Here is a 72,089-nt window from a genome sequence, read left to right as displayed (position 1 = left end):
CCTGAATTGGGACACAGCCAACCTGACAAAGAACAGAGGAAGACAGAGGACTGAAATACACAGATGGGTAACGAGGGAAGCACCTGGGAGACACAGCTGACACAAATTATCACAAAACCACAGGGAAAAGTAAAACTAACACACTGAACAGGGAAACACTAGACCTTTTCAAAATAAAACAGGAAACATGGAGAGACGTAGACATGACAACCAAACTTGACAATAGGACAAGGAACACACAGACATGAATTACACGACAGACTGGGGGAACGGGTAGGTACTGTTAAATCCTCCCAATTCTTTCGATCTTTGGGCTGAAAGAAGGACAATACTCGGTGTATAAATGCTCAATCAACAATCTTTTATTTCATACAATTCAACACTTTATGAGCATAAACCATCCGGATGGGGAGACATTCATGCAGAGGGACACAGAAAATCTTAAACTGGGCAAGGGTTACTCAAGCTCTTATAGCCTCTAGTGGCCCCGACCTAGTCGTAAAAGCCTAAACATCCACATTCTTTCTCTCACATGGCGCCTAAGTTATGACCTTGGCTTCCTGTGCAGTATGTTCTGTTTTTTTCTAATCAGACTAATAAGGCGATGACTCTCTGAAAACAGTATTTCTTATACCTCAGCAGTATAATGCATCGTAAAACAATATCATTCATTCACCATAAATCAGCAGTCTAATGTAATACAAATCAGTTTAATAAGTGTAATAGTTATCACCTTCTTCTAATTCAGGAGAATAATGCAAACTAAAACTACATAATAATTTCACAATCTTTAATTAGGGGTATAACATGGCATAAGATAATATAATAATCTCACAGAACACAGGGAGAAGAACGTGGGAACAGATAAGGGACACGAGAGGGAAGCACACGGGGAACCTACATAGACAAGGAGATCACACATGATGAACAGGAAGAGACTCATGCAGGCCGAGACGCCGATGAAACATAAATTAGAATAACACTTTGAACCATCAGATTTGGATAAATAGGTTCAATGCTTAGTTATTAGGCAATAACTAAGCAGTGCCATGAACGGTGCAGATACAATAGCTACATATCCGCTAATTAGTGCTAAGCAACAGAGACGTTTTACTGCAAAACAGTATACTGATGAGGTGGTGAGGCATTTCTCCAAAGACAGCACTGTCACTGTGATCACGACCTGATGTTAAAAGTGTGTGAAATTTTCACTGCTAGATGTCAGTAATGTAGTTAACTCAGTTCTGTTTTCTTATCCTTCCCAATTAAAGTGTGTGTAATCCTAGCTATGGTGGCTGCTAAGGGACAAATATGTCTCAGTCAACCCGGAGAGATCAAAAACACTAAATTTAGACACACCTTATAACGTCGTCGTAGCTGGCCAGCGTGTTTGTATTACTGCTCGAGTTTTTTCCTGTCAGTCGAAGGCTCTCGGTGAGAAGCATCCATGTCTATTTACTGTGTAAAACCTGGTGAACGGAGCCCAGAACAGGCTGAATCAGAGAAGCTCACTTTTGACTGATGGCAGCCATGCTGAGGTGAGTTGTTGAAGATGACTACGTCAGAACTCGGAAATTCAGTTCCCAGTCAGAAGTGTTTTTGTGGGATGCCCCCTCGACTTGGTTTTCCCACTTGGAAAGTCAGCGCAGCCCTGCATACCCAGAGTTCACGATCCAAGATGGCGGCACAGAACGTAAACAGCAGTAAAACTGTAAACGATCTGCTGCTGTTGTGTGTTTGTGACTCGTTAAATAAGCTATACAGAGAGCTCCGAGCAGGCTGTCCATGAATGTGCTGCAGGAGTGTTTGTATAAATAAGAATTGCTCAGCTTTGCCAGTGATACCTGAATGACTCTACCTTGCTAAGATCCAAAAGAAATCCTGTTTGATTCACTTTCTGTTGATTCCAGAGACCCTGGAATCAACAGAAAGTGTTGGTAAGTGCTGCTGTATTTGAGCATGAACCTTAAAAAGGCGGTTAATGCTATAAAATCCTCCAATGTGGCTGAATTACAGCAACTCTGCAGAGACGAATGTGCCAAAATTCCTCCACAGCCAAAGACAAAACGCTTGACTGATAAGTTATTAGGATGAGAGGGAATCACTTTTTCACACGGGGCACTGTAGGTTTGGATATTTCCCCCTTCATAATAAACACCTTCATTTAGGAACTGCATTTTGTGTTCACTTGTGTCATCATCATGATCATCTGAAACATTTACGTGTCACAAACATACAAAACAAATAGTAACTCAGGGCTTTTTCAGCCCACTGTATGTGGTTAGGGACCGGCCACATACACAGCACGTGATTAGTCTGAGATGTCCTTCCACTGTATTAAATATGTTGGATGGAACGTGGTGGCTTTCACAAACCACAAACTCACTCCTATATATAATTATTAGATGTAATTAGTTTGTTGGAAGATGTAACTACATACTATTTTATGTACAGCATCCTTTTTTCTTTTAACTGACCTCAAAAAATACTCAAGTGAACCGTAAAGTTGTTACATTGTATTTATATATATTTATATTTGTGATGTCAGATATGAATGGGAGACAGAGTTGTCTTCAGGTCTGATCAAACATTTCCAAGTCTCTGCTTGAGCTCTACTACAACATAATGAAATCATTAATCAGTCCGTTGTGTTTCACCAACATTCATTTCATTCATCAGCCACGTGCACACCTGTGAAGTTGTTCTTTGTACCTCATTTGACTCAGACTTTAATCTAACAGCTACTCGTTCAAGAAGCATCTAAAGAAGCAGTGCCTGTCTTTTAATCTGCTGCTCATACTTCTCCCATATGAAATATGAAGTGCTGAGCTCTCATTATCTCCTCATCATTTCAAATGTTGATTTTTCTCCTTTACCATGTAAAAAAAACCTCTGTTTCTAAAATGTTGACTTTTCACGAGCTAAAAATAGCCTCGCTCGCTTTCAGCTTGACTGCCAGCCTTTTCTTCAAAAGAAATAAAGATGAGGATGTTGGGACTTGTGTAATTTATATCATGTTTCAAATTAAACTTGTCACATAAATATGCAGAGATGCCATAACGAGAGCTCTCACTCTGTTCCAGGACAGGGCAACGCAGTTGATATGAATGATAAGCAGAAGAAAAACATCAATGCCTGTGGTCTAGCTCTGATTGTGTTTCCCACAATCAGTTTGTTTTGTGTAAACTGGGAGTTTGGTGTGAAGGGAAGAGCAGAGAGCTCAGGTCTCCGTCTATCTGCAGAGCCCAGCCTTAATTACACACACCAGTACAAGTGCCGCTGAGCTGTCTCGTTAACAAAGAATATCTCCTTTCCGGAAAACACCTCAAATGGAGATCTGAGGAGGAGGAGGAGGAGAGGAAGGAAAAAAGGAAAATGAGATGACATAAGAGCATCGCGTCAGAGCTAATCTCTATTTATCTCGCTATCACACATCAGAATGTCTTCCCAGCGCTGGTTTTTGATTGGTCATCAGATGGCATACCAGCCCGCTCTTGCAGTGAAAAACGATCAGGGTCGGGTCGAGTGTTAACTCCAGTCGTGACTCATCACTAATTGCTGCATCTTACAAGTCATCTGTGTGAAATAAGAGTGTGATTAATGAGCATCATTACTCGAGCGGTGTCAAACAAATGTGATATAAAGTCAGTTTTTATGACATAAAGCCAGCAGCTTGAGTTTGACTCCACTGTTGCCTCTAATTTCATGAGCGAGTGAGTCATCGGTGTGTCTAACTGCCATTTGTGGGGCTTCAGGTGCAGGAATATGAAGAAGCATCAGATACAACATAAACATTTAAACACCAAAAGAAGTTTTAAGTAACCAGAGTACCATTGATCTACTGCAGACTGATTTAGACTGCATGTCAATGCATTAAGGGCATATTGTGTTATATAAATGAAACACGAGTTCATAATCGACTTCACTTTGAAATATACAGACACCTTTATTTTGTTCTTGGATACTGAGTCATGTTCATGCATCCAACATGTGGGCTCGAGGTATCGCGGGTGAATGTCTGTAACATATGTGAAATGAAATATATGTACATGCTTTTGAAAACATTAACTTCAAAGTTTCTTGATTTGTGTGTGTAACCTCAGTATGCACTCATACTGTGGGGTTTTAAGCACTTTAAAACATCATGTAAAGTGGCTCCAGGATACTTTACAATCAACAATTGTTTGTTTTTTCTGTTTGTTTTAGTGAATTCTGGCAGATCTTCACTGATTTCAGCATTTAGAGTAAAACACAGTGTAGCACAGCTGTGTGGAAACCTTTTTTGTTTTTTGAAGTTAGCTACCATCAGATGAACCCACATTTGATGCTGTGCAAACGCCTGAAGTCGTCGTTCATTTAGCTGCAGCAATTTACTGAAAAATGTTCACACACGGAAATATAGCATAGATGACAAAAACACAACTTTTTGAAGAGCTGGAAAGTCAGTATTTGGTGTGACAACCTATATTCTTCTTTTCTGATCTCTGTCTTCCTGTAGGACGCTCAGAGCTCCACTCTGACTGCCTTTCATTCCATGCTCTGTCACGATGATCCCACACTGCTTCAGTAATGTTGAAGTCTGAGCTGTGGGGAGGCCAGTCCATGACTGATAGTCTTCCCTGATGTGTTTTTCTAATCAGGTATGCACAATGGCAATGTGTTTGGTTGCAGGGTGGAGATCCCCGACACTTTACAGATCTGAGCATACGACACTGCTGTCATAATTCATTTTCATCTTCAACAAACCCCCAAATGACAGAGCCTCCATGTTTACAGGTGGTTGATTTCACTCCTGATTTGAACCGTTTGAACTTTGGTTTTTCTGATACAACACCAGTTCATCTCATGAGTTAGGTGCACGTTTTATGCTTATAGATCCATGTTAAGTGGCCACTGTAAATGGTCAGTTACAAAGACTGTGCTGAAAATGATTGTAAAATTAGTCAAATAAAAACTGTAAAATACCTGAAGCAGAAATAAAAAGTGCCCAGCCACTCAAGACTTTTGCACAGATCTGGTGATGGTTGTGACCAAAGCACGGACAAAGTTAATAGTGGACTTACACTTACCAGAACACAAATCACTGACAAAGGATTGCTAAGCTTATTTGTTGGATGAGAAAATATCTGAGTGTAGAATTTAAGGGAGGTTAAGCACACAGTGAGCCATAGAAATGCTCCGACATCACAGACACATTTAACGTGTTCAGTTCAGTGACTTGAATCAGCTGAGGTAAAGCCCAGCAGACAGCTACTCTACGTGGACTGACACATTTTTAGAATAACCCTCGAATGACCGTTAGAGGAGCCGTTTCTGTTGCCTCCACTCTGGCTTCATTTTGAGCCCTGAAGGCTGCTGTGACATAACACTTTAATAAAAGTCTGCAGCTTGTTTTTACTTCTCCAAACATGCTATAAAATCCCATCTTGAAGGTTTTCTTCAACAATCATGTCACCTGGTAAACAACCATCCTAAAGCTGGAATCAGGCTTTAACAAAGGTTTGGGTGATGTTAACAGCAACACTTCACCCAGTTCTTTTGATTCCTCAGAGACCAAACACTGCTCAGTAGACCATTTAACACTTTATTACTTCTAGAAGGGAGATGCGTCCTGCATGACACGCTGCTGCAGATCTCAAAATGCTGGTGTGCCCCTGATAGTTTTATTACAGAAGCTCTCTCATTCTAGTCTAAACAACAGTGTCTCAGTAACTTTCCACCAGAGATGGTCCCCTCTTATCTACTTTTTCCCAGGCAACCGTGAGCGAGAGTCTGCAGCTTTCTACTCCCCTGTGTCCACTTAATACTACTACATGACTTTATAACACTTATAAATAAAAAAGCATAGCAATATTGAAGCACTGCAAATCATTTTATCTCAACAGTGATTAGATCAGAACAAAATAATAAGCCGTCCTTGCTCTGTCGAGACACTTACAGGTCAACTGGAGCATCCTACAGCTGACTCCAAGAGTCAATCATCTTTGCACCAAGTGTGACAAGAGTGTGTTTAACACAGCAGGAGGCAGCTCTGGTGTTCACACCATGGTCATAATTATCTGACAGACGGTTTTCTGTAGCAGTAACCTTGAACAGTAACAACACGGCCCAATTAGACATGACTCAAAGAACACGCCACTTTTCCTGTGTCCTGGAGCAAGACGTGCAGGTCAGCCTTAAATAAAATCTTAAAGATTCAAAAGCGAGCTCCAGCAAATGTCCTCGCCTCTTTTTGTTATCATTTGCTATTAAACAGCTTTGACTGCCTCCTGTCACAATGACTCTCCTCACTCGATCTGTCACATTGGTATTTTTGCATTTCACACAATGTCTGTAAAATGTCCTTATTTGACATAATCTGTATCATTAACATAGGGAGTATCTGTTGCAAAGCTGTGTGGGTGGAGGAGATGATTAATGCAAAGCCTGTCAGTTCCCACCATGAAATCATAATGCTTGGTCCCTTAAAGGCTGCCCGGTACACTAAAGACACAGGATGTTTCGAGCGTGGGCAGCAGAGTCTGTTTTAAACTGTCTGTCATGTTGCAGAACATTTCAAGCGTGTTAAAGGGATGATGAAGCAGCTTTGATCTTCCCTCACTGGGATTAATATTTCAACTTTTATGAAGTGCAAAAAAATGTTAAAGAGCAAAATATCAAAGGAGAGAGATAATAATGACATTGCATGAATAATAAAGTATTCATGAGGGAAAGCGTCGTACTCCACCTTTTTCTTTGGAACCGAGAGGACAAAAGGCACAGCTCCGAGTTCACTGGATCGGTAAATAACATATACAAGTTCAGTCTGTCAGCCCAGCATCCTTCAGATTCGCTCTCGTGCGTCACTGTGAGGTAATTGAGGGTGTGGGTTCGGGACCTTTCTGCTTCTGTCTGCCTACACGGCGTACATTTGTCCTTGAATAATGCACACTATTCTCTCTGCTGTAATTGCAGTGTAGAGAAACAGTGACGGCTTTTTCGTTTGGCTTTTTTTGCAGCAATGATTTCCCCTCATCTCTGCAGCTTCTCTGCATGTGTGTGTTTTAGACTCATGCATACAGCTGCAACGCGTCTATAAAATCTCATCATTAACTGCACTTTAAAGCGTTTCTGTCCTTTGGAGTTCACGGCTCGTAACATTTACGCCGAGTCTGGTTAGGACTTTTAGAACCTTTTAATCTGAGCTGATTAATTATTAGCCTGTTAATCAATTAGTCCACAATTAACCAGAGTAATTAGAAAACGAGTCAGCAACAAGCCTATTGCTCAAAAGTTTGTGAGTACTTTGAAATGTCCTAATTTGTGAACGATTTTTTAAAATAATATTGAACTGACAGAAACATTTATGATTTCTAATGAAATACCTACAGTGCAATTGCAGCAGCACATTATGTTGCATCATTAGAAAAACCCTGTGAGACACACCTGAATACTGCAGTAAATATTAAAGCAGCAATAAAACGTTGTTACTGAGAGTGTGAAGAATCAGCCTTTGTTGGTTTCACAGCACTTTTGCACGTTTGTTAATGAACCAAAGTGTTGAACAATACTGTCACATTTTCGGACTTGGTCACAGCAGATGGCCCCGCCACTCCCTGAGCCTGGTTCTGCCGGAGGTTTCTTCCTGTTAAAAGGGAGTTTTTCCTTCCCACTGTCGCCAAAGTGCTTGCTCATAGGGGGTCATATGACTGTTGGGTTTTTCTCTGTATGTATTATTATAGGATATACTGTACAATATAAAGCGCCTTGAGGTGACTTTTGTTGTGATTTGGCGCTGCATAAACAACCCGTTCTCACTCCCAAAGCGTAACATTTTACGCTAGGTGACAAATCGTCACCATATTACGTTTTCGGCTACCCACCACGTTCCTAAATGACGACCTAGGAAAAAGAGGAAATATGAGAACCGTCTGGACTGAACCTACACATGTTCGCTCTTTTTCTTCAAATCGCTTAGAAACACGCTATTTAACATCATTAAAGTCCTGGTTAAGGTCAGGAATAAGGTTATGGTCAGGGCTAGGGATAAGGTTAGGTTTAGGGCTGGAATACAGGTCTGGAACGTCTACTACCACGGGAGCGTCATTGCACTGGATTCCAGCCATAACCCGCCGCGTACCATAAGAACGCCGAAGGTCTCCTTTCGCGTTCCTCAGGAACGCCGCGGGACGTGACAAAACGTCCACATGTTACGCCTCGGGAGTGAGAACGCTCTGGCATAAATAACATTGAATTGAATGATGTTATTAGTGGAAAAGTTAAGAAATGTTCAACAGTGTCTTGATCCTGAGAGCTACAAGGATATCTCAGACAGATTTCACTAGACTTCACAAACTTGTGACATATTAAAGCAGGGGTGTCAAACTCCAGGCCTCGAGGGCCGGTGTCCTGCAGGTTTTAGATCTCACCCAGGGTCAACACACCTGAATCAAAGGATTAGTTCATTAACAGGCTTCTGGAGAACTTCAAGACATGTTGAGGAGGTAATTTAGCCATTTAAATCAGCTGTGTTGGTTCAAGGACACATCTAAAACCTGCAGGGACACCGGCCCTCGAGGCCTGGAGTTGCCCACCCCTGGTCTAGACAAAATGTCAGCGGGGCAGCAGAGTCAGACCGTGCTCCTGTACTAAGGTTGCTTATGCAAACAGCTGATTATGAACCATGCTCTGGTGAAAACATCTTCTAGTAGCTCCTTTTAACAGTGGACAGTGAAGCCAACGTGGAAGTGACTGAAACCTGCAGTGTTTTTATTTGTCAGCAGAAGCAGCTCCTAGCTGCTGTAGACGTCCACAGGAAACAACCCTCAGCTCCCTCGCTCTGTGACGTTGTTAAACGTTTTCCTGATGTCAAGTCAGGTGGCTTTATTGTCTTTGAAACCATGAGCAGTGGTACAGCGCACACTGAAGTCAGACAGGGTTCCTCCAAGACCACAGTGCTACATGTAGCAGACAATCAATGCAGTGCAACACCAGACAGAACAGAGCAGAAACAAGTGCAATAGAAAAATGCAACAATGACAGCGGGTTGTGCAAAAGGTGTGTTTATGGACTCAATCCAGTTTCATAAAATTAGTAAAACATGCAGTACCTATCACGAGTAAACTCATTCAAAACACAATGATGGTGGCGGCTAAAAAGCTCCAGACTTCCCAACAGGATTTCACGAACCTGTGGGTGACGTCGTGGCAGCCCATCCTTTAACTACAGTCTATGCCTTGAGACCATATCCTGTTTTTATCCAAATCCGATCTTTTCTCTAAACCTAGTTAAGTTGTTTGTTTGTCTAAACATAGGAACCATGTCCCATCAGATGGGATTTGTTGGGATCCACGTTCTGGATACTTATGAAGGTGTCTAAACAATTTTTGTGGATCCAGTCGGGCCAAAAGACTAAAATTAACATTGAGAGAAGACTGAGCAAGCGACAACATGTAAGCATTTAGACTCACAGTTTCTAAAGAGTTGATGCCATCAGGAAGAAAAAGGTAGAGGATACCAAACAGGTGTAAATTTTCTTTAGTGCCATTCTCAGTTAAACTACTGATGGCAAAAGGTGAATTGTGACATCATATGTGTGTGTGTGAATTTAGTTTTCAGTTTTAATTTTATCCCATTTGTCCAAAACAAATGTCTCTTTTCAAACTAATCTAATCTGCTAATACAGTCCTGACCACTGTAATATTAACTCTTACTGTTAGAAATATCATATGTGGCCTCTTAAAGTACAAAATTCAGCCACTGAAGATGAGTCAGAGTCAGTCTCTGCCTACATAGATGGTTATTTGTTCAACATTCATCATTAGTGTCATATTATGTAACAAACTGATAAATCATTAAATTTTGCAGTGTCTTAAATGCACCTGGGCTCCCCGGGGACTTAAATCAATTCCAATCTGAAGTTTCTGTGATTGTCAAAAGTGGATACAAAGTCACTGCTTGCCAGTCAAGATGGGAAAAGAAGAAAAATCGATAAAGTCTGAACTATTGCAGGCTTTTCACAGCCATAACGTGGCAACTGGAAGTGACAAGGGAGGTCAGATGGAAGAAGAGACCGGGCTGCACAGTGTTGTACAGACTGACTGTCTGCACCACCTTCGTTTTATTAATGTTTAACACAGAGCAGCGTGAACAAGCAGGCTGTGCTTTTCAATAGTTTTCCAAATAAATGCCAAACAACGGTCTTCTTTTAAAAGGAATCCTGTTGTGTTGTGCTTCAACACAAACAATATGCTGTCTGATACAGTGGCAGCAAAAAAAACAATAAAATATTTTTGGCAACACTTCCATGACTTCAGTTGGGATCATGTGTTATGTAAAATTTGTTCATCAAATGTTTTTAAAAAGCATTTTGCATAAGAATGTGAAGAATTGCATTTTGTTTTGCTTATTTTTAACTGACATTATCCATAAAAAACAAGATAATTATGGCATTTATGGCTTCAGTGTAACAAACTGGAACAACAGCATACACGTTTCTTCTGCCACATTTTGTGTTTTTCCATCACCATGAGTTCCAATACTTCTGTCTGCTCACCATACATTTTCTCCTTGCCTTCCTGAATAATAACGTGAACATTTTCTTTGTGAGAATGATCAGAACGAGCCGCCCAATTTATCCTGTGTAAGCCATTCTGCTTGTAATCTGAATTTCAAATTCTGTGTTCATTTTACGGTTTTTAAGACTCTGTTTGATCTTCAAGGAACACCAATCCAGCCAAACCTCTCAGCAGGAGAGCTGCTGGTGCGTCAAGTCGGACAGAAAAAAGCGGAGTGGTTAACCGCAACCACTGGAAGTTTTTTAAAGATAGATTCAAATTTCTTAGTTGGGAAGACAACGAGGAGTGAGGTCAGAAGCAGAATAAATCGGTATTAAAAACATTAGGAGGGGAAATGGCACTCAAAGAAACATTAACTGAAATATATCGCCTGCACGGTGGCACGGTGGTCAGCACTGTGTGGAGTTTTCATGTTCTCCCCGTGTTTGCGTGGGTTCCCTCCGGGTACTTCAGCTTCCTCCCACCGTCCAAAGACATGCAGTTAGTGGGGATAGGTTAATTGGTTAATCCAATTTGCCCATAGGTGTGAATGCGGGAGTGAATGTGAGCGAGAATGGTTGTCTGTCCCTGTGTGTCTGCGACAGACTGGCGACTTGTCCAGGGTGTACCCCGCCTCTTGCCCTATGACAGCTGGGATAGGCTCTAGTGGCCCCACAACGCTGAAAAGGTCCCTAAAGAACCAAACAACACCACCCATCCATCCTCTTCCACTTATCCTTGTCAGCGTCGCAGGGGGGCTGGAGCCCGTCCCAGCAGTCTGGACGAGGGGGGGGGGGGTGTACACCCTGGACAGGTCGCCAGTCTGTCGCAGACACCAATGTTCACAAGCTTCTGGTTTGCCAGCCTGTTGTTGTGCATGTGTCTGTTAACATAGACTGAACATCTGATTTGCTTTTGCTGTGTTCTACTGGATGCACATGTTTTAACCGTGTCCATTTAATCCCTGAAAGCTGAGATTGTAATTGTGTGGATGCTTTAAGCATCCACACTATTGAGTTCCTGTTTCTCTTTATTCTTTATTATCTTTATTGTGTGGATGCCCTCAATGGGCATCCACACTATTGAGTTCCTGTTTCTCTTTATTCTTTATTATTCCGGGTGTTTCCGTACACTTTTCGCCGTGGATCTACTTCCACAATTTTTGTGCTATTTTCACCGTTCAAACTCTAAACTGTTCTGCTCTTTCTGCTAATGCCGGCTATGACTTTTGGTGTTTATTACTATTATACTTTTTAAAATATTACACTTTTTTCCTTTAATTTGTCCCATTGAAATGAATGGGAAACTTCCACAATTCTGCTAAAACTTTCTTGTCTTTGAAACTTAACTACTGCCTCATACTTTCACCTAGAAACTCCATTCAAACTTTAAAATGTTCTCAAATGATTTGGCTATTCCTGTATGATTTAGCTTTTTCAGATCTTCTACCGTTTTAATCTTATCCCTCTTTGAGTTTTCAGTTGCAAAATTTTGATTTTTCAGAAAATACATGCATTGCTATGGTTGCTATGCAATTAACTCAGAGGGGACAGTGAAACTGTTTGAATTTTCTCTTCATGTCCAAACAACTTCTTGCTACTCGCTCAATTTCCACTCAAGCCCCACAAATTATACATCAAAACGTAGGTATTTTTGCTGGCTTTCAGAAAATGTCCCTATCATTGTTGTGGGACTCATAGATATTTTGCAAATCTCCTCAGAGTAACACAAAGTCAGAAAACTCTCCATATAAACTCAATGGAGAGTTTGTTCAAAATCACCGCTGGATTTCTCTAATGAGAGGCATTTTCAAATTGTCATATCTCCTTAACGAAGCAAAGTTAAGACATGAGGCTTGTCCCCGTATATGTTCAGACACTCCTGACGCTCACAATTCAAGAATTTCTTTCTCACCTATTACCGTTCTGAAATGAGTTGGACTTGTTTGAGGGTAGGAAATTTGTCCCTCGCTCAGATTTCATCAGATTTCAAACACTGGAAATGAGGCACTTTTTTCTCTCGTCATATCTTTTTGATGGATTTCCACAGAGCCCTGAAAATTTCCATAACTGTTCACCAAAGCCTGCTGTTTCTTACGGTGAAAGAATGATTTTGATGCTCCATATAGATTTAGAGTTACCAAAGGTTGTTTGAGCGCAAGTCAAGGCAGTTTTTGCTTCGCCTCTACTCAGTTACAGTGTATTACAAGTCATATATCTTTAATAATTTATGTTTTATCTCTGAATTATGAAGACCTGAAGATTCCCCCATCTCTTCTGAATAAAACGATGCCTGAATGACCGTTCTAGCCTCTACGGTTAGGAAATTATGGCCATTTGTTCGAGTGGAATCCTGAATGTCAGAAATACACTGAAGAAAACTCACACCTCTCTCTGTGTCTGTGTCTGTGTGTGTAAGGGCTGACTACAGCAGGTGCAGCTAATTTAACTGACCTACATATACCAAGCCCAGACTCTCCACAGCTCCTGTTCCCTTTACTGTCTGTGTATGTGTGTCTGTGTATCAATATTTCTCCTATGTTTAAGTATTACTCCTCAATCATAGTATTTCTGCTAAAACAAAGTACTTCTGCTACATCTCAGTACTTCTGCTAAATCATAGTATTTTTGCTAAATCATAGTATTTTTGCAGAATCATGGTATTTGTGCAAAATCATGGTTTTGAGGCCAAATCATAATATTTCTGTTATTTTATAATATATGTGCTGAATATATTATATGTGCCAAATCATAGTATTTATCCCAAATTATAGTATTTATGCCAAATTACAGTATTTCTGCTAAAAAGCAGAAATAGTCCTTTTTAGCAGGAATTTCTGCCAAAAGACAGTATTTATGTTAAAACATAGTATTTCTGCTAAATCAGAGTATTCCTGCCAAATCATAGTATTTGTACTGAAACATAGTACTTCTGCCCAATCATAGTATTTGTACTGAATGATAGTACTTGTGCCAAATCATAGTATTTGTTCCAAAGCATTGTATTTGTATGGAGTCATAGTATTCCTTCTAAATCATAGTATTTCAATTAAATCTCAGTAGTTTTGTTAAAATGCAGTATTATTGCCAAATCATAGTATTTGTACCCAATCATAGTATTTTTGCCAAATCGTGGTATTTGTGCCCAATTAATAATTCTGATATGTTATAGTATTACTACTAAGTCGTAGAATATCTGTTATGTTATAGTGTATCTGCGAAATATAGTATGTGTGCCAAATCATAGTATTTATACCAAATTACAGTATCTGTGCTAAAACATAGTATTTCTGCCATATTGTGGTATTTGTGCAAGAACATTGAACTGTTATGTTATAGTATTACTACTAAGTCATAGTATTTCTGCGTTGTTATAGTATTTGTGCTAAAACGTAGTATCTCTGCCAAGTCATAGAATTACTGCAATTTCATAGTTTTTTTTAGGAAATCTGTTATGTTATAGTATTACTATTAAGTCATAGTATTTGTGCCAAATCATAGTATTTGTGCCAAAGCATCGTATTTGTATGGAGTCATAGTATTTCAATCAAATCTCAGTAGTTGTTGTTAAAACGCAGTCTTATTGCCAAATCATAGTATTTGTACCCAATCTTAGTATTTCTGCTAAATCATAGCATTTGTTCCAAATCATGGTATTTGTGCAAAAACATAGTATGTCTGCAAAACCATAGTATATCTCTTATGTTATAGTATTACTACTAAGGCATAGTATTTCTGCCAAATCATAGTATTTGTACTAAATCATAGTACTTGTGCCAAATCATAGTATTTGTTGCACATCATAGTATTGGAACCAAAACATAGTATTTGTCCCAAAGCATCGTATTTGTATGGAGTAATAGTATTTCTTCTAAATCATAGTATTTCAATCAAATCTCAGTAGTTGTGTTAAAATGCAGTATTATTGCCAAATCATAGTATTTGTACCCAATCATAGTATTTTTGCCAAATCGTGGTATTTGTGCCCAATTAATAATTCTGTTATGTTATAGTATTACTACTAAGTCGTAGAATATCTGTTATGTTATAGTGTATCTGCGAAATATAGTATGTGTGCCAAATCATAGTATTTATACCAAATCACAGTATTTGTGCTAAAACATAGTATTTCTGCCATATTGTGGTATTTGTGCAAGAACATTGAACTGTTATGTTATAGTATTACTACTAAGTCATAGTATTTCTGCGTTGTTATAGTATTTGTGCTAAAACGTAGTATCTCTGCCAAGTCATAGAATTACTGCAATTTCATAGTTTTTTTTAGGAAATCTGTTATGTTATAGTATTACTACTAAGTCATAGTATTTCTGCCAAATCATAGTATTTGTGCCAAAGCATCGTATTTGTATGGAGTCATAGTATTTCTTCTAAATCATAGTATTTCAATCAAATCTCAGTAGTTGTTGTTAAAACGCAGTATTATTGCCAAATCATAGTATTTGAACCCAATCATAGTATTTCTGCTAAATCACAGCATTTGTGCCAAATCATGGTATTTGTGCAAAAACATAGTATGTCTGCAAAACCATAGTATATCTCTTATGTTATAGTATTACTACTAAGGCATAGTATTTATGCCAAATCATAGTATTTATGCCAAATTACAGTATTTCTGCTAAAACGCAGAAATACTACCTTTTAGCAGGAATTTCTACCAAAAGATAGTACGTCTGCTAAATCAGAGTATTTCTGCCAAATCATAGTATTTGTACTAAATCATAGTACTTGTGCCAAATCATAGTATTTGTACCCAATCATAGTATTTTTGCCATGTCATCATATTTGTGCTGAATCATGGCATTTTTGCCAAATCGTGGTATTTGTGCCCAAATAATAATTCTGTTATGTTATAGTATTACTACTAAGTTTTAGAATATCTGTTATGTTATAGTGTATCTGCGGAATATAGTATGTGTGCCAAATCATAGTATTTATACCAAATCACAGTATTTGTGCTAAAACATAGTATTTCTGCCATATTGTGGTATTTGTGCAAGAACATTGAACTGTTATGTTATAGTATTACTACTAAGTCATAGTATTTCTGCGTTGTTATAGTATTTGTGCTAAAACGTAGTATCTCTGCCAAGTCATAGAATTACTGCAATTTCATAGTTTTTTTAGGAAATCTGTTATGTTATAGTATTACTACTCAGTCATAGTATTTCTGCCAAATCATAGTATTTGTTTGAATTTGAATACTGCATTATCACTGTATTATGTAGTGGCTAAGTAGGGGCTGTTTACTAAGTGCATCAGTGTAAATAGGTCATCTCTTGTGTTGGACTGCCCTCTTGTGACGCCTTTTGGGTAGTGCCTTAGTAAACGGGAACCCTGTAAAAAGTGGTATCAGACTGATTTGTAGTGGAGGAATTTGTTGCCAGTTTTCTTAATCTTTAATCTGTATGCATGTTGTAATGCATACCCTGTTCTTAATCATAGAAACCACACCATATCACCTCTCCACATCCTCCTACTGTATGCCATACCTCCCTGTACCATCCATCTGACCGCAATAAACTCCACCTGTGGTAATCTAATCCCTGGATGTCAGCCTCTCCTTCTGACCGAGGATAGTTACTATTGCAGCACCACCCAGCATTAAACTGACGTACACCATTCTGTACAATAGTATTTGTGCTAAAAAGTAGTATTTCTGCCAAATCATAGTATTACTGCTATTTCATACTATTTAAGCGAAATTACAGTGTTTCTGCAAAAACACTGCATTTCTGATAAATCATAGTATTTCTGTAAACTTATAGTACTTGTACTCAATTATAGTATTTGTGACAAAGTGTAGTATTTGTTCCAAAACATAGTATTACTGGTAAATCATAGTATTTGAGCCAAATCATAGTATTTGTGCTAAAACATAGTATTTCTTCCAAATCATAGTATTTGAGCCAAATCATAGTATTTGTGCTAAAACACAGTATTTCTTCCAAATCATAGTATAACTGCACAATAAAGGTTCTTGAGCCACATCAGTGTTTGTGCCAAATCTTAGTATTTCTTCTAAATCCTAGTAATTCTGCTCAATGATAGAATTTCTGCTATGCTGTAGTACTTTTTTCCTAGATTGTAGTACTTCTGCTAAGTCAAAGTATTTCATGTAAATCATAGTATTTCTACCAAGTCCCAGTGTTTCTACTAAATCATAAATAATGTTTTAGCACAAATTGTAGGATTTGGCAGAATATTCTGTGTTCCAGCACAAATGCTATGATTTGGCAGGAAAAAAAATATTATTTAGTTTAAATACTAAGTTTTAGCAGAAATACTATGTTTAAACTTTAAAATATTCTGCTATTTCTGCTGATGTTTGTTATGACTTTTGACCATTGAAATGAATGGAACACATTATCAATGGCCTCACTGATTTTGCATGCTGGACTGAGTTGTGTTTTAGCTCAGTGAGATAAGCGTCCGTTCTCAGACTGGGAGGCCTGGGTTCAAATCCCGCTTATGGCAACATTTCTTTCAGTCAACAGTTAAACTTTGTTAACTCTTTTCAACACAAATTTAAGCTTTTTCACCCCTTTTCAACACAATTTTCGTTTTTTTCACCACTTTTCAGCACAAATACCAGCTTTTTCAGCTGTTTTCAGCAAAAACCTCTTTTCAGCACAAATTCTGCTCATTCAACTCTTTTCAGCAAGATTTTCAGTTTTTTCTGCTGTTTTCAGAAAAAAACTCTTTTCAGCAAAATTCTTCTGATTGAACTCTTTTCAGAAGAAATTCTGCTGATTGAACTCTTTTCAGCCCAAATTCTGCTTATTCACCTCTTCTGAAACATTTTCAGCCTTTCCACCTCTTATCAGCACAATTCTCAGCAGCTTCTGCTCATTTCAGCACAATTGTCAATCTCTCCACCTCTTCTTTGTGAGAATGACTTTGGCTCAGTGAGCTAAATAGCTGCCCTTAGACCAGGAGGGCCAGGTTTGAATCCTGCTCAGGGCAACCTTTTTTTTTCAACTTTTTCAGCTTTTTTCTGCAGACATCTTCAGCGTTAAGGCATCCACACAGCATTTTCGCAGGAAATGCAAATTTTTCTAGTTATTATTGTGTGGATGCTTTAAGCATCCACACTATTGAGTTCCTGTTTCTCTTTATTCTTTATTGTGTGGATGCTTTAAGCATCCACACTATTGAGTTCCTCTTGGGACTTCCGTACACTTTTTGGCACTTAACTACTTCCACAATTTTCAGCCGATTTTCACCGTTCAAATTTTAAAATATTCTGCTATTTCTGCTAATTCCTGCTATGTCTTTTGGTATTTTTCACTATTATACTTTTTAAAATATTAAGCTTAATTTGTCCCATTGAAATGAATGGGAAACTTCTGCAATTCTGCTAAAATTTGCTTGTTTCTGAAACTTAACTACTTCCTCATATTTTCACGTAGAACAACCATTCAAACTTTAAAATGTTCTCAAATTATTGGGCTATTCAGGTATGATTCAGCTTTTTCAAATCTTTTACCGTTTTACCTTTATGCCTCTTAAAGTTTTCAGTTGCAAAATTGTGATTTTTCACAAAATACATGCGTTGTTATGGTTGCTATGCACTTGGCTTCCAGTGTGCCACTGAAGGTTTTGCAGTCTTCTCTTCATGTCCGAACAACTTCTTGCTACTTGCTCAATCTTCACTCAACTTCCACAAATTATACATCAAAACATAGGTATTTTTGCTGGGTTTCCGAAAATGTCACTATCATTGTTGTGGTATTCATAGAACTTTCGCAAATCTCCTCAGACCAACACAATGTCGGAAAACTCTCCATATAAAGTCAATGGAGAGTTTGTTCAAAATCACCGCTGCATTTCTGTAATGAGAGGCATATTCGAATCGTCATATCTCCTTAACGAAGCAAAGTTAAGACATGAGGCTTGTCCCGGTATATCTTCAGACACTCGTGACGCTCACAATTCAAGAATTTCTTTCTCACGTATTACCGTTCTGAAATGAGTTGGACTTGTTTGAGGGTAGGAAATTCGTCCGTCGCTCAGATTTCTTCAAATTTCAAACCCTGGAAATGAACCACTTTTTTCTCTCGTCATAACTTTTTGTTGGATTTCCACAGAGACCTGAAAATTTCCATGACTGTTCACCAAAGCCTGCTGTCTCTTACGGTGAAAGAATGATATCGATACTCCAAATAGATTTCGAGTTACAAAGCGTTGTTTGAGGGCAAGTCAAGCCAGTTTTTGCTTCGCTCTACTCAGTTATGGTGCATTACAAGTCAAATATCTTTAATAATTCACATTTTAATGATAAATTGTCAACACTGGAAGATTCCCCCATCTCTTCTGAACAAAACGGTGTAAGAATGACCGCTCTAGCCCCTACGGTTAGGAAATTATGGTCATTTGTTTGAGGGGAGTCCTCACTATGTGAAATAGGCTGCAATAATCCTGTGCCTCTCTGTGCTGCGTGTGTAAAAAGATGCACCTGTTTTGGCGGGAAAAAGTACACAGGCTCTCTGATTGGTGGATTCAAATTCAGCAGCTCCCAGGCTGACCTAGAAACTTACTTCTCTCTCCCTGTGCATTTTTTTGCTGATTTTTTCATTTAACAAGTATATTTGAGGGACCCTCAGCATGTTCATCATTTTTTCAGCTGTCCATTTTGCTTTTCTAATTTTTCTGTTTAACTTATTACTATTGTGCTAAATCATACTATTTCTGCTATTTTATAAGATTTGTGCAAAATATAGTATTTCTGCCAAATATAGTATTTCTGATTATTTATAGTTTTTCTACTAAATCATAGTACAGTATTTCTGCTTTTTATAGGATTTGTGCTAAAACATAGTATTTCTACTAAATGTAGTATTTATGCTTAATCATACTATTTCTGCTTTTTATAGGATTTGTGCCTAATATAGTATTTCTGCTTTTTATAGGATTTTTGCTCAAACATAGTATTTCTACTAAATGTAGTGTTTATGCTTAATCATACTATTTCTGCTTTTTATAGGATTTGTGCTTAATATAGTATTTCTGCTAAATTATAGTATTTCTGCTTTTTATAGTATTTGTGCTAAAACATAGTATTTCTACTAAATGTAGTGTTTATGCTTAATCATACTATTTCTGCTTTTTATAGGATTTGTGCTTAATATAGTATTTCTGCTAAATTATAGTATTTGTGCTTTTTATAGTATTTGTGCTAAAACATAGTATTTCTACTAAATGTAGTATTTATGCTTAATCATAGTATTTCTATATATTTCTGCCAGGTCCCCAGGCAGCCAATCCTCTGTGAGGACTGAGACATTCAAATTTTCAAATCAGGGCCTGCACGGCTTCCCAGCCAATCATATATGTGTCCTGAGGCATTCAAATTTGCATATTGGGGCCTTCATGGCTTCTAAGCCAGCCAATCATATCTGAGGGCTGAGGAATTCAAATCCACAAATCAGGGCCTGCACGGCTTCCCAGCCAGCCAATCATATATGTGGTCTGAGGCATTCAAATTTGCATATTGGGGAATTCGTGGCTTCTAAGTCAACAAGTCATCCATGTCATATATCTCTAAAAATTCATATTTTAATGATAAATTGTCAACACTCGAAGATTCCCCCATCTCTTCTGAACAAAACGGTGTAAGAATGACCGCTCTAGCCCCTACGGTTAGGAAATTATGGTCATTTGTTTGAGGGGAGTCGTCATTATGAGAAATAGACTGCAATCCGGTTGTTCAGTGATGACGCGACGAATCCTACTTCCGGGTCTAAAGTAGTCTGCGTTTAATATGGCATTTGTGTTGTTAACATGTTTAATGTTATGTATTTTCTTCTATTTGATCTCAAAAAGCTCCTAAAACAGTCAGCGATCACTGTTGACCTCCCTCGGCTTTTATTACCGCTAATCATTTATTTAAGCTCAGTTTTTAAAACCTTAGGATGTAACTACAGCCCAGCCCATGCAGCAGTATATGAATGACTAACCTCGTATTGTGGATGGATTATCTCAGTTGTTCTCCTGGCTGAAGTTTGGTCCGTTTACAGCATCCTGCCATGCAATTACATTTGTTCCTGACCACCGAGAACACTCACGGTAACTTTTATCAAGTGGAAAAAAAGTTAGCTTGTTTATATTATGCTAACATAGCTGTGTCGCTAGCGGTCACGTAGCACATCATTATATACCAGCTAGCCAAACTTCAGTAACCCTACAAACGTCACTGCTGTTTAGCTTTCTGTCTTCATTTATGTTGGAAGTGATAACAGAGCTGTACGTTTTAATTTGTTTCCAAAACCCCGCAGTCAGGACATGCTATATTGTATTTAGATAGAAGCTAGCGAGCTAACTCCCTGCTAACTTCTAACTCCGTTAAATGTCATAAATTCTGTTTTCATGGATGCCTGGATGTTAAACTCAATTGTTACACCTGGTAGAGCAGAACGCTGATCATTTTATTAAAGATGAAAGACTTTAGACAGTTTTTCAACTCTCAGTAATGCCATAGTGATCGTTTGATATATGGACCTGCAGCGGAGTTTAGACCCAGACACGGCTAGTGACGTCAGACTGAACAACCGGATAATCCTGTGTCTCTCTGTGCTGCATGTGTAAATAGATGCACCTGTTTTGGCAGGAAAAAGTGCACAGGCTCTCTGATTGGTGGATTCAAATTCAGCAGCTCCCAGGCTGACTGAGCTAGAAACTTACTTCTCTCTCCCTGTGTGTGTGTGTGTGTGTGTTAGTGATGGGTCGTTCGCGAACGAAATGGCTCTTAGAGCCGGCTCTTTGACGTGAACGACGCGAGCCGGCTCCTTATCGCGAGCCGTCACGTGGGTTTTTTTTTTTTTCTTTCTCTCAGCCTCTCTCTCGCACTTTTTTTCCGCTTCACTCTGCACGTGAGCCTTGTGCTTTACGCTGGGCAGAGGGGGGAGGGGCGGTAGTTACACTCAGTAGCACAGGAACAGAACCAGAGAGAGAGAAAGAGAGGCAGGGACAACAACATTAGAAAGGTATAGTAATCATCCACAACTATTTTCAGTTGCAGATGATAAAGGATTGAGAAAGTTTATTCATGCAGGTCCATATGACAGAGAATATGCATGTTCTTTTAGTTTTCATATTATAATTTATATTTAATTGTGTTGTGGTTTGCAGTGTTTTGTGTTCTTTTCACTTTAAATTTGTGAAAGGAAAAAGCTGAAAATTTAAATAGTTAAAACTTGAAATGTGAATAGTTGATTTTTGTATTATATGATTTATTTATTACATTTTATGTGGAGTGAATAAATAAAAGTATATTTACGGTGGCCCCTAGAGACAAAGCACATACAAACTTCAAATCACGTACGAACTCTGAAGCATGTACAAACTCCAAAACACGTAAAAACACGTCCAAACTCCAAAACACGTAAAAACTCCAAAACACGCAAAAACACGTACAAACTCCGAAGCACGTAAAAACTCAGAAGCATATAAAAACTCAGAAGCACATAAAAACTCAAAACACGTACAAAAGACAACAGAAGTGCTCCAGGATGCTGGGCGCAGTGTTGAGCCTTTGTTATCTTGTGGCTACACAAGCCAGCAAGTACCAACGACCGGATTTGGTGTGTGGTAATAACAGGTAAATGAACTTTTTTTAAAATTATTTGAATATATATATGAGTGCCTGTGTATAAATACACAAACAATACACACATGCTTTCAATTGTGTAATTTAAGTGATCTAGTAGCTCTGCTTTGGAAGTTCAGTTCATGCTAGAAATGTGTTTTGGAGTTTGTACGTGTTTTGTCTCTAGGGGCCACCGCATATATTTATATATAAACATATATAAATAAAACCACTTGTTTTTATGTTAGTAATTCCTTTTGTGCATAATTTTATATTATTGTTAATAATAAATTAATTAAAGCAACAAAACAACCTGAAGAGCCGGTTCGGAGCCGAAAGAGCCGGCTCTTTTTAGTGAGCCGAACTAAAAAGAGCCGGAAATCCCATCACTAGTGTGTGTGTGTGTGTGTGTGTGTGTGTGTGTGTGTGTGACAGAGAGAGAGAGAGAGAGAAGGCCTTTTAATGGGATGATCTCATTCTAAGATTCAAATTCAATATATTTAGACTGGTTGACTGAATTGGATCTTGTGTGTGTGTCTCTGTGCATGTGTGTTTCCTTATGTGTACATATTTCTGATTGTGTGGCTGTTATATATTTTTTTGCTGATTTTTTTCATTTAACAAGTATATTTGAGGGACCCTCAGCATGTTCAGCATTTCTTCAGCTGTCCATTTTGCTTTTCCAATTTTTCTGTTTAACTTATTACTATTGTGCTAAATCATACTATTTCTGCTATTTTATAAGATTTGTGCTTAATATACTATTTCTGCTTTTAATAGGATTTGTGCTTAATATAGTATTTCTGCTTTTTATAGGATTTGTGCTTAATATACTATTTCTGCTTTTTATAGGATTTGTGCTTAATATAGTATTTCTGCTAAATGTAGTATTTATGCTTAATCATACTATTTCTATATATTTCTGCCAGGCAGCCAATCCTCTGTGCGGACTCAGACACATATCACATATCAGGGCCTGCACGGCTTCCCAGCCAGCCAATCATGTCTGTGGTCTTCCGTTTCCTCTCTCGTCATATCTCAGCGACGGTTGTACAAAGAGCAATGAAAATCGCAGTCAAAGTACACCAAAGTCCGCTGATTCACCCAGTACAAGAATTATGCCTCTAGTCCACCTAGTTTTTGAGTTACACAACGTTTTGTAACTCCAAAAAACGGCGTTTTTCGCCTCTCACCGGGATCTAATTCTGACTGCTCATCACCCTGTTTTTCAAAGCTGCTCCTCTCTTTCCCAGTGGCGCAGTTGGTAATGACACGGGTCTGCAAGCCAAAGATCGTGGGTTCGATTCCACCTTGGTCAACATGTTTTTTTCACTACAAATTAATACACTGTCACAGACCAGTAATTCATATTCATCATTTATTACAATTCTGCAAACTTTTATGATTTTACCAGCTTTTCTAATATGGACCTCACATTCTTAACACTCCATGGCACAAATACTCTTACCTTTAGGCTCTGTGTATGTGTGTGTGTGTATCAATATTTCTCCCATTTTAAAGTATTACTCCTCCATAATTGTATTTCTGTTAAATCAAAGTACTTTTACTACATCTTAGTACTTCTGCTCAATCATAGTATTTCTGCTAAATCATTGTTATTATGCTATATTGTAGTATTTCTGCTCAATCATACTATTTCTACTATATTATACTTTTCTTTCTAAATATAGCATTTCTGCTATATAATTGTATTTCTGCTATGTTATAATATTTGTGCTAAACCAGAGTATTTGTGCTGTATCATAGTATTTCTGCCAAATTATAATATTTGTGCTAAAACATAGTCTTAATTTAAAATTACAATATTCATAGTTCATCACAGTGTCTCTGGTAAATCACAGTATTTCTGCTATGTTGTACTATTTTTCTAAATCATAGTGTTTCTGTAATGCTTAAGTATTTTTGTCTAAATATATTCTTTCTGTTATCTTATACTATTTCTCCTAAATTCTTGTATTTTTGAGAAGTTATGTTTCTGGTAAGTTACAATATTTCTGCTAAGTTCTGCTATGCTATTGTATTTCTGCCAAGTATTATGTTTCCTCTAAGATATTGCAGTTCTGCTAAGTTATTCCATTTTAGCAAAGTTCCTTTGCTTCTGCAAAGTTTTTACAATTTCTGCAACTTTTCAGCTTTTTCAGCTACTTTTTGCATACAGCTTCAGCTTTAAAGCATCCACACTGCATTTTCGCAGGAAATGCAAATTTTTCTAGTTATTATTATTATTCTTAGGACTTCCGTACACTTTTCGCCGTAGAACTACTTCCACAATTTTCAGCCGATTTTCACCGTTCAAATTTTAAACTATTCAGCTATTTTTGCTCTTTCCGGCTATGACTTTTGCTATTTTTAACTATTATACTTTTTAAAATATTCCACTTTTTTCCTTTAATTTGTCCCATTGAAATGAATGGGAAACTTCAGCAATTCTGCTAAAATTTGCTTGTTTTTGAAACTTAACTACTTCCTCATACTTTCACCTAGAACAACCATTCAAATTTTAAAATGTTCACAAATTATTGGGCTATTCAGGTATGATTCAGCTTTTTCAAATCTTTTACTGTTTTACTTTTATGCCTCTTAAAGTTTTGAGTTGCAAAATTGTGATTTTTCACAAAATACATGCGTTGTTATGGTTGCTATGCTCTTGGCTTCCAGTGTGCCACTGAAGCTTTTGCAGTCTTCTCTTCATGTCCGAACAACTGTTTGCTACTTGCTCAATATTCACTCAACTTCCACAAATTATACATCAAAACGTAGGTATTTTTTCTGGCTTTCAGAAAATGTCACTATCATTGTTGTGGTATTCATAGAACTTTCGCAAATCTCCTCAGACTAACACAAGGTCAGAAAACTCTCCATATAAAGTCAATGGAGAGTTTGTTCAAAATCACCGCTGCATTTCTGTAATGAGAGGCATATTCGAATCGTCATATCTCCTTAACGAAGCAAAGTTAAGACATGAGGCTTGTCCCGGCATATCTTCAGACACTCCTGACGCTCACAATTCAAGAATTTCTTTCTCAACTATTACCGTTCTGAAATGAGTTGGACTTGTTTGAGGGTAGGAAATTCGTCCTTCGCTCAGATTTCTTCAGATTTCAAACTGTGGAAATGAACCACTTTTTTCTCTCGTCATAACTTTTTGTTGGATTTCCACAGAGACCTGAAAATTTCCATGATTGTTCACCAAAGCCTGCTGTCTCTTACGGTGAAAGAATGATATCGATACTCCAAATAGATTTCAAGTTACAAAGCGTTGTTTGAGGGCAAGTCAAGGCAGTTTTTGCTTCGCTCTACTCAGTTATGGTGCATTAGAAGTCAAATATCTTTAATAATTCATATTTTAATGATAAATTGTAAACACTGGAAGATTCCCCCATGTCTTCTGAACAAAACGGTGTAAGAATGACCGTTCTAGCCCCTACGGTTAGGAAATTATGGTCATTTGTTTGAGGGGAGTCGTCACTATGAGAAATAGACTGCAATAATCCTGTGCCTCTCTCTGCTGCGTGTGTAAAAAGATGCACCTTTTTTGGCGGGAAAACGTAAACAGCCACTCTGATTGGTGGATTTAAATTCGGCAGCTCTCTCCCTCTGTGTGTGTGTGTGTGTGTGTGTGTGTTTAGTGGGAGAGAGAGAACCCTACCCTTATTTGGCAGCATGTCATTGTAGGATTTAAATTGAATATAGTTAGACTGGTTGACTGGATTAGAGCCTGTGTTTGTGTGTCCCTCTCTGCATTTCTGTTTCAATATGCCTCCATATTTGTAATTTTGTAAGTTATTGCTATTCTGCTAAATCATAGTATTTCTGGTACTTTACGGTACTTGTGCTAAATACAGTATTTCTGCTAAATTATAGTATTTCTGCTTTATTATACTATTTCTACTAAATGTAGTATTTCTGCTTTTTATACTATTTGTGCTAAATTATAATATTTCTGCTTTTTATACTATTTGTGCTAAATTATAATATTTCTGCTTTTTATACTATTTGTGCTAAATTATAATATTTCTGCTTTTTATACTATTTGTGCTAAATTATAATATTTCTGCTTTTTATAGTATTTGTGCTAAAACATAGTATTTCTACTAAATGTAGTATTTATGCTTAATCATAGTATTTCTATATATATCTGCCAGGTCCCCAGGCAGCCAATCCTCTGTGAGGACTGAGAAATTCAAATTTTCAAATCAGGGCCTGCACGGCTTCCCAGCCAATCATATATGTGTCCTGAGGCATTCAAATTTGCATATTGGGGCCTTCATGGCTTCTAAGCCAGCCAATCATATCTGAGGGCTGAGGAATTCAAATCCACAAATCAGGGCCTGCACAGCTTCCCAGCCAGCCAATCATGTATGTGGGCTCCAGGTATTTAAATTTGCATATTGGGGAATTCGTGGCTTCTAAGTCAACAAGTCATCCATGTCATATATCTCTAAAAATTCATATTTTAATGATAAATTGTCAACACTTGAAGATTCCCCCATCTCTTCTGAACAAAACGGTGTAAGAATGACCGCTCTAGCCCCTATGGTTAGGAAATTATGGTCATTTGTTTGAGGGGAATCCTCACTATGTGAAATAAACTGAAAGAAGCAGGTCTATGTCTCTGTGCTGCGTGTGTAAAAAGATGCACCTTTTTTGGCGGGAAAACGTAAACAGCCTCTCTGATTGGTGGATTCAAATTCAGCAGCTCCCAGGCTGACCTAGAAACTTAGTCCTCTCTCCCTGTGTGTGTGTGTGTGTGTGTGTGTGTGTGTGTGTGTGTGTGTGTGTTTGTGTGTGTGTTTAGTGGGAGAGAGAGGACCCTGCCCTTATTTGACAGCATGTCATTGTAGGATTTAAATTGAACATAGTTAGACTGGTTGACTGGATTAGAGCCTGTGTTTGTTTGTCCCTCTGTGCATTTGTGTTTCAATAAGTTATTACTATTCTGCTAAATTATAGTATTTCTGCTTTTTATAGGATTTGTGCCTAACATAGTATTTCTGCTAAATTATAGTATTTCTGCTTTTTATAGGATTTGTGCTTAACATAGTATTTCTGCTAAATTATAGTATTTCTGCTTTTTATACTATTTGTTCTAAATTATAGTATTTCTGCTTTTTATAGGATTTGTGCTTAATATAGTATTTCTGCTAAATTATAGTTTTTCTTCTTTTTATAATATTTGTGCTAAAACATAGTATTTCTACTAAATGTAGTATTTATGCTTAATAATAGTATTTCTATATATTTCTGCCAGGTCCCCAGGCAGCCAATCCTCTGTGAGGACTGAGACATTCAAATTTTCAAATCAGGGCCTGCACAGTTTCCCAGCCAATCAAATAAGTGTCCTGAGGCATTCAAATTTGCATATTGGGGCCTTCGTGGCTTCTAAGCCAGCCAATCATATCTGAGGGCTGAGGAATTCAAACCCACAAATCAGGGCCTGCACGGCTTCCCAGCCAGCCAATCACATATGTGGTCTCAGGCATTCAAATTTGCATATTGGGGAATTCGTGGCTTCTAAGTCAACAAGTCATCCATGTCATATATCTCTAAAAATTCATATTTTAATATTAAATTGTCAACACTTGAAGATTCCCCCATCTCTTCTGAACAAAACGGTGTAAGAATGACCCTTCTAGCCCCTACGGTTTGGAAATTATGGTCATTTGTTTGAGGGGAGTCCTCACTATGAGAAATAGGCTGCAATAATCCTGTGCCTCTCTCTGCTGCGTGTGTAAAAAGATGCACCTGTTTTGGCGGGAAAAAGTACACAGGCTCTCTGATTGGTGGATTCAAATTCAGCAGCTCTCAGGCTGACCTAGAAACTTACTTCTCTCTCCCTGTGTGTGTGTGCTTGTGTGTGTGTGTGTGTGTGTGTGACAGGGAGAGAGAGAGAGAGAGAGAGAGAGAGAGAGAGAGAGAGAAAGCCTTTTAATGGGATGATCTCATTGTAAGATTCAAATTCAATATATTTAGACTGGTTGACTGAATTGGATCTTGTGTGTGTGTCTCTCTGTGCATGTGTGTTTCCTCATGTGTACATATTTGTAATTGTGTGGCTGTCATAAATTTTTTTGCAGATTTTTGTCATTTAACAAGTATATTTGAGGGAACCTCAGCATGTTCAGCATTTTTTCAGCTGTCCATTTTGCTTTTCCAATTTTTCTGTTTAACTTATTACTATTGTGCTAAATCATACTATTTCTGCTATTTTATAAGATTTGTGCTTAATATACTATTTCTGCTTTTATAGGATTTGTGCTTAATATAGTATTTCTGCTAAATGTAGTATTTATGCTTAATCATACTATTTCTGCTTTTCATAGGATTTGTGCTTAATATAGTATTTCTGCTAAATTTAGTATTTCTGATTAATTATAGTTTTTCTACTAAATCATAGTACAGTATTTCTGCTTTTTATGTGATTTGTGCTAAAACAAAGTATTTCTACTAAATGTAGAATTTATGCTTAATCATACCATTTCTGCTTTTTATAGGATTTGTGCTTAATATAGTATTTCTGCTAAATTATAGTATTTCTGCCAAATTATAATATTTGTGCTAAAACATAGTCTCAATTTAAAATTACAATATTCATAGTTCATCACAGTGTCTCTGGTAAATCACAATATTTCTGCTCTGTTGTACTATTTTTCTAAATCATAGTGTTTCTGTAATGTTTAAGTATTTTTGGCTAAATATATTCTTTCTGTTATCTTATACTATTTCTCCTAAATTCTTGTATTTTTGAGAAGTTATCATGTTTCTGGTAAGTTACAATATTTCTGCTAAATTCTGCTATGCTATTGTATTTCTGCCAAGTATTGTGTTTCCTCTAAGATATTGCAGTTCTGCTAAGTTATTCCATTTTAGCAAACTTCTTTTGCTTCTGCAAAGTTTTTACAATTTCTGCAACTTTTCAGCTTTTTCAGCTACTTTTTGCATACAGCTTCAGCTTTAAGCATCCACACTGCATTTTCGCAGGAAATGCAAATTTTTCTAGTTGTGTGGATGCTTTAAGCATCCACACTATTGAGTTCCTTCTTGGTGTTTCCGTACACTTTTCGCCGTGGATCTACTTCCACAATTTTCAGCCGATTTTCACCGTTCAAATTTTAAACTATTCTGCTATTTCTGCTAATAACGGCTATGTCTTTTGGTATTTTTCACTATTATACTTTTTAAAATATTAAGCTTTTTTCCTTTAATTTGAAATGAATGGGAAACTTTGCAATTCTGCTAAAATTAGCTTGTTTTTGAAACTTAACTACTTCCTCATATTTTCACGTAGAACAACCATTCAAACTTTAAAATGTTCTCAAATTATTGGGCTATTCAGGTATAAATCAGCTTTTTCAAATCTTTTACCGTTTTACTTTTATGCTTCTTAAAGTTTTGAGTTGCAAAATTGTGATTTCTCACAAAATACATGCGTTGTTATTGTTGCCACTGAAGGTTTCGCAGTCTTCTCTTCATGGCCGAACAACTTCTTGCTACTTGCTCAAATTTCACTCAACTTCCACAAATTATACATCAAAACGTAGGTATTTTTGCTGGCTTTCTGAAAATGTCACTATCATTGTTGTGGAATTTATAGAATTTTGGCAAATCTCCTCAGACCAACAGAAAGTCGGAAAACTCTCCATAGAAAGTCAATGGAGAGTTTGTTCAAAATCACCGCTTGATTTCTGTAATGAGAGGCATTTTCGAATTGTCATATCTCCTTAATCTCCTTTGTGCTAAACCAGAGTATTTGTGCTGAAACACAGTATTTCTGCCAAATGATAGTATTTCTGTCAAATGATAGTATTTCTGTCAAATGATAGTATTTGTGCTAAACCATAGTATTAATTTAAAATGACAATATTCATAGTTCATCACAGTGTCTCTGGTAAATCACAGTATTTCTGCTATGTTGTACTATTTTTCTAAATCATAGTGTTTCCGTAATGTTTAAGTATTTTTGGCTAAATATATTCTTTCTGTTATCTTATACTATTTTTCCTAAATTCTTGTATTTTTGAGAAGTTATCATGTTTCTGGTAAGTTACAATATTTCTGCTAAGTTCTGCTATGCTATTGTATTTCTGCCAAGTATTATGTTTCCTCTAAGATGTTGCAGTTCTGCTAAGTTATTCCATTTTAGCAAAGTTCCTTTGCTTCTGCAAAGTTTTTACAATTTCTGCAACTTTTCAGCTAGTTTTTGCATACAGCTTCAGCTTTAAAGCATCCACACTGCATTTTCGCAGGAAATGCAAATTTTTCTAGTTGTGTGGATGCTTTAAGCATCCACACTATTGAGTTCCTGTTTCTCTTTATTCTTTATTATTATTATTCTTAGGACTTCCGTACACTTTTCGCCGTAGAACTACTTCCACAATTTTCAGCCGATTTTCACCGTTCAAATTTTAAACTATTCAGCTATTTTTGCTCTTTCCGGCTATGACTTTTGCTATTTTTAACTATTATACTTTTTAAAATATTCCACTTTTTTCCTTTAATTTGTCCCATTGAAATGAATGGGAAACTTCAGCAATTCTGCTAAAATTTGCTTGTTTTTGAAACTTAACTACTTCCTCATACTTTCACCTAGAACAACCATTCAAATTTTAAAATGTTCACAAATTATTGGGCTATTCAGGTATGATTCAGCTTTTTCAAATCTTTTACTGTTTTACTTTTATGCCTCTTAAAGTTTTGAGCTGCAAAATTGTGATTTTTCACAAAATACATGTGTTGTTATGGTTGCTATGCTCTTGGCTTCCAGTGTGCCACTGAAGGTTTTGCAATTTTCACTTCATGTCCGAACAACTTCCTGCTACTTGCTCAATTTTCACTCAACTTCCACAAATTATACATCAAAACGTAGGTATTTTTGCTGGCTTTCAGAAAATGTCACCATCATTGTTGTGGGATTTATAGAATTTTTGCAAATCTCCTCAGACTAACACAAGGTCAGAAAACTCTCCATATAAAGTGAATGGAGAGCTTGTTCAAAATCACCGCTGGATTTCTGTAATGAGAGGCATATTCGAATCGTCATATCTCCTTAACGAAGCAAAGTTAAGACATGAGGCTTGTCCCCGAATATCTTCAGACACCCCTGACGCTCACAATTCAAGAATTTCTTTCTCACCTATTACCGTTCTGAAATGAGTTGGACTTGTTTGAGGGTAGGAAATTCGTCCTTCGCTCAGATTTCTTCAGATTTCAAACTGTGGAAATGAACCACTTTTTTCTCTCGTCATAACTTTTTGTTGGATTTCCACAGAGACCTGAAAATTTCCATGATTGTTCACCAAAGCCTGCTGTCTCTTACGGTGAAAGAATGATATCGATACTCCAAATAGATTTCGAGTTAGAAAGCGTTGTTTGAGGGCAAGTCAAGGCAGTTTTTGCTTCGCTCTACTCAGTTATGGTGCATTACAAGTCAAATATCTTTAATAATTCATATTTTAATGATAAATTGTAAACACTGGAAGATTCCCCCATCTCTTCTGAACAAAACGGTGTAAGAATGACCGCTCTAGCCCCTACGGTTTGGAAATTATGGTCATTTGTTTGAGGGGAGTCCTCACTATGAGAAATAGGCTGCAATAATCCTGTGCCTCTCTGTGCTGCGTGTGTAAAAAGAGGCACATGTTTTGGCGGGAAAAAGTACACAGGTTCTCTGATTGGTGGATTCAAATTCAGCAGCTCCCAGGCTGACCTAGAAACTTACTTCTCTCTCCCTGTGCATTTTTTTGCTGATTTTTTCATTTAACAAGTATATTTGAGGGACCCTCAGCATGTTCAGCATTTTTTTTCAGCTGTCCATTTTGCTTTTCCAATTTTTCTGTTTAACTTATTACTATTGTGCTAAATAATACTATTTCTGCTATTTTATAAGATTTGTGCCTAATATAGTATTTCTGCTAAATTACAATATTTCTGCTTTTTATACTATTTGTGCTAAAACATAGTATTTCTACTAAATGTAGTATTTATGCTTAATCATACTATTTCTGCTTTTTATGGGATTTGTGCCTAATATAGTATTTCTACTAAATGTAGTATTTATGCTTAATCATAGTATTTCTATATATATATCTGCCAGGTCCCCAGGCAGCCAATCCTCTGTGAGGACTGAGAAATTCAAATTTTCAAATCAGGGCCTGCACGGCTTCCCAGCCAATCATATATGTGTCCTGAGGCATTCAAATTTGCATATTGGGGCCTTCATGGCTTCTAAGCCAGCCAATCATATCTGAGGGCTGAGGAATTCAAATCCACAAATCAGGGCCTGCACAGCTTCCCAGCCAGCCAATCATGTATGTGGGCTCCAGGTATTCAAATTTGCATATTGGGGAATTCGTGGCTTCTAAGTCAACAAGTCATCCATGTCATATATCTCTAAAAATTCATATTTTAATGATAAATTGTCAACACTTGAAGATTCCCCCATCTCTTCTGAACAAAACGGTGTAAGAATGACCGCTCTAGCCCCTATGGTTAGGAAATTATGGTCATTTGTTTGAGGGGAATCCTCACTATGTGAAATAAACTGAAAGAAGCAGGTCTATGTCTCTGTGCTGCGTGTGTAAAAAGATGCACCTGTTTTGGCGGGAAAACGTAAACAGCCTCTCTGATTGGTGGATTCAAATTCAGCAGCTCCCAGGCTGACCTAGAAACTTAGTCCTCTCTCCGTGTGTGTGTGTGTGTGTGTGTGTGTGTGTGTGTGTGTGTGTGTGTGTGTGTGTGTGTGTGTGTGTGTGTGTGTTTAGTGGGAGAGAGAGGACCCTGCCCTTATTTGACAGCATGTCATTGTAGGATTTAAATTGAACATAGTTAGACTGTTTGACTGGATTAGAGCCTGTGTTTGTGTGTCCCTCTGTGCATTTGTGTTTCAATAAGTTATTACTATTCTGCTAAATCATAGTATTTCTGGTACTTTTCGGTACTTGTGCTAAATACAGTATTTCTGCTAAATCATACTATTTCTGCTTTTCATAGGATTTATGCCTAATATAGTATTTCTGCTAAATTATAGTATTTCTGCTTTTTATAGGATTTGTGCCTAACATAGTATTTCTGCTAAATTATAGTATTTCTGCTTTTTATAGGATTTGTGCTTAACATAGTATTTCTGCTAAATTATAGTATTTCTGCTTTTTATACTATTTGTTCTAAATTATAGTATTTCTGCTTTTTATAGGATTTGTGCTTAATATAGTATTTCTGCTAAATTATAGTTTTTCTTCTTTTTATAATATTTGTGCTAAAACATAGTATTTCTACTAAATGTAGTATTTATGCTTAATAATAGTATTTCTATATATTTCTGCCAGGTCCCCAGGCAGCCAATCCTCTGTGAGGACTGAGACATTCAAATTTTCAAATCAGGGCCTGCACAGTTTCCCAGCCAATCAAATAAGTGTCCTGAGGCATTCAAATTTGCATATTGGGGCCTTCGTGGCTTCTAAGCCAGCCAATCATATCTGAGGGCTGAGGAATTCAAATCCACAAATCAGGGCCTGCACAGCTTCCCAGCCAGCCAATCACATATGTGGTCTCAGGCATTCAAATTTGCATATTGGGGAATTCGTGGCTTCTAAGTCAACAAGTCATCCATGTCATATATCTCTAAAAATTCATATTTTAATATTAAATTGTCAACACTTGAAGATTCCCCCATCTCTTCTGAACAAAACGGTGTAAGAATGACCGTTCTAGCCCCTACGGTTAGGAAATTACGGTCATTTGTTTGAGGGGAGTCCTCACTATGAGAAATAGACTGCAAAAATCCTGTGTCTCTCTGTGCTGCTGCGTGTGTAAACAGATGCACCTGTTTTGGTGGGGAAAAGTGCACAGCCTCTCTGATTGGTGGATTCAAATTCACCAGCTCCCAGGCTGACCTAGAAACTTACTTCTCTCTCCCTGTGTGTGTGTGTGTGTGTGTGTGTGTGTGTGTGTGTGTGTGTGTGTGTGTGACAGAGAGAGAGAGAGAGAGAGAGAGAGAGAGCGAGAGAAAGGCTTTTAATGGGATGATCTCATTCTAAGATTTAAATTCAATATATTTAGACTGGTTGACTGAATTGGATCTTGTGTGTGGGTCTCTCTGTGCATGTGTGTTTCCTCATGTGTACATATTTGTGATTGTGTGGCTGTAATAAATTTTTTTGCAGATTTTTGTCATTTAACAAGTATATTTGAGGGACCCTCAGCATGTTCAGCATTTTTTCAGCTGTCCATTTTGCTTTTCCAATTTTTCTGTTTAACTTATTACTATTGTGCTAAATCATACTATTTCTGCTATTTTATAAGATTTGTGCTTAATATACTATTTCTGCTTTTATAGGATTTGTGCTTAATATAGTATTTCTGCTAAATGTAGTATTTATGCTTAATCATACTATTTCTGCTTTTCATAGTATTTGTGCTTAATATAGTATTTCTGCTAAATTTAGTATTTCTGATTAATTATAGTTTTTCTACTAAATCATAGTACAGTATTTCTGCTTTTTATGGGATTTGTGCTAAAACAAAGTATTTCTACTAAATGTAGTATTTGTGCTTAATCATACCATTTCTGCTTTTTATAGGATTTGTGCTTAATATAGTATTTCTGCTAAATTATAGTATTTCTGCCAAATTATAATATTTGTGCTAAAACATAGTCTCAATTTAAAATTACAATATTCATAGTTCATCACAGTGTCTCTGGTAAATCACAATATTTCTGCTCTGTTGTACTATTTTTCTAAATCATAGTGTTTCTGTAATGTTTAAGTATTTTTGGCTAAATATATTCTTTCTGTTATCTTATACTATTTCTCCTAAATTCTTGTATTTTTGAGAAGTTATCATGTTTCTGGTAAGTTACAATATTTCTGCTAAATTCTGCTATGCTATTGTATTTCTGCCAAGTATTATGTTTCCTCTAAGATATTGCAGTTCTGCTAAGTTATTCCATTTTAGCAAACTTCTTTTGCTTCTGCAAAGTTTTTACAATTTCTGCAACTTTTCAGCTTTTTCAGCTAGTTTTTGCATACAGCTTCAGCTTTAAAGCATCCACACTGCATTTTCGCAGGAAATGCAAATTTTTCTAGTTGTGTGGATGCTTTAAGCATCCACACTATAGAGTTCCTGTTTCTCTTTATTCTTTATTATTATTATTATTATTATTCTTAGGACTTCCGTACACTTTTCGCCATTAAACTACTTCCACAATTTTCAGCCGATTTTCACCGTTCAAATTTTAAACTATTCAGCTATTTTTGCTCTTTCCGGCTATGACTTTTGCTATTTTTAACTATTATACTTTTTAAAATATTAAGCTTTTTTCCTTTAATTTGTCCCATTGAAATGAATGGGAAACTTCTGCAATTCTGCTAAAATTTGCTTGTTTTTGAAACTTAACTACTTCCTCATATTTTCACCTAGAACAACCATTCAAATTTTAAAATGTTCACAAATTATTGGGCTATTCAGGTATGATTCAGCTTTTTCAAATCTTCTACTGTTTTACTTTTATGCCTCTTAAAGTTTTGAGTTGCAAAATTGTGATTTTTCACAAAATACATGTGTTGTTATGGTTGCTATGCTCTTGGCTTCCAGTGTGCCACTGAAGGTTTTGCAATTTTCACTTCATGTCCGAACAACTTCCTGCTACTTGCTCAATTTTCACTCAACTTCCACAAATTATACATCAAAACGTAGGTATTTTTGCTGGCTTTCAGAAAATGTCACCATCATTGTTGTGGGATTTATAGAATTTTGGCAAATCTCCTCAGACTAACACAAGGTCAGAAAACTCTCCATATAAAGTCAATGGAGAGTTTGTTCAAAATCACCGCTGCATTTCTGTAATGAGAGGCATATTCGAATCGTCATATCTCCTTAACGAAGCAAAGTTAAGACATGAGGCTTGTCCCGGTATATCTTCAGACACTCGTGACGCTCACAATTCAAGAATTATTTTCTCACCTATTACCGTTCTGAAATGAGTTGGACTTGTTTGAGGGTAGGAAATTTGTCCTTCGCTCAGATTTCTTCAGATTTCAAACTGTGGAAATGAATCACTTTTTTCTCTCGTCATAACTTTTTGTTGGATTTCCACAGAGACCTGAAAATTTCCATGATTGTTCACCAAACCCTGCTGTCTCTTACGGTGAAAGAATGATATCGATACTCCAAATAGATTTAGAGTTAGAAAGCGTTGTTTGAGGGCAAGTCAAGGCAGTTTTTGCTTCGCTCTACTCAGTTATGGTGCATTAGAAGTCAAATATCTTTAATAATTCATATTTTAATGATAAATTGTTAACACTGGAAGATTCCCCCATGTCTTCTGAACAAAACGGTGTAAGAATGACCGTTCTAGCCCCTACGGTTAGGAAATTATGGTCATTTGTTTGAGGGGAGTCGTCACTATGAGAAATAGACTGCAATAATCCTGTGCCTCTCTCTGCTGCGTGTGTAAAAAGATGCACCTTTTTTGGCGGGAAAACGTAAACCGCCACTCTGATTGGTGGATTTAAATTCGGCAGCTCTCTCCCTCTGTGTGTGTGTGTGTGTGTGTGTGTGTGTGTGTGTGTGTGTGTGTGTGTGTGTGTGTGTGTGTGTGTTTGTTTAGTGGGAGAGAGAGAACCCTACCCTTATTTGGCAGCATGTCATTGTAGGATTTAAATTGAATATAGTTAGACTGATTGACTGGATTAGAGCCTGTGTTTGTGTGTCCCTCTGTGCATTTGTGTTTCAATATGCCTCCATATTTGTAATTTTGTAAGTTATTGCTATTCTGCTAAATCATAGTATTTCTGGTACTTTTCGGTACTTGTGCTAAATACAGTATTTCTGCTAAATTATAGTATTTCTGCTTTATTATACTATTTGTGCTAAAACATAGTATTTCTACTAAATGTAGTATTTCTGCTTTTTATACTATTTGTGCTAAATTATAATATTTCTGCTTTTTATACTATTTGTGCTAAATTATAATATTTCTGCTTTTTATACTATTTGTGCTAAAACATAGTATTTCTACTAAATGTAGTATTTCTGCTTTTTATACTATTTGTGCTAAATTATAATATTTCTGCTTTTTATACTATTTGTGCTAAATTATAATATTTCTGCTTTTTATACTATTTGTGCTAAATTATAATATTTCTGCTTTTTATACTATTTGTGCTAAAACATAGTATTTCTACTAAATGTAGTATTTCTGCTTTTTATACTATTTGTGCTAAATTATAATATTTCTGCTTTTTATACTATTTGTGCTAAATTATAATATTTCTGCTTTTTATACTATTTGTGCTAAATTATAATATTTCTGCTTTTTATACTATTTGTGCTAAAACATAGTATTTCTACTAAATGTAGTATTTATGCTTAATCATAGTATTTCTATATATTTCTGCCAGGTCCCCAGGCAGCCAATCCTCTGTGAGGACTTAGACATTCAAATTTTCAAATCAGGGCCTGCACGGTTTCCCAGCCAATCATATATGTGTCCTGAGGCATTCAAATTTGCATATTGGGGCCTTCATGGCTTCTAAGCCAGCCAATCATATCTGAGGGCTGAGGAATTCAAATCCACAAATCAGGGCCTGCACGGCTTCCCAGGCAGCCAATCATATATGTGGCCTCAGGCATTCAAATTTGCATATTGGGGGAATTCGTGGCTTCTAAGTCAACAAGTCATCCATGTCGTATATCTCTAAAAATTCACATTTTAATGATAAATTGTTAACACTGGAAGATTCCCCCATCTCTTCTGAACAAAACGGTGTAAGAATGACCGCTCTAGCCCCTACGGTTTGGAAATTATGGTCATTTGTTTGAGAGGAGTCCTCACTATGAGAAATAGGCTGCAATAATCCTGTGCCTCTCTCTGCTGAGTGTGTAAAAAGATGCACCTGTTTTGGCGGGAAAAAGTACACAGGCTCTCTGATTGGTGGATTCAAATTCAGCAGCTCCCAGGCTGACCTAGAAACTTACTTCTCTCTCCCTGTGCATTTTTTTGCTGATTTTTTCATTTAACAAGTATATTTGAGGGACTCTCAGCATGTTCAGCATTTTTTCAGCTGTCCATTTTGCTTTTCTAATTTTTCTGTTTAACTTATTACTATTGTGCTAAATCATACTGTTTCTGCTAGTTCATAAGATTTGTGCTTACTATAGTATTTCTGCTTTTAATAGGATTTGTGCTTAATATAGTATTTCTGCTTTTTATAGAATTTGTGCTTAATATAGTATTTCTGCTTTTTATAGAATTTGTGCTTAATATAGTATTTCTGCTTTTTATATGATTTGTGCTTAATATGGTATTTCTGCTAAATTATAGTATTTCTGCTTTTTATAGTATTTGTGCTAAAACATAGTATTTCTACTAAATGTAGTATTTATGCTTAATCATACTATTTCTATATATTTCTGCCAGGTCCCCAGGCAGCCAATCCTCTGTGAGGACTGAGACATTCAAATTTTCAAATCAGGGCCTACACAGTTTCCCAGCCAATCATATAAGTGTCCTGAGGCATTCAAATTTGCATATTGGGGCCTTCATGGCTTCTAAGCCAGCCAATCATATCTGAGGGCTGAGGAATTCAAATCCACAAATCAGGGCCTGCATGGCTTCCCAGCCAGCCAATCATATATGTGGCCTCAGGCATTCAAATTTGCATATTGGGGAATTCGTGGCTTCTAAGTCAACAAGTCATCCATGTCATATATCTCTAAAAATTCATATTTTAATGATAAATTGTCAACACTTGAAGATTCCCCCATCTCTTCTGAACAAAACGGTGTAAGAATGACCGTTCTAGCCCCTACGGTTAGGAAATTATGGTCATTTGTTTGAGGGGAGTCGTCACTATGAGAAATAGACTGCAATAATCCAGTGTCTGTCTCTGTGCTGCGTGTGTAAACAGAAGCACCCGTTTTGGTGGGGAAAAGTGCACAGGCTCTCTGATTGGTGGATTCAAATTCAGCAGCTCCCAGGCTGACCTAGAAACTTACTTCTCTCTCCCTGTGTGTGTGTGTGTGTGTGTGTGTGTGTCTGTGTGTGACAGAGAGAGAGAGAGAGAGAGAGAGAGAGAGAGAGAGAAAGCGAAAGCCTTTTAATGGGATGATCTCATTGTAAGATTCAAATTCAATATATTTAGACTGGTTGACTGAATTGGATCTTGTGTGTGTCTCTCTCTGTGCATGTGTGTTTCCTTATGTGTCCATATTTGTGATTGTGTGGCTGTTATATTTTTTTTGCCGATTTTTTTCATTTAACAAGTATATTTGAGGGCCCTCAGCATGTTCAGCATTTTTTCAGCTGTCCATTTTGCTTTTCCAATTTTTCTGTTTAACTTATTACTATTGTGCTAAATCATACAATTTCTGCTATTTCATAAGATTTCTGCTTAATATACTAGTTCTGCTTTTTATAGAATTTATGCTTAATCATACTATTTCTATATATTTCTGCCAGGTCCCCAGGCAGCCAATCCTCTGTGAGGACTCAGACATTCAAGTATACAGATCACAGCCTGCACGGCCTCCCAGCCAGCCAATCATATCTGAGGTCTCCCGTTTCCTCTCTCGTCATATCTCAGCGACAGATGTACAGAGAGCAATGAAAATCGCAGTCAAAGTACACCAAAGTCCGCTGATTCAGCCAGTAGACGAATTATGCTTCTAGTCCACCTAGTTTTTGAGTTACACAACGTTTTGTAACTCCAAAAAACGGTGTTTTTCGCCTCTCACCGCGATCTAATTCTGACTCCTCATCAGCCTGTTTTTCCAAAGTGGCCGCTCTCTTTCCCAGTGGCGCAGTTGGTAATGACACGGCTCTGCAAGCCAAAGATCGTGGGTTCGATTCCACCTTGGTCAACATGTTTTTTTTCCCTACAAATTAATACACTGTCACAGACCAGTAATTCATATTCATCATTTATTACAATTCTGCAAACTTTTATGATTTTACCAGCTTTTGATATTATGGACCTCACATTCTTGTTAACACTCAATGGCACAAATACTCTTCCCTTTAGGCTCTGTGTATGTGTGTGTGTGTATCAATATTTCTCCCATTTTAAAGTATTACTCCTCCATAATTGTATTTCTGTTCAATCAAAGTACTTTTACTACATCTTAGTACTTCTGCTCAATCATAGTATTTCTGCTAAATCATAGTATTTTTGCCAAATCATGATTTTTGTGCCAAATCATAACATTTGTGTTATGTTAAAGTATTACTACTAATTGGAGGAATTTCTGTCATGTTACAGTATATGTGCTAAATATAGTATTTCTGCCAAATCATACTATTTCTACTATGTTATATTTTTCTTTCTAAATACAGCATTTCTGCTATATAATTGTATTTCTGCTTTTTATACTATTTGTGCCTAACATAGTATTTCTGCTAAATTATAGTATTTCTGCTTTTTATACTGTTTGTGCCTAATATAGTATTTCTGCTTTTTATAGGATTTGTGTTTAACCTTCAGAGGTCCTTAGGGACATTTATTGTCTTTTGCATTTTTAATTTTAATATAGTATTTCTGCTAAATTATAGTATTTCTGCTTTTTATAGGATTTGTGCTAAAACATAGTATTTCTACTAAATGTAGTATTTATGCTTAATCATACTATTTCTATATATTACTATTCTGCTAAATCATACTATTTATGCTTTTCATAGAATTTGTGCCTAATATAGTATTTCTGCTAAATTACAGTATTTCTGCTTTTTATACTATTTGTGCTAAAACATAGTATTTCTACTAAATGTAGTATTTATGCTTAATCATACTATTTGCATATTGGGGAATTCGTGGCTTCTAAGTCAACAAGTCATCCATGTCATATATCTCTAAAAATTCACATTTTAATGATAAATTGTCAACACTTGAAGATTCCCCCATCTCTTCTGAACAAAACGGTGCAGTGACCGTTCTAGCCCTTACGGTTAGGAAATTATAGTCATTTGTTTTGAGGGGAATCCTTAATGGATAATGTTTATATATATATATTTGTCTTTAAAACATCTTTGCAGACTGACTGTCCTGGACTGGTTGTTGTTGTTTTTTTTTTTCAGGTCTGGTGAACTCAGCTCTTTGGTGTTGGTGTTCAGGAGTAGAGCCTTCTAATAATATTTATTCAAGTTATAGATTTAAAGTTCTGCGAGTTTTTTCTGTAGCAAATAAATATTGTATAGAATATTTAAAATCACCTACATTTTTGATGTTTACAATGCCCATTGTGTGTAATACTGGAATTTCCTACTACCCGTGAACGCCTCATCTTTTACCTGACTGCCGGACATCCGCCTTTCCGCACACTTCGCTGAGTCCGCTCTGGGTGAGTGCTGCTGCTCTGCTTCTCCTCTTCTCTCCTAAATGTTTATAGTCTGTTTGTGCGATTTAACGAGTTCTTTTAGTGATTTATAAAGCCAACCGAGGTATAACTCATATTAGAGTAACACAGTGGTTGCTTTTTCTTAGTGAAACTTTGTCATTTTTGTATGTAAAAGGAGTGTTTGATGAGCTAACAACCCGATGCTAATGCCTAGCGCTCCTTTGAGCCCAGTGTGAAATGAAAATTTGACTGTGAACCACGGTTATTGTGTTGTTTTATTAATTACATTTGGTGTGTTTGTCAGTCTGTTACATAAGGTGCAGTTAGTTCTCTTCACAAATCAGTTGGTTAAAACAGCCTCATTCTTTATGCTGTAAAGTTTTTAATGAACCGCCATCTTAGATTCAGTGTCAGCTGTCGGCAAGATCAAAGGAGCCATTTTACCGCCTCTGACCGAACACGGGAGAAAGAGTCACGTGTGTGCAGGTCTTGTGGGTTAATTAAGACAAAGGAGGGGGGGAGAAACTGAGGATTAAACATAGGCTATGTCCCCACATACACGGGTATTTTTGAAAACGGAGATTTTCCGTTTCTGTTTTAAAAAACAATCCCGTCCACACATAAATGCAGAAATGAAGGAGAACGCTGCTAGGAACATGCCAAAGCAGCAGGTGGCGCTATATTCCTAACCGTGTAGAAATGTTGGCCAATCAGAAGTCTAGAAGCCTCGGTGGGAAATGGTAAACAAAGATGGGGCATAGAAGCAGAACCGAGTCATATCTGTGGGGGGACAGTAACTGTGTGCGCATATGTAAGCATTTAAACACTGCAGAGAGAACAATTAACAGTAACCGTATTGTAGAAATGCATTTCACCGAAACAATAACGTGGCGCACAGTGTGACGTCAAAAAAGGCGCTGCGTTTTCTCCGTTTCCCTGTCCACACATAAATGCAAAAACGGAGTTTTCGAAAATATTCTGGCAAGCGTTTTTAGTTTTTCAGTGACCGAAAACGCCGTTTAAGTGTGGACGAAAGGTGCAAACGCATAGAAAAATCTCCATTTTCAAAAGTACCTGTGTACGTGTGGACATAGCCCAAGAATAATAAGAACTCCTAATATGTAGACTTTAATTTTTAAGAACTGTTTAACAAAGGCTTGTTTGTGCCAACCTAAATCTGCAGCACAGTTTAAATTCTCACTTTGTGGGAAATTAATGAAATAAACAACAGCCCACCTTCACATAAATAAAATATGGCAGTATATTATTATTAGTATGGTACATAGATATTTATTTTAAAACTACAGCATATTTACTATGATACTATGTGCAGTTGGTAATATTTTAGGAAGTAGAATTTGAATGCAGACCACCTCAAATATTAAAGCCTTAAAAATATGTCGTGCAGTTTTTCATGTATGAGTGTTTTGCAATCTTAAATGAGATGTAGACCAAAGAAAACAGAGGAGAGTTGTTGTTTGTATTCCAGCTGTAGTAAACAAAGAAGTTTAGTGAATCTTTTTGACAACAGAGAGTGATGCAGTATTGATGCTGATTTGAGTTTTCTGATCCTGTATTTTTGTTCTTTGTCTTTTGTTACACAGAGTGAAATAAAGCTTGGTTTTGCCTTTGCTGGTAAGTAAACCGTGATTGTAACTGAAGCAATATGAAATTGGGATTGTGTAACATTTTTAGCAATTTACATACAATAGTTTGGCTTTTTGTGATATCTTGCCATTTGCTCATGGGCAAAAACACATTTAGGATTTATAAGCAGTAAAGCCCCCCCCCCCCCCCCCCCCCCCCCAGATCTCTGAGTGTCCCTAAAAATGTCCCTGAAGTTTAATAGGCCATTTATGTCTAATTTTAAAGGCTTATCAAAGCATTTCTGTAGTAATTATTGTTTTTATTACACATGTTAAGGCCATTTGAGACTCTGCAATTAAATTTTGCCCTCTTTAGACTAAAGTGAGTTCATTTTGTCTGAGGTACAGTGCTGGGAAAAGTCTTTCTTCCTTGCAGATTTATTTTGTTCATGCTTTTTTGTCACATGTTTCAAATCATCTAACAGGGATGATTTGAATAAATACAAAAAAGCATTTTAAAGTGATGATTTCACGTATGAAGCAGAGAAAACCAAACCAGAGCTATCTGTTCTAATGTGAGAACATGCTGGTCTCTAATACCCAGCTGTGGAAGCCCTGATACGAAGAACTACCATCAAGCATTTATAGTATCAAGTATTATTTGTGATTGTTGCACGCTTTGAAACTGTGATGTTATCATTTGATCAAGTGTGCAGTGCGAGCAAATCATTGCTTGTGGTATCTGCTGTGTTATGTAATAGCACCAAAGTATTAGAGCTTTACGTTCATGAGGAATTTCTGTGGCTTATTGCAGATGGATAAAACGACACATCACCTTAATAAAGACAGAAATCTTTAATAAGGTGCAGAAAGAGAAGATGGGGTGTTTATAGTAAAGCTGTTGTAAACAAAGAATTTAACAGATTTTTTTTCCCCACTACAGATTGTGATGCAGTATTGACTCTGATGCTGATTTCAGTTGTCTGATTCTGTATTTTTGTTCTTTTGTTACAGAGTGAAACAGAACTTCGGTTTTGCCTTTGCTGGTAAGTAAGCAGCAATTGTAACTGCAGTAATATGACATTGTCACTGTGTAACATGTTTAGCAACTTACCTAACGTAGTTTGGTTTTTGTGACATTACCATTTACTGATGGGCAAAAACAAATGGTCAGAATTTATACCTTGTAGCAGCAAAGGCCCCACACATGACCTCTGACTGTCCCTGAAGTTTAACAGGCCATTTGTGTCTGATTTTTATGTTTGAACACAAACAACTGTTTTTATACAGTTGTTCATGTTCTCCGTTTGTTTATGGATTTACCTAGCAGACATAACTATGAACGCATTTTAGGTGAGTTAGTGTAAGTGGTAGCTTAAACACTTAAGAGCACCACAGTTGTTGATTTATATCTTCACTCATATTCTGCTTATGTATTACATTAAAGTCAGACCACTATAGAAGTATTTTTGCCTGAGTGAACAGAAGTGGTACGTTAAACATTTAAGCAATAATAAAAGACTAAGAGAACCAGAGTTGTGAGTAGGCAATGTTGTGTATGTTAAAGCCTGTGTGTAATTTATGTACACTAAGTTTAAATCAGTTTCTTAATAAGTTGCTTGATACAATGTGTTTGAAAATTATATATAAAAGGGAAATATTGAAAAATACAAAAAGATTCCTGCCAACAGGTACAATGGAAGGACTTTTTATTATAATTTTTAAGAAATTAATTGCAAAAATGGCGTGCCACTGTTGTTACTATAACATGTCAGAATTTACATGTATTTTAGGATTTACATATTCAGATCAGAACTAAAACCTAATGAGGTTTTCCGTTGATTCTAACAGTTGTGGTTTTTCCACACTTTATTAAGCACTGACTTGTGATAGAAAATGATGGAGCTAAAAAGCCATAATCTGTACCAACAAATATTGGTGCCTCTTCTTTGCACTTCTGTAGTATGCATGCCTTTATTACACATGTTATCGTCATGTGAGACTCTGTAACTAAAGTTTGTCCTCTTTAGACTACAGTGAGTTCATAAAGGCTTGAAGAAATTGAGGATCTTACTAGTTATTTCATGTCACAGTAAATTGGATTGTGTGTGAAGAGGTTCAACAGTGTAAGTCATTAAACAGTGATCTGATGTGTTGTTTCCTTTCTCTAGGATACTGATCTGATCGTCGCAAGTCTGGTAAGTATAGGTTTTGTCTGCAGTACAGTGCTGAGAAAGGTCTTTCTTCCTTGCAGATTTATTTTGTTTATGCTTTTTTTCACATGTTTCAAATCATCTAACAAGGATGACCTGGATAAATACAAAAAGCAGTTTTAAAGTGATGATTTCATTTTTGAACCAGAACAACCTGGTCTAATGTAAAAACATATTGGTCTCTAATACCCAGCTGTGGATGCCCTGATAGCAACAATTACCATCAAGCATTTACAGTAACTGGTAATGACTGGTTTACATCACTGGTTGATTTTGGTCCACTATAATTTCAGAATTGTCTTAATTAGATCCAAACAGGACAGGCAAAAAAAGAAAAGAAAAAAGTCTTAATTAAGGCCCAATATAGGGTTTTCAAGTCATACCAAGTACCACGGTGGTTAGCACTGTTGCCGCACAGCAAGAAGGTCCTGAGTTTAATTCCAACATCAGGCTGGGGTCTTTCTGTGTGGAGTTTGCATGTTCTCCCAGTGTTTGCGTGGGTTCCCTCCGGGTACTCCGACTTCCTCCCACCGTCCAAAGACATGCAGCTTGTGGGGATAGGTTAATTGAATAATCCAAATTGTCACTAGGTGTGTATCTGCGAATGAATGTGAGTGCGAATGGTTGTCTGTCCCTGTGTGTTGGCCCTGCGACAGACTGGCGACCTGTCCAGGATGTACCCTGCCTCTCGCCCTATGACAGGTGGGATAGGCTCCAGTGCCCCCTGAAAAGGATAAGCGGAAGCGAATGGATGGATGGATGGATGGATAGGGTTTTCAAGTCATACCAAGTATCTTAATTTCATTAAAGTCCAGACTGATTCGTTTACACCAAGTGTTTTGTTTCATTCATTCAATTGGACTTGCTTGTGTGCTTCAGATCCTAAGTGTGATTAAACTTAAGCCCAGGACCTGATGAGTTGATGTAGGTCCTGAAGTAGTAAAGGAACTCTGGGACATCACAGTAACAGCACCATGTTTGACTTTAATGCTGGTGTTTTTCTCTCACTATAGATGATTCAGTTTAGTGCAGTTAGTCAGCACAGCTCTTGGTTATCATCGAGATATTATTAGGCAACTTGTTGTAGCTGAACAGGCAAAAACGTCTGGGAGGGTTTCTGTTTTCTGGGGTCTCCAGATCCTTAGAAATCTCTTTGTAAACCTTTACAGAACTATATGTGTTTGTTTCACATTAGAGCAGCTCACGACTAGCAGTTTAGGGACAATTAAATATTCACATAGGGCAGGGGTCTCAAACTCCACTCTTCAAGGGCCGGTGTCCTGAAGCTTTTCCACGTGTCCCTGTTACAGAACACCTGAATAACATTTGTAGGTCATTAGTGAGAGTATAGAATTTGACTGTGTTGAAGTGGCATCCCCGAAGACTGTTCAAATTTAAGTAATTTAAGTGTTTGGAAAAATGTACTTCTAAAAGTACTTTCATTGCATCATGTTCATTCACTCATGAGCTGCTATAACATGAATCAAATGGCTGAATTACCACCTCAGCATGCAGTCACGTTCTGTAGAGTTTTGCTAATGACCTACTAATGTTATTCAGGTGTGTTGCAACAGGGACACATAGAAAAGTTTCTGGACACCAGGCCTTAACGACCAGAGTTTGAGACCACTGGTGGTAGGGCATGGTGGATTTCAAAAGCTTCTTCCCTTAAATCACTGCCTAAAAAAATGCTTTTTGTAATTTGTCATAATGACTTGCAAAATATAGGTGGGATGAAAACATAAACATAAGACATTTTATAGTGGCCTGATATTTTTATCAAGGCTGTTTTTTGAATATAATCCTGCCCTAATTTACAAAAGATGAACTGTCTGAAAGTCATGTTTGTTTGTTTGTTTGTTTGTTTAAGAAATGTGGGAATCTCCAGCAAAGATCTTACATGCAACAGCTCAGATACAGCACTCACTTCTGTTCTTTTTATCATGAAATGATCTACAAAGAAATGATCATCATACTAAATTTTGCTAATTAGGCCTTTATATCAGCTATGATAAGTTTATTATAGATTTAGTGTAGTGCTTATTGCTGTGTATCAAACATGCCCCAAATGTGACTGAAATATGTAGAAACTGCTGTGTAGAAACTAGCTGTCTCCAAATTTCTCATTTTGCCAAAATTCATACAGAGTGACCTGAAACTGTGCTGTAACCTCAGTGTGTTGGTTTTGTTGGACCATTTAATATTTACAGTAAGTTACTGTAGCAGCACGTCTTAGTTTGAGTTTATAGACTTAGTTTATTGTTTTAATAGAATGTAAAAATGTCCTTATAACAGTTCCACCATCATTTGTTAAACATTGTCATTCTGTTCAGTCCAATAATTTACTGTAGAACTCTTTAGTATTTAAAGCCCTACATGTATTGTATTTTTGAGATTATAAGGCATAATGTCAATAAACAAGCCTGTTTTTAAGGCAGATTAAGCCAAACAAACAGTCAGATAAGTCCAACTTTATTCGAGTCATTCACAAACAACTCTCAACACTGTTCAGTTGTAACACATAAAATACAGAACAATACACTCTTTCAGTTCATTCCTCATCTACAAATCCATCAAACTCTTCATGGGTTGATCCGTTTGAAATCTGCTTCTTAAGCATGTCTCTTAGCACGTGCCAGGTCCTTGTACACACACCATAATGTTATGTTGAAGCACCGTACGAATTACTCTGCGAGGGTCCTGACTATGGTAGCCATAATGCTCTGACAATACATCAAGCAGCACAGCTTTGTAGCTTACGAAGTCTTACTAAAATATTTGACAGAATTTTGAGCGCTGTGTACCACAGAAATCCCGTTTGAGGTCAGTAAGCATAACCAGAATCGATACGCTAGGCACATTGTATGTTTTTGAGATAATGACAGGATTTTAGGTGTGCCATATAGTCTGAAGAATATGGTAAATCCAAGCATGTTGGAAATATGACTAATTCCATGCCTTTTGTGTCTTACAGGTGACCTGCTGCAGAAGATCCTCTCTCTCTCTATCATTATAAGCAATTCTGTCTATCCTATCACTCTCCCAACTCTATCTAATTTGAAAGCCATTCTATCTTGTATCCCTCTATCCCTACTGCTCTATCTAATTTGAAAGCCATTCTATCTTGTATCCCTCTATCCCTACTGCTCTATCTAATTTGAAAGCCATTCCATCTTGTATCCCTCTATCTCTACTGCTCTATCTAATTTGAGAATCCAAGTTTTGAGAATCCTTTCAGAATCCAATTTTCAGAAATCCAAGTTACCAGAACTTGATCTATCTGTTACAGAATTCTGAGAGATCTCTGCTCTCACTGCTCTTTCTTTCCTGTCTTTAAACTCTCTCACATTCAGTCATTTTGCTGGAAATTACAAGTTGAATATACAGTAGTAGAATTACAGTACAGTAGAACTTATAGTAGAAACTACTTACACAGCCCTACATTTGTCATTTTAATTTTGCATTAGACTTTAGTTTGGACTGCTAGTTTGGCTTACTTTGATCAATTGTATAAAATATCACCTTTTTATAAGTTTATTTGTAATAAGATAATCTGGTTATTTTGTAATACATACATTCAGATAAATAATAAATTAGATCCAGTCTGTTAGTCTGTTTCATTGGCTATAACATTTGACTGCAAGTTTATAGTACTATTATTTAAGGACAAACCCATTTTGTCACTCGGTGTAAGTATTCAGTTAGTATTGTCATCGAGAAGTGCCTGAGGACCCAGACTTCCTGTTTCCTGACTGCTGCAGAACATCCAGCTGAAGAAACCCCGTTTCTAAAAGAGCTACAATAAAACGCACCAAATTGTTTCCAGAGAACTTTGAATTTCCTTTATTTTGAGTTTGGAGTACAAATCAGCTTTTTAACATCTATTCATATATTCATAAAAACATTTTATAGTATAATAGTACATTTCTCAGATTTAACAGTAACTTGAGGAGTTATAAGTTTTTCTGTTTCAAGGTTCAGTTTTGTTTATATTTGTGTATAACCACATATAAGTTCCAGATTGTACTTCAGCAAAATGCCAAGAAAAAGTCAAAGGTCGCAGTCCCAGAAGCTTAGATGGCAAAAGCAGAAAGAACAGGTGAATGTTTCTCAGAGCAGTGAGCAGGTAAAGGTGTGTGTTTCAACTTTTCCCAGCACAGAAGTGCAGAGCAGTGTTCAGACAGCCACAGTGTCTTATGCAGATGTGGTAAAGAGAAGTGTTCCCTCAGTGTCTGTCCCAGAGCCTGGAGTTATGCAGGTAATCCAGACTGAACCCCAGCTAACTGTACAAACACAGCATGATGAAGAGACAGCCACAGTGTCTTATGCAGATGTGGTAAAGAAAGGTGTTCCCTCAGTGTCTGTCCCAGAGCCTGAAGTTATGCAGGTAATCCAGACTGAACCCCAGCTAACTGCACAAACACAGCATGATGGACAAGCTCCAGGACAGTCTCATGTACAGGTTACAAACAGTGAAAGTCCACGAGTGAGTAGCGTCTGTGCTTCCCGAAGCCAGGCTTCTCCTAGGTATGGAAAGTACCGGAATCAGCAATGCATGGCTAACAGTTTGGTTTTCCTGTCATTCTTACACGAGGATGAATTTATTACCAGAGCAGATCTAAACCGTGTGTTGGACAAAGGCCATGCCGTCTATTCAGATGCCAGACTGAGGTTTGTGAACAGCGTGTTTCTAGCCTGCGATGAACTTCCCTCAGTGGTCACCAGCCGCAGACACGAGTATCAAGTCGACATGTCTCAGTTTGCTCATTACGGCACATTTGATGGTACAGATCACTTTCCGAGCCTTGAACAGGGATTACAGTGTTTGGCTTCAGACATTCGCTACGCTTTGCTAGTCATGGGAGGAACAGTCATCGCTGTTAGCAGGCTGACTTCAGGTGAATATGCATATTTTGACCCTCACCCACGTAAGTCTACTGGTATGCCATTGTCGCTAAGTGTAAGTGGTGGAACTGCAGTTATGTTGAAATTCACACGTCTTAATGACATGATTGACAGGATCAAACGTTTGTACAGAATGTTTAGCATCGCACCAAGCTGTACTTATGAACTACAGCCCATCGAGTTTCACAGTGAAAACGCTGCTGACCAAAGAGATGCTAATCAAACCACCGAATACAGACAAACAGCTACAAGTGCACCAGCACCAGCTTTAAATGAACGTGTTCATGAATTAAACTCTGAAATATACACTGAGCAGACACGGAAACCTGTGACCAAAGATTTAACCAGTGAAGTAATGTCATCCAGAGTTGATTCTTCAAATGAGACAGCTGCTCCCGGAAAAAAACATCCTTCTGATTATTTTGAAAAGAAAACCTCTGCATGTTCTGTGAGAGAAACTCCGGTAACACCAGATTCTGTTCCTCAGAATGATTCAAACAGTGCCTCCAGTTCAACTAAGATAACAGAGGAACTCTCAGATAAACTGCTGAAACGTAATAAACAGGAAAGGCAAAAAATGAGGAGAAGATTATTAGCTCAACAAAAGCTACCACAACGAAAGGAAAATCAGAAGACGAAAGAAAGGCAGATGTACAGGTTTGATGAAAGCTTCAAGACAAAGAAAAAAAACTCAACTAAGAAGTGTAATGATCCTGATCACAGACATAAAAGGAGTCTGTACAAAAATGAGCTGTATAAATTAAATGCTACCTATAAGGAGAAACACAGAGAACATTTGAGAAAGATGTATAGAGAAAGTGCTAAAATTAGAGAGAGAAAAAGAGAACGTGTCATAAGGACATATAGAGACAATCCCCTATTCAGAGAAAAGCAGAAGGAACGTATAACAAGAACGTATAGAGAGTCTCCCATATTCAGAGATAAGCAGAAGGAACGTGTAACAAGAACATATAGAGAGTCTCCTATATTCAGAGAAAAGCAGAAGGAACGTATAACAAGAACATATAGAGAGTCTCCCATATTCAGAGAAAAGCAGAAGGAACGTGTAACAAGAACATATAGAGAGTCTCCCATATTCAGAGAAAAGCAGAAGGAACGTGTAACAAGAACATATAGAGAGTCTCCCATATTCAGAGATAAGCAGAAAGAGCGTATAAGAAGAATATACAGAACTTGTGCTGAATTCAGAGAAAAACATAAAGCTTACATGAGGTCATATGTATATAACCTATATAAAGAAAGTGAAGAATTTAAAAAGAAAAAACTATCTTACATGACTAAGCGTTATGGAGAAGAGAGACGATTTCAGCAACAACACAAGGACAATATGAGAGAACGAATGAGAGTAAAATATTGGAACGGTTTTTCTTTCAGACAGATGCATAATATCAGATGTGCAATGAATATAAAACGGAAATATCGCCAGATGCATCGACCAGCTGAGACTTTACAGTGTCATCCAGAGAACACTTTAATGAATGAGGCCATATCTCGTTTCAGATCAAACATTAAGTCAGCACCATCTTATGTTTGTACTGTTTGTCTAAAAGCTTCTTTTCCTAATCAGGTGAAGATCTGCAAAAGACAAAATTACTCAAAACACCAGACTGTAGCTCATCAGTGTCTAACTGGTAAATATGTTCATGTGTGTGATGAAGCATGTAATGATCACTGCAGCTTTCCTGTTGAGAGAAAAAAAGAGTATATCTGTCACACATGTCACAGTTCCCTCAAAAGTGGATGCATGCCCAGGCTTGCTGCTGTTAATGGTTTAGAACTGCAGGATATTCCAGCTGAACTTTGTGATCTCAACATTCTGGAGAGACATCTGATTGCCAAATGCATACCATTTGCTAAGATTATTCCTCTTCCAAAGGGGAGACAGAGACTTATACGTGGTAATGTGGTATGTGTACCATCTGAGGTCCAACAAACAGTTGACAGTTTACCGAGGATCAGAAGCCAATCACAGATCATGAGGATAAAGCTGAAAAGACGACTGTGCTACAAAGGCCATCAGCTGTTCCAGACTGTCACCTGGTCTAAACTCATTCAAGCTCTGCGTAAACTGAAACAAATTCATCCACAGTACACAGATATTGTTATCAGAGATGATGCATTGCTTTGTGATCCAACGTTACCTGATGATGACAGCAGTGATGAAGCCAGCATGGCAAGTGATGATTATAATGAAGCAGATTTAATGGAAATTGACAACTATGAAAAAGATGCCCTTTTGTGCGAAAGTGAGTCTCAAAGTGACCAAGATATTAATATGCAATCCTGTGATGAACAACCAGAGGAACAAAATCCAGATGAACCAGAAAGTGATTTGAACAATGGAGGTTTTGCTCTAGAAAGTTGTCTGCAGCCTGTAGACATTTCAGAAGAGATTCTCTGTTTCACTGATAACACATATTGTGTGGCTCCTGCAGAAAGAAACAATCCTGTTAGCTTCTTCAGAACTCCTCATTTGGAAGCCATGGCATTTCCTGTGCAGTTTCCTACTGGTCAGAATACACTGGATGAAAAGAGACGTCTCAAGCTCACACCAAGTGCTTACTTCAAGTCAAGGCTTTTCAACATTGATGCAAGATTTGCTAAAGACACAAATTACTTGTTTTTCTCACAGTTTGTCACTGAAATACATTTGGCTAATTCCAGCATGACAATACAGCTAAGGAAAGGTAAAACTATGACCAAAGATGGACGCAAAATCACATCAGGAATGTTACAAAGTAAGACAGAAGTAGAGAAGCTGGTAAGAAATAAAGATGCAATCAGATTTATGCAGCCACTCAGAGGAACTCCAGCTTACTGGCAGAAAACTACCAGAGATCTATTCAGCATGGTTCGCCAAATAGGAACACCTCAGTTCTTTGTCACTTTCTCTGCTGCTGAGATGAGATGGCCTGAAGTGATTCAAGCAATAAAGAGACAGCAAGGTGAAGAGGTTGATTTTGAAGCCCTGGACTGGTCAGAAAAGTGTGAAATTCTAAGATCAAATCCAGTAACCACCATGCGAATGTTTGATAAACGTGTTGAGGCTTTGTTCAGAGATTTGCTTTTTTCTCCTGCACAGCCCCTTGGTGAGATCATTGATTACTTTTACAGAGTTGAGTTCCAGCACAGAGGTAGTCCACATATACACATGTTGCTGTGGATTCGAGAAAAGGTAGAAGCAGATGTGGATGATGACCAAACTGTCTGTGACTTTGTGGACAGATACATCTCAGCTCAACTCCCTGATCCAGAAAAACAACCTGAACTGCACAAAAAAGTCACTGAGCTACAAAAGCACAGCAAAAACCACACAAAGACATGCTTTAAGAGTGTGAACTCTGGTTGTAGATTTGGGTTTCCCAAACCACCAGCCACAAGAACAATGATTGTGAGACAGGATGAGGATTCAGACACTGAAGCTGCAAAAGCCAAACTCAGACCTTTGTTGAACCTGCTGAAGGAACCTGAAGCTGCTTCCCTCACCATAGAGCAGATTCTGTCACGATGCAACTTAACAATGAATGAGTATGAACAATGCCTCCAAGACATAAACAAGAAAACAGCTCTGATTCTGAAACGTGACCCAAATGAGTGTTGGATCAACAATTACAACCCAGACCTGCTTGAAGCCTGGAACTCTAATTTAGATGTCTCATTCATTTTGAATGCCTATTCATGTATAGAATACCTCTGTAAATATATAACAAAGAAAGAATCTGGCCTCTCTGAATACCTGAAGACAGTTATTGACAACTCTGATAAGAACACCGTCAATGAATGTGATGAAATGAGAGCTGTGATGCAGGCTTACTCAAAAAAGAGAGAAATCAGCGCACAGGAGTGTGTGACTCGAGTCTGTGGCCTAAAAATGAAAAAATGTTCCCGCAGTGTTGTATTTGTACCAACAGATGATAACCCAGTAAAAATGAGTCGGCCCATGAGCTTCCTGGAAAGCACAACACACGACAGTTGTAATATTTGGATGACAAGTTTGAGTGATAAATACAAATGCAGACCTGAGACCCCAGAATATGAGGAAATGTCACTGGCTGATTTTGCTGCCTTGTGCAGGTTGGTGAGTGGTCCAAATGAAGGAAAAGATGTGCTTCCTCTTCTAAACCAGCTTGGATTTGTACAAAGGCGAAAGAATGATAAACCAGCTATAATCAGATATTACCACTGTTCACAGGAAAAAGATCCTGAGCAATATTATGGTCGACTGTTGAGACTTTACCTTCCACACAGATCAGAGCAGGAACTGAAACCACAAGGGTTCCAAACCTATCAGTCCTTCTACAACTCAGGTTTTGTACGACTTCCATGTTCAGACCACAGTGAGTCTGTGAAAAGGGTTGTGAAAAGAAATAAAGACAAGTATGAGAAGAACTCTGAGGATATTGAGAGTGCACTGGAAGAGTTTGAACAAAATAGGGATGTTGTGATTGATGAATGGTGTAATCTTGCTCCTGAATCTGAAGTTGTGAGGCTGCAATGCGATGAGAATCTTCCTGAGAGACATTCTGATGATGAGAACGAACAGGAGAATGTTCCCGACTACAGTCGTCAGTCTGATGCTGTAACAAAGATCAGAGCCGTCAGAGAACAACCTGCAGTAGATCCAGCCGTGGTACGTGTAATGTATCAGAATCTGAACCAGAAGCAGGCCTGCGTGTTCTATGCCATAAGAGACTGGTGTATTCAGCGAGTTTGTGGTTTGAACCCAGATCCATTTTTCTTCTATATCAACGGTGGTGCAGGAACTGGAAAGTCACATCTGATTAAGTGTATTCATTCTGAAGCATCAAAGATCCTGAGCAGACTGCCTGCTAATGCAGAAGAAGCTGACATATCAAATCCAACTGTTTTACTGACTTCATTTACCGGTACAGCAGCTTTTTCTATCAATGGCTCTACATTACATTCTCTACTGAAACTACCCAGGAGTCTGAAACCACCCATTCAAGGACTTGGTAACCAACTGGATGAAGTCAGATCTGAGCTGATGAATGCTGAAATTATTGTTATTGATGAGATTTCAATGGTTTCAAAACCCCTTTTTGCTTATGTGGATGCAAGACTGAAACAAATCAAAGGCACTCAGAGACCTTTTGGTGGAATGTCAGTTTTAGCTGTTGGAGATTTTTACCAGCTGCCACCAGTGCGACAGTCTAAACCTCTCTGTGTTTACGATCCAGAACAGATTGACCTATGGCAGGAGCATTTTCAGATGATCACTCTAACCGAGATCATGCGTCAGAAAGATGATGTGGCCTTTGCAGAGATGCTGAACAGGATTAGAGTCAAAGAAAAGACAGATGAGCTTTCTCAGTGCGACAGAGATTTGTTGTCACAGGCTGTGACTGCACCAGAAGAATGTCCAACTGAGGTCTTACACATTTATGCCACCAACAAGAATGTGGAATCCCATAACACAGATACCCTGAAGAAGCTTCATTCAAACATCATAATCATCAATGCAGACGATTTCCAGAAGGATAAATGTACAGGCAGAATGGAACGAAGAGACAAACCATTTACAGGTGGGCGAAATGATTTACCTGACACTCTGAATGTTGCTGAAGGAGCTCGAGTCATGCTGACCAGAAACTTGGACACACTAAACGGTTTAGTCAACGGTGCTTTTGGTATACTGATAAAGGTGGTGAGATCTGAAAATGATGGACACATAATTAAACTGGGGCTCAGGATGGACAACCGGCAGCCTATGAGACACAACCGCAGTGCTAATGCAGCATCTGATGATCTTGTTTACATTGAGAGAGCAGAGGAGAGTCTGAAGTTTAAAGGAGCAGTACGCAGACAGTTTCCTGTAAAGCTAGCATTCGCTTGCACAATTCACAAAACTCAGGGTCTTACAACACAGACAGCTGTAGTTTCAATGAAGAACATTTTTGAACCAGGTATGGCTTACGTTGCTCTCAGCAGGGTGACGTCTCTCAGTGGACTCTATTTGCAGGACTTGGATGAGAAAAAGATTTACGCCAATCCCGAGGTAACTGCAGCGCTCCAAACCATGAGACAAGCCAGTGTTGAGGAAATGATGCCTCTTCTTCAGGTCAGAGAAACAGCCAGCAGACTTGACACTCTTACACTGATCCATCACAATACGGAGGGTTTGCCATCTCACATCAGTGACATCAAGAGTCATCATGAAATGTGTTTAGCAGATGTTTTGTGTCTCACTGAGTCTCACCTTCAAGGCTCCTTTGTTGCAGACAGTCTTCATTTGGACGGCTACACCATGTTCAAACGCAACAGACATGTGTCCTACACAAACTTTCCTCACATGGCCAGCAGAAGTGGTGGTGGAGTTGTTGTGTATTTGAGGAATCATTTTCAGGTTCAGGTAAAACAGTATCTGCATAATGTCACTGATCTTGAGTTTTTAGTGTTGAAGGTTCAGGCTCCATTCCCTGCACTCATTGCTGTTGTGTACAGACCCCCTGACTACAGTTTGACACCATTCATGCAAAACCTGGTAAGTCTTTTAGATTCACTTGAAATAATGGACTGTCACCCAATCATTGTGTGTGGAGATTTTAATGAGAACCAGTTGCAGAGTGGAAGAAAACAGATTCTGGAGCAGTTTCAGTCGAGAGGGTATTCACAGCTGATCACTTCTGCCACTACAGACAAGAACACCCTGCTTGACCTCATTTTTATTTCTCAGCCACAGAAATGTCTGTATTCAGGTGTTCTGAGATCATATTACAGTTACCACAACCCTGTCTTTTGTGTCCTGTCCTCGAGCCAATCATGAAGTCGTCTGGTGAGTTTTGAAACAATTACAGATCATGTTTGTTACAGAGTTTACTGATTGTAGAGCATGAAAAAGATTTTTCATTGAAAAAAGGGTCTTCCCTACTCTGTCTGTCAGAAGACCCTTTCTTATTGCAATGTTATTAATCATTTCACCAAATCATTGCTGAACTTCATGCAGAGCAGAGAACATCTGCTATCATGCACCTCTGATCTGAAATGTGCTGCAACATTTATTAAACCAACATCATTTCTTTTATTCTCATGTTTTAAATGACTAAATCTTTTTACTGTGACGTATGTAGCTCAACAAACGAGATCTTCCCCTCCAAGGGCTTGAAAATATGAAATAGTAAATAAATAAATCCCACATAAATGCAGGTATTTATTATGGCTCACATGAATAAATACAGACAATTATATTTTCTTGATTATAGTAGCTTTTGTAGAATCAAAAGTTTTTGTGATGAATGAGGTTTTGCTTATCATGTTTTACAGGTAAAAAATGTCAAAAGTTATAAACTATCTTTACGCTACCAGAGATGTCTATAATGATACATTATGTAGAGAAAAACATTAGTACAGCTTACAGAATATGTATAAAAACTGATTTAGAAGTAAATGGATAGTTTTCTGAAAGTTCCCGACTACAGTTTAACACCACCCACCCAGATCAGCCCCCAAGTGTCTATGTAATGCTGGTATGGTGTGTGAGTTTGACTTGGCCTTTATCCGGGTGGGTTTGGGTTTGGGTGGATAAAGGCCAAGTCAGAATTCTCTGAGCAGCTGGAAAAAGCTGCTAATAAACAAAGACATCAAAAAGTGTGGGCTTTAGGTGTAGCCCCCGCTTTCTGATGCACTAATTAGACTTAGTAACCGACACCCCATACCAGCATTACATAGACACTTGGGGGCTGAGCTGGGTGGGTGGTGTTATAAGCACGTGTTTTGTTAGATATATTTTTTCAGACACCATCTTCATGAACTGCTGAGCCAAACCTGATCCACAGATAACTACATGCCACAAGGAGACTGCTGTGTTATGAATTGCCATACCAGTGTGTCTTCAATGGAGAAGATGACACACCCATCACCTGACCTCCTGCCTGATCTGGAGACCATCATCATGCTACCACACTACACACCTCTGAGACCATCAATGATGACTCATACTGAGGAAACTGTATTTCCTGTCAGAGATGCTCAGTGATCCTCAGAGCAGAGAGAGGTATCATTCTTTATCTTTGATAAAAAAAAATGTCAGTGTTTTTAATTCAATTAATTAATTAAAATCCTGTTTATTGCATAAATAATTCCACACTCAAATGATTATACTTGTTGACACTTTTTGAGTTTTAATTCACATTATGGATTACAAATCTATGCTTTTTCTACTCTGTCTCTCTGTGCAGGTATTGCTGTCTTCTGAGTTCTTCCGTGTCCCAACTGAGGCCTTCAAACCTCATTGCAGAGCTCATGTCTTTCCTCACCATCATGTGAGTGTGAGATTGCTCTGGATTCTGGTTATGTGGCCTGCAGCACCTATAAGGTATTTCAACATTGTTCATTGTATAACTTATTTGTAGTTTTTAGGGTTTCTACAGACAAAAAAAATGTTCCTTTTTCTGTATTTTTTAGAACAAGCTCGTCCAGTGTGCCTGCATTCCAGCTTCTTAGACTCTACGCAAGTGGACAGAGTATCAGTGTTTGGCCACTCTTACAGACACTGACTTCTGTCAATTCACTTCTACTGATCGGGCACCTCACTCCAGGAAGACAGAGGGCTGCAAGCCTGTCATCATTTCCAGTGTGGCTTTGTATTCTTGGGTTAGCATCAGATTTTTCCCACAAATATTCAAAGGTAACACTTGTTTTAAGCTTAGTTATTAAATCAAAAGTCTTCCCTTGTGTCATGTCTGTGAAGGTTCTCATGATGTCCTTTGATGTAGTCTCTCTCTTCACTTGCATACCCACTACAGAGGCAGTGGAGACTGTCAGAAAACGACTGCAAGAAGACAGCTCCTTGGAAGACAGGACCAACTTCACACCCGATCAGATGTGCACACTGTTAGACCTCTGCCTCACCACTACATATTTCAAATACAACGAGGGTTTCTACAGACAAAAACATGGCTGTGCCATGGGTTCCCCTGTGTCACCTGTTGTAGCCAACCTTTACATGGAGGAAGTGGAAAGGAAGGCTCTTGGCTCTTTCAAAGGAAGAGTACCCAGCCACTGGTACAGATATGTAGATGACACCTGGGTCAAAATCAAAAGGCAAGAAGTGGAATCCTTCACTGCGCACATTAACACCGTGGATAAAAACATCAAGTTCACCAGGGAAGACACAAAGGACGACTGTTTGCTTTTCCTGGACTGCGCTATGCACATTGAAGAGAACGGCAAACTCAACATCAAAGTTTACCGGAAGCCCACACACACGGACCAGTACCTCCTCTTTGACTCCCATCACCCTCTGGAACACAAACTTGGAGTAATTAGGACACACATTTTTTAGAATAAGCTCGTCCAGTGTGCCTGCATTCCAGCTTCACAGAAAAGAACATCAGACACCAGCGAGGGAGGATAAGAAAGACAGACACAACAACATTGTCATCCCCTATGTAGCCGGTGTATCAGAAAAACTCAGGAGAGTTTTCTCCAAATACGACATCCCAGTGTACTTCAGACCCAGTAACACACTCAGACAGAAACTGGTTCACCCGAAAGACAAAACTCCTAAACACAAACTTAACAATGTGGTGTACGCTGTACAGTGCAGCGAGGAATGCCCAGACTTCTACATCGGAGAGACCAAACAGCCACTTCACAAGCACATGGCACAACATAGAAGAGCCACCTCCACGGGACAAGACTCAGCAGTTCATCTGCATCTAAAGGACAAAGGTCAGTCTTTGAGGATGCCAATGTTCACATTTTGGACAGATGGAGGAGTGAAAGAAGCCATTTACGTCCACTGTGAGCGACCATCTTTAAACAGAGGCGGTAGTTTACGACACCAACTGTCTGCCATCTATAATCCAGTTTTGAGTTCCCTCCCCAGACACCGTAACGTCCACTCACATCCTGGGAGTGGGCGTGGGTGATTTCCTGACCTCGGGAAATCACATGATAGGGTGGGGCCAGGTTTCACAATGAGCTCACCCGAAACCCTGGCTGATTGGGACCCACACCCACTTTCACACCTTGGCTCATGTGATTAGGTAGAGGATCATCAGGGGGTTCTTTGTCCCTCTTTGGGGGGAAACTCCCACTGGGTTTAAATCTGGGACTCTCCACCATTGACCCTTAGAACTGAAGAAGCTTCTCGGATGAGAGGTGAAACGTCTTCAAGGAACTCAAAGAAGTCCAGACGCTTTTCTTTCCAAGCTCCTTAGACTTCACTTGTGTTAATTACATTTTATTTGTTGTTGTTTTCTTTTAGATTTATATGCAGTGATTGGATGTGGTGGAGCTTTGTTAACCGTGTGGAAAACATCTGTTTGTGATGATATTTACAATGAGGCTTTAAGGTGACAGTTTCCATGTAATTTCAATCCTCTTACTAAGCAAAAACATGTTTGCAATTAACATATTTTTTCAGTTTTGTCTTTTGGATTTATGGTTAACATTCCTCTGTGACAGCAAATACTAAACTGGTCCAAGTAACCAGCATATCATTGGTCAAAGGCAAAAAGGACCACATGTCACACTAGCAATGAATTTTTGACTGTGTTTGTGTTAGTATAGAGTAGGTCTAACAGTGGTTTTCCACATCTGCTCTAATATATATAGATAATGGGTCAGACATATAAAGTCATTTTGAAAAGTTCATAAAGGTCATTTATATGTGTTCCTCTTTATCATTTTATATCAGGTCACACAGCTGACTTGAGTTTTGATCAGAGTAGAACCATAACATTCATGCTAATGGTTCTACTGTTTACAGTTACTTTATGATGGATTTCACCCTGGTCACAGCACTATGTGAAAAGCTGTTAGAGGTAAAGTTAAGCCAATTAATACATCATCATAAGTCACTCTCTAACGCAGGGCAGTGATTATTATTCACTGTAATTTATTCCACAACAATGTTCTTTATTTGATTCTTTAAATATGCACATCGATTGTTTAGCTCTGTGACTCTCCACACCTGAAATATATCACAATGTGGACTTCATTTCGACAGTATTTTGTAGATTGGTACCATATTTATCATCGAATCATCTTGTGCACTTATTAACTAAATGTTGTTTGTTTGTTTTTTTTGTTTGTTTGTTTGGGGGTTTTTTGTTGCCATTTTTACCTTTCACCAACTGTGTAAATTCTGCAATTTTACCTTGGTTTTGTTTCACATCAGTTTATCTGCTGGCTGGTATTCCTGTCTTCCTTCTCTCACCCCAACCGGTCGCAGCAGATGGCCGCCCCTCCCTGAGCCTGGTTCTGCTGGAGGTTTCTTCCTGTTAAAAGGGAGTTTTTCCTTCCCACTGTCGCCAAAGTGCTTGCTCATAGGGGGTCATATGTCATATGATTGTTGGGTTTTTCTCTGTATCTATGAAGCGCCTTAAGGCGACTTTTGTTGTGATTTGTTGCTATATAAATTGAATTGAATTGGTTTTCTTTCTTTTCTAATGTTTCTGGTCATTTTTCACAGTTAAACAAGTAACTTTGAGGTTACGTCATCGTTTTCAGCTGTTATCTGTATACATTTTTTTCCTAATAATTACATTTCTGCAAAATTATAGCAGTTCTGGTAAGTTGTAATATTTCTGCCAAGTTATTAATTTTTTAATAAATTATTACATTTCTGCTAAGTTGTAGCTTCTGGTAAACTACAACATTTCTGCTGAATTGTTATGTTTCTTCTAAGTTATTGCATTTCTGCTAAGTTATTACATTTTTGCTAACTTGATGTTCTTCTGCAAAGTTATTAAAATTTCAACAACTTTTTAAACACTGACTTTGATTTCTTCAGCTTCTTCAGCTATTTTCAACTATTTTCAGCAGACAGCTTCAGCTTTACAGTTTCCTCTAAGTGATTGCAGTTCTGCTAAGTTATTCCATTTTAGCAAAGTTCCTTTGCTTCTGCAAAGTTTTTACAATTTCTGCAACTTTTCAGCTTTTTCAGCTACTTTTTGCATACAGCTTCAGCTTTAAGCATCCACACTGCATTTTCGCAGGAAATGCAAATTTTTCTAGTTGTGTGGATGCTTTAAGCATCCACACTATTGAGTTCCTGTTTCTCTTTATTCTTTATTATTATTCTTAGGACTTCCGTACACTTTTCGCCGTGGAACTACTTCCACAATTTTTGTGCTATTTTCACCGTTCAAATTTTAAACTATTCAGCTATTTTTGCTAATGCCGGCTATGACTTTTGCTATTTTTAACTATTATACTTTTTAAAATATTCCACTTTTTTCCTTTAATTTGTCCCATTGAAATGAATGGGAAACTTCAGCAATTCTGCTAAAATTTGCTTGTTTTTGAAACTTAACTACTTCCTCATATTTTCACCTAGAACAACCATTCAAACTTTAAAATGTTCACAAATTATTGGGCTATTCAGGTATGATTCAGCTTTTTCAAATCTTTTACTGTTTTACTTTTATGCCTCTTAAAGTTTTGAGCTGCAAAATTGTGATTTTTCACAAAATACATGCGTTGTTATGGTTGCTATGCTCTTGGCTTCCAGTGTGCCACTGAAGGTTTTGCAATTTTCACTTCATGTCCGAACAACTGTTTGCTACTTGCTCAATTTTCACTCAACTTCCACAAATTATACATCAAAACGTAGGTATTTTTGCTGGCTTTCAGAAAATGTCACTATCATTGTTGTGGTATTCATAGAACTTTCGCAAATCTCCTCAGACTAACACAAGGTCAGAAAACTCTCCATATAAAGTGAATGGAGAGCTTGTTCAAAATCACCGCTGGATTTCTGTAATGAGAGGCATATTCGAATCGTCATATCTCCTTAACGAAGCAAAGTTAAGACATGAGGCTTGTCCCCGAATATCTTCAGACACCCCTGACGCTCACAATTCAAGAATTTCTTTCTCACCTATTACCGTTCTGAAATGAGTTGGACTTGTTTGAGGGTAGGAAATTCGTCCTTCGCTCAGATTTCTTCAGATTTCAAACTGTGGAAATGAAGCACTTTTTTCTCTCGTCATAACTTTTTGTTGGATTTCCACAGAGACCTGAAAATTTCCATGATTGTTCACCAAAGCCTGCTGTCTCTTACGGTGAAAGAATGATATCGATACTCCAAATAGATTTCGAGTTAGAAAGCGTTGTTTGAGGGCAAGTCAAGGCAGTTTTTGCTTCGCTCTACTCAGTTATGGTGCATTAGAAGTCAAATATCTTTAATAATTCATATTTTAATGATAAATTGTTAACACTGGAAGATTCCCCCATCTCTTCTGAACAAAACGGTGTAAGAATGACCGCTCTAGCCCCTACGGTTTGGAAATTATGGTCATTTGTTTGAGGGGAGTCCTCACTATGAGAAATAGGCTGCAATAATCCTGTGCCTCTCTCTGCTGCGTGTGTAAACAGAGGCACATGTTTTGGCGGGAAAAAGTACACAGGCTCTCTGATTGGTGGATTCAAATTCAGCAGCTCCCAGGCTGACCTAGAAACTTACTTCTCTCTCCCTGTGCATTTTTTTGCTGATTTTTTCATTTAACAAGTATATTTGAGGGACCCTCAGCATGTTCAGCATTTTTTCAGCTGTCCATTTTGCTTTTCCAATTTTTCTGTTTAACTTATTACTATTGTGCTAAATAATACTATTTCTGCTATTTTATAAGATTTGTGCCTAATATAGTATTTCTGCTAAATTACAATATTTCTGCTTTTTATACTATTTGTGCTAAAACATAGTATTTCTACTAAATGTAGTATTTATGCTTAATCATACTATTTCTGCTTTTTATGGGATTTGTGCCTAATATAGTATTTCTGCTTTTTATAGGATTTTTGCTCAAACATAGTATTTCTACTAAATGTAGTGTTTATGCTTAATCATACTATTTCTGCTTTTTATAGGATTTGTGCTTAATATAGTATTTCTGCTAAATTATAGTATTTCTGCTTTTTATAGTATTTGTGCTAAAACATAGTATTTCTACTAAATGTAGTATTTATGCTTAATCATAGTATTTCTATATATTTCTGCCAGGTCCCCAGGCAGCCAATCCTCTGTGAGGACTGAGAAATTCAAATTTTCAAATCAGGTCCTGCACGGCTTCCCAGCCAATCATATATGTGTCCTGAGGCATTCAAATTTGCATATTGGGGCCTTCATGGCTTCTAAGCCAGCCAATCATATCTGAGGGCTGAGGAATTCAAATCCACAAATCAGGGCCTGCACAGCTTCCCAGCCAGCCAATCATGTATGTGGGCTCCAGGTATTCAAATTTGCATATTGGGGAATTCGTGGCTTCTAAGTCAACAAGTCATCCATGTCATATATCTCTAAAAATTCATATTTTAATGATAAATTGTCAACACTTGAAGATTCCCCCATCTCTTCTGAACAAAACGGTGTAAGAATGACCGCTCTAGCCCCTATGGTTAGGAAATTATGGTCATTTGTTTGAGGGGAATCCTCACTATGTGAAATAAAGTGAAAGAAGCAGGTCTATGTCTCTGTGCTGCGTGTGTAAAAAGATGCACCTGTTTTGGCGGGAAAACGTAAACAGCCTCTCTGATTGGTGGATTCAAATTCAGCAGCTCCCAGGCTGACCTAGAAACTTAGTCCTCTCTCCCTGAGTGTGTGTGTGTGTGTGTGTGTGTGTGTGTGTGTGTGTGTGTGTGTGTGTGTTTAGTGGGAGAGAGAGGACCCTGCCCTTATTTGACAGCATGTCATTGTAGGATTTAAATTGAACATAGTTAGACTGGTTGACTGGATTAGAGCCTGTGTTTGTGTGTCCCTCTGTGCATTTGTGTTTCAATAAGTTATTACTATTCTGCTAAATCATAGTATTTCTGGTACTTTTCGGTACTTGTGCTAAATACAGTATTTCTGCTAAATCATACTATTTCTGCTTTTCATAGGATTTATGCCTAATATAGTATTTCTGCTAAATTATAGTATTTCTGCTTTTTATAGGATTTGTGCCTAACATAGTATTTCTGCTAAATTATAGTATTTCTGCTTTTTATACTATTTGTTCTAAATTATAGTATTTCTGCTTTTTATAGGATTTGTGCTTAATATAGTATTTCTGCTAAATTATAGTTTTTCTTCTTTTTATAATATTTGTGCTAAAACATAGTATTTCTACTAAGTGTAGTATTTATGCTTAATAATAGTATTTCTATATATTTCTGCCAGGTCCCCAGGCAGCCAATCCTCTGTGAGGACTGAGACATTCAAATTTTCAAATCAGGGCCTGCACAGTTTCCCAGCCAATCAAATAAGTGTCCTGAGGCACTCAAATTTGCATATTGGGGCCTTCGTGGCTTCTAAGCCAGCCAATCATATCTGAGGGCTGAGGAATTCAAATCCACAAATCAGGGCCTGCACGGCTTCCCAGCCAGCCAATCACATATGTGGTCTCAGGCATTCAAATTTGCATATTGGGGAATTCGTGGCTTCTAAGTCAACAAGTCATCCATGTCATATATCTCTAAAAATTCATATTTTAATATTAAATTGTCAACACTGGAAGATTCCCCCATCTCTTCTGAACAAAACGGTGTAAGGATGACCGTTCTAGCCCCTACGGTTAGGAAATTACGGTCATTTGTTTGAGGGGAGTCGTCACTATGAGAAATAGACTGCAAAAATCCTGTGTCTCTCTGTGCTGCTGCGTGTGTAAACAGATGCACCTGTTTTGGTGGGGAAAAGTGCACAGCCTCTCTGATTGGTGGATTCAAATTCACCAGCTCCCAGGCTGACCTAGAAACTTACTTCTCTCTCCCTGTGTGTGTGTGTGTGTGTGTGTGTGTGTGTGTGTGTGTGTGTGACAGAGAGAGAGAGAGAGAGAGAGAGAGAGAGAGCGAGAGAGAAAGGCTTTTAATGGGATGATCTCATTCTAAGATTTAAATTCAATATATTTAGACTGGGTGACTGAATTTGATCTTGGTAGTGTGTCTCTCTGTGCATGTGTGTTTCCTTATGTGTACATATTTGTGATTGTGTGGCTGTTATAGATTTTTTTGCTAATTTTTTTCATTTAACAAGTATATTTGAGGGACCCTCAGCATGTTCAGCATTTTTTCAGCTGTCCATTTTGCTTTTCCAGTTTTTCTGTTTAAGTTATTACTATTGTGCTAAATCATACTGTTTCTGCTATTTCATAAGATTTGTGCAAAATATAGTATTTCTGCCAAATATAGTATTTCTGATTAATTATAGTTTTTCTACTAAATCATAGTACAGTATTTCTGCTTTTTATAGGATTTGTGCTAAAACATAGTATTTCTACTAAATGTAGTATTTATGTTTAATCATACTATTTTTGCTTTTTATAGGGTTTGTGCTTAATATAGTATTTCTGCTAAATTATAGTATTTCTGCTTTTTATACTATTTGTGCCTAATATAGTATTTCTACTAAATGTAGTATTTATGGTTAATCATATTATTTCTGCTATTTTATAAGATTTGTGCTTAATATACTATTTCTGCTTTTATAGGATTTGTGCTTAATATAGTATTTCTGCTTTTTATAAGATTTGTGCTTAATATAGTATTTCTGCTAAATGTAGTATTTATGCTTAATCATATTATTTCTGCTTTTCATAGTATTTGTGCTTAATATAGTATTTCTGCTAAATTTAGTATTTCTGATTAATTATAGTTTTTCTACTAAATCATAGTACAGTATTTCTGCTTTTTATGGGATTTGTGCTAAAACAAAGTATTTCTACTAAATGTAGTATTTATGCTTCATCATACCATTTCTGCTTTTTATAGGATTTGTGCTTAATATAGTATTTCTGCTAAATTATAGTATTTCTGCCAAATTATAATATTTGTGCTAAAACATAGTCTTAATTTAAAATGACAATATTCATAGCTCATCACAGTGTCTCTGGTAAATCACAATATTTCTGCTCTGTTGTACTATTTTTCTAAATCATAGTGTTTCTGTAATGTTTAAGTATTTTTGGCTAAATATATTCTTTCTGTTATCTTATACTATTTCTCCTAAATTCTTGTATTTTTGAGAAGTTATCATGTTTCTGGTAAGTTACAATATTTCTGCTAAGTTCTGCTATGCTATTGTATTTCTGCCAAGTATTATGTTTCCTCTAAGATATTGCAGTTCTGCTAAATTATTACATTTTAGCAATGTTCCTTTGCTTCTGCATAGTTTTTACAATTTCTGCAACTTTTCAGCTTTTTCAGCTACTTTTTGCATACAGCTTCAGCTTTAAGCATCCACACTGCATTTTCGCAGGAAATGCAAATTTTTCTAGTTATTCTTCAAGTTGCTTCCGTACACTTTTCGCCGTAGAACTACTTCCACAATTTTCAGCCGATTTTCACCGTTCAAATTTTAAACTATTCAGCTATTTTTGCTCTTTCCGGCTATGACTTTTGCTATTTTTAACTATTATACTTTTTAAAATATTCCACTTTTTTCCTTTAATTTGTCCCATTGAAATGAATGGGAAACTTCCAAAATTCTGCTAAAATTTGCTTGTTTTTGAAACTTAACTACTTCCTCATACTTTCACCTAGAACAACCATTCAAATTTTAAAATGTTCACAAATTATTGGGCTATTCAGGTATGATTCAGCTTTTTCAAATCTTTTACTGTTTTACTTTTATGCCTCTTAAAGTTTTGAGTTGCAAAATTGTGATTTTTCACAAAATACATGCGTTGTTATGGTTGCTATGCTCTTGGCTTCCAGTGTGCCACTAAAGCTTTTGCAGTCTTCTCTTCATGTCCGAACAACTGTTTGCTACTTGCTCAATTTTCACTCAACTTCCACAAATTATACATCAAAACGTAGGTATTTTTGCTGGCTTTCAGAAAATGTCACTATCATTGTTGTGGTATTCATAGAACTTTCGCAAATCTCCTCAGACTAACACAAGGTCAGAAAACTCTCCATATAAAGTCAATGGAGAGTTTGTTCAAAACCACCGCTGCATTTCTGTAATGAGAGGCATATTCGAATCGTCATATCTCCTTAACGAAGCAAAGTTAAGACATGAGGCTTGTCCCCGAATATCTTCAGACACTCCTGACGCTCACAATTCAAGAATTTCTTTCTCAACTATTACCGTTCTGAAATGAGTTGGACTTGTTTGAGGGTAGGAAATTTGTCCTTCGCTCAGATTTCTTCAGATTTCAAAGTCTGGAAATGAACCACTTTTTTCTCTTGTCATAACTTTTTGTTGGATTTCCACAGAGACCTGAAAATTTCCATGATTGTTCACCAAAGCCTGCTGTCTCTTACGGTGAAAGAATGATATTGATACTCCAAACAGATTTCAAGTTACAAAGCGTTGTTTGAGGGCAAGTCAAGGCAGTTTTTGCTTCGCTCTACTCAGTTATGGTGCATTAGAAGTCAAATATCTTTAATAATTCATATTTTAATGATAAATTGTAAACACTGGAAGATTCCCCCATGTCTTCTGAACAAAACGGTGTAAGAATGACCGTTCTAGCCCCTACGGTTAGGAAATTATGGTCATTTGTTTGAGGGGAGTCGTCACTATGAGAAATAGACTGCAATAATCCTGTGCCTCTCTCTGCTGCGTGTGTAAAAAGATGCACCTGTTTTGGCGGGAAAACGTAAACAGCCACTCTGATTGGTGGATTTAAATTCGGCAGCTCTCTCCCTCTGTGTCTGTCTGTCTGTGTGTGTGTGTGTGTGTTTAGTGGGAGAGAGAGAACCCTACCCTTATTTGGCAGCATGTCATTGTAGGATTTAAATTGAATATAGTTAGACTGATTGACTGGATTAGAGCCTGTCTTTGTGTGTCCCTCTCTGCATTTCTGTTTCAATATGCCTCCATATTTGTAATTTTGTAAGTTATTGCTATTCTGCTAAATCATAGTATTTCTGGTACTTTTCGGTACTTGTGCTAAATACAGTATTTCTGCTAAATTATAGTATTTCTAATTTATTATACTATTTGTGCTAAAACATAGTATTTCTACTAAATGTAGTATTTCTGCTTTTTATACTATTTGTGCTAAATTATAATATTTCTGCTTTTTATACTATTTGTGCTAAATTATAATATTTCTGCTTTTTATACTATTTGTGCTAAAACATAGTATTTCTACTAAATGTAGTATTTATGCTTAATCATACTATTTCTGCTTTTTATAGGATTTGTGCCTAATATAGTATTTCTGCTTTTTATAGGATTTGTGCTTAATATAGTATTTCTGCTAAATTATAGTATTTCTGCTTTTTATAGTATTTGTGCTAAAACATAGTATTTCTACTAAATGTAGTATTTATGCTTAATCATAGTATTTCTATATATTTCTGCCAGGTCCCCAGGCAGCCAATCCTCTGTGAGGACTTAGACATTCAAATTTTCAAATCAGGGCCTGCACGGTTTCCCAGCCAATCATATAAGTGTCCTGAGGCATTCAAATTTGCATATTGGGGCCTTCATGGCTTCTAAGCCAGCCAATCATATCTGAGGGCTGAGGAATTCAAATCCACAAATCAGGGCCTGCACGGCTTCCCAGGCAGCCAATCATATATGTGGCCTCAGGCATTCAAATTTGCATATTGGGGGAATTCGTGGCTTCTAAGTCAACAAGTCATCCATGTCGTATATCTCTAAAAATTCACATTTTAATGATAAATTGTTAACACTGGAAGATTCCCCCATCTCTTCTGAACAAAACGGTGTAAGAATGACCGCTCTAGCCCCTACGGTTTGGAAATTATGGTCATTTGTTTGAGGGGAGTCCTCACTATGAGAAATAGGCTGCAATAATCCTGTGCCTCTCTCTGCTGCGTGTGTAAAAAGATGCACCTGTTTTGGCGGGAAAAAGTACACAGGCTCTCTGATTGGTGGATTCAAATTCAGCAGCTCCCAGGCTGACCTAGAAACTTACTTCTCTCTCCCTGTGCATTTTTTTGCTGATTTTTTCATTTAACAAGTATATTTGAGGGACCCTCAGCATGTTCAGCATTTTTTCAGCTGTCCATTTTGCTTTTCCAATTTTTCTGTTTAACTTATTACTATTATGCTAAATCATACTGTTTCTGCTATTTCATAAGATTTGTGCTTAATATAGTATTTCTGCTTTTTATAGAATTTGTGCTTAATATAGTATTTCTGCTTTTTATATGATTTGTGCTTAATATAGTATTTCTGCTAAATTATAGTATTTCTGCTTTTTATAGTATTTGTGCTAAAACATAGTATTTCTACTAAATGTAGTATTTATGCTTAATCATACTATTTCTATATATTTCTGCCAGGTCCCCAGGCAGCCAATCCTCTGTGAGGACTGAGACATTCAAATTTTCAAATCAGGGCCTGCACGGTTTCCCAGCCAATCATATAAGTGTCCTGAGGCATTCAAATTTGCATATTGGGGCCTTCATGGCTTCTAAGCCAGCCAATCATATCTGAGGGCTGAGGAATTCAAATCCACAAATCAGGGCCTGCACAGCTTCCCAGCCAGCCAATCATATATGTGGCCTCAGGCATTCAAATTTGCATATTGGGGAATTCGTGGCTTCTAAGTCAACAAGTCATCCATGTCGTATATCTCTAAAAATTCACATTTTAATGATAAATTGTTAACACTGGAAGATTCCCCCATCTCTTCTGAACAAAACGGTGTAAGAATGACCGCTCTAGCCCCTACGGTTTGGAAATTATGGTCATTTGTTTGAGGGGAGTCCTCACTATGAGAAATAGGCTGCAATAATCCTGTGCCTCTCTCTGCTGCGTGTGTAAAAAGATGCACCTGTTTTGGCGGGAAAAAGTACACAGGCTCTCTGATTGGTGGATTCAAATTCAGCAGCTCCCAGGCTGACCTAGAAACTTACTTCTCTCTCCCTGTGCATTTTTTTGCTGATTTTTTCATTTAACAAGTATATTTGAGGGACCCTCAGCATGTTCAGCATTTTTTCAGCTGTCCATTTTGCTTTTCCAATTTTTCTGTTTAACTTATTACTATTGTGCTAAATCATACTGTTTCTGCTATTTCATAAGATTTGTGCTTAATATAGTATTTCTGCTTTTTATATGATTTGTGCTTAATATAGTATTTCTGCTAAATTATAGGATTTATGCTTTTTATAGTATTTGTGCTAAAACATAGTATTTCTACTAAATGTAGTATTTATGCTTAATCATACTATTTCTATATATTTCTGCCAGGTCCCCAGGCAGCCAATCCTCTGTGAGGACTGAGACATTCAAATTTTCAAATCAGGGCCTGCACGGTTTCCCAGCCAATCATATAAGTGTCCTGAGGCATTCAAATTTGCATATTGGGGCCTTCATGGCTTCTAAGCCAGCCAATCATATCTGAGGGCTGAGGAATTCAAATCCACAAATCAGGGCCTGCACAGCTTCCCAGCCAGCCAATCATATATGTGGCCTCAGGCATTCAAATTTGCATATTGGGGAATTCGTGGCTTCTAAGTCAACAAGTCATCCATGTCATATATCTCTAAAAATTCATATTTTAATGATAAATTGTCAACACTTGAAGATTCCCCCATCTCTTCTGAACAAAACGGTTTAAGAATGACCGTTCTAGCCCCTACGGTTAGGAAATGATGGTCATTTGTTTGAGGGGAGTCGTCACTATGAGAAATAGACTGCAATAATCCAGTGTCTCTCTCTGTGCTGCGTGTGTAAACAGAAGCACCCGTTTTGGTGGGGAAAAGTGCACAGCCTCTCTGATTGGTGGATTCAAATTCAGCAGCTCCCAGGCTGACCTAGAAACTTACTTCTCTCTCCCTGTGTGTGTGTGTGTGTGTGTGTGTGTGTGTGTGTGTGTGTGTGTGTGTGTGTGTGTGTGTGTGTGTGACAGGGAGAGAGAGAGAGAGAGAGAGAGAGAGAGAGAGAAAGCCTTTTAATGGGATGATCTCATTGTAAGATTCAAATTCAATATATTTAGACTGGG

At 37.5% G+C, this 72,089-nt stretch overlaps 1 protein-coding gene and 1 long non-coding RNA gene across 9 annotated transcripts; both read left to right on the top strand.

Moving 5' to 3' along the window:
• Window positions 1-40,923: 40,923 nt before the first annotated feature.
• On the top strand, window positions 40,924-48,889 carry LOC146583764 (uncharacterized). Of its 2 annotated transcripts, none has more exons than XR_014892740.1 (5): window positions 40,924-41,495; window positions 43,097-43,127; window positions 44,093-44,124; window positions 45,250-45,276; window positions 48,266-48,889. It is a non-coding gene; the product is annotated as an uncharacterized LOC146583764 (long non-coding RNA). The 2 variants fall into 2 exon arrangements; XR_014892741.1 differs by lacking the exon at window positions 40,924-41,495 and adding an exon at window positions 41,925-42,303.
• Window positions 48,890-52,126: 3,237 nt separating this feature from the next.
• Window positions 52,127-62,029, top strand: LOC146583763 (uncharacterized). Of its 7 annotated transcripts, XR_014892739.1 has the most exons (5): window positions 52,130-56,543; window positions 56,631-58,228; window positions 58,413-58,549; window positions 58,639-58,861; window positions 58,980-59,501. XR_014892739.1 is itself a non-coding variant. In XM_085277004.1 (3 exons), the coding sequence occupies exons 1-2, from the start codon at window positions 52,193-52,195 to the stop codon at window positions 56,565-56,567; spliced, it is 4,215 nt and encodes a 1,404-aa protein (XP_085133130.1). In that variant the 5' UTR covers window positions 52,127-52,192; the 3' UTR covers window positions 56,568-56,587; window positions 56,680-56,805. The 7 variants fall into 7 exon arrangements, 4 of the variants coding, with proteins under 4 accessions (XP_085133130.1, XP_085133138.1, XP_085133111.1 ...); XR_014892737.1 differs by having other exon boundaries at window positions 52,130-58,228; XM_085277004.1 differs by lacking the exons at window positions 58,413-58,549; window positions 58,639-58,861; window positions 58,980-59,501 and having other exon boundaries at window positions 52,127-56,296; window positions 56,457-56,587; window positions 56,680-56,805.
• The last annotated feature ends 10,060 nt before the right edge of the window (window positions 62,030-72,089 follow it).

Source organism: Mchenga conophoros, linkage group LG1, assembly GCF_057382185.1.
Source record: "Mchenga conophoros isolate Kocher_MC1m ecotype Shallow Benthic linkage group LG1, M_conophoros_male_GT1.1, whole genome shotgun sequence".
Classification (NCBI taxonomy): Eukaryota; Metazoa; Chordata; class Actinopteri; order Cichliformes; family Cichlidae; genus Mchenga; species Mchenga conophoros.
Note: the sequence above shows the minus strand (reverse complement) of the source record. Positions and strands in the feature narration are given on the sequence as shown.

What these genes read in the sequence shown, in the direction of transcription:
- LOC146583763 (XM_085276985.1), top strand. Translation starts at nt 52,193, where the DNA reads ATGAGGATAAAGCTGAAAAGACGACTGTGCTACAAAGGCCATCAGCTG.